We start from the raw sequence: 72089 nt of genomic DNA, 5'->3' as shown, positions 1-72089 counted from the left end.
GATATGAATCCATGGATGAACGATGTGGCTAGGCCTATGTCTTCGTAAGACAAACACAACCCAGTTCTTCTGGCGTCTCCAGAATGTCCACTACAACTGTTCACTTCACATATGGTTCTCCCCTCCATGTATATAATCCTTAATCTTAAACTTTATGTGAGAATATATATTTTTCCCATAATATTTTATCGGTAAAAAAAATGTATTATATATTTGAAAAATACTAATAATATTTAAAAAATAAAACGATATTTATAAATATTTTTTTAATTATAACTACCCTTTATCCCATCAACATTTAATACACATTAACATATACGTTATACACACAATTTTATATTTCCCTCATTCCTCCAACGTAAGCAAGGCAAAGAAGATAAAAGAAAAGAAGAGAAGGGAGAGTTGATGAGCGAGCGCTCATCCCTTCCTTTTAGAATTTCCGGTTGATCATTAACAGGCTATGAAAACATAAGAATAAAAAACTATCATTTTAAAAGCCAACAATCAGTGTAAAGTAGAAAAATATCTACGCAAAACACTTTCATAATTTTTATTTTTTCCCGCCATCCATCCATCCTTTCCGATACATATTCGTTCGTTTCTTTCTCCCGATACAAGCCAGGCTCCCCCATCAGTCAAGTATCCAAGGATTTGTATCGATTGCTCCATATATTTCTCGAAACCCCCTGGAATCCCCTTCCCTCTTTTACTTGCCTTGTTGAGACAGTGGGCTTCCTGCCAGCCCTGGGGGAATGCTTGAGATCACTCCCAGCCTCCAAGCGCTTGGAAACGTTGTAAATTGTCTTCAACGAAGCCCCAACCTGTTCCTTAATGTTGTTATGACGCCCTCCCGCTCAGAGGAGGGCTGCAATTTCGATCCTCTTTGTTTCCTGATTGGACATGGTATCACGTGTGGAAGTTGTTACTCTCTCACAGGAAGGATTTTTGTTTATTTTAACAGTAAAAATACGAAACAATCATATTGGTTGCCACAAAACCTCTTAAAAAGTATATTTACATCCTCGGTAAATAATTTTGCACGGCCCGTTACATTGTCATCAGATATTTCGTCTCTCTGAATTACCGTGTTTATGATATCGTCTCAGTCAAGGTTTTTACGCTCACCAGGATTCCAGCTATTACTTTGCTATTAGTGTTTGAATCTTCAAAATGAGGATGAATAATTTAATGGAAGAACAAATTTTTCGCAGGTGATTAACAAATATATTATTTCAATTTAAACTCACTGGGATTCCGTAAACCCAGAGTTATCAAAAAATGCTGTGGAAAGAGCCTTGAGAGAGTGGAGAGGCCACTTTAGACACCAGCAATGAAGGAAACCCATCTTGTCCGTTTTAGTACTCTTTTGAGTGAGTATTTTGAGTTTTTTTGAACTCTTTCTTAACACTTTTGTCCCCTACAGCCCTGTTGCCAACCTGCTCTACTACATTTTCTGAGTCCATGTCTAGGGGAAGGCCTGCAGTGTCTGTCATCTAAACATCAAACCCTCAAAACCACTATTAGCCAGTACTGGGATTTCATGTCAGAGGACTACATCTTCAGTCGGTGCCAGGCCTTCAGCCGCGTCCTGGAAGACATCATTGCCGCTTACGGTGGCTACATTAAGGGCTAAGACAACTCAGACACACATCCATTTATAGTATCAATTTTGTTGAAATTATATTTTTAATTGATAAATTATATCATGTTGAAGTTTAAAATTAAAAGTATTTTTGTATAACTCTCCTATAAAAGGAACCACTACCATGAAAAACTGTAGTTCTAAGTTGTTGGTTTTAAGAAATTTAAAAAGTTTTATTATTTTCTGAGAGCTATTTTTTTTTTTTTTTTTTTTGAATGATTCTTGGTTTTTTGTTGTTGTTTTTTTAATTTTCTGTAAAATTAAAGTATCGTGATTACTCTTCTAGCTATTAAAAAAATTCTTAAAATTTATCAAGGAAATCGTAGTGCATTGTGAGCAGGTTTTTTGGAAAAAGATGAAACCAATGCTACATCACAACCAAAGTGATACATTTCCATACAATTACTACAAGACATTTTAAAAGCATCAATGGAAATATTTAAATATCTTCTGGATGACACAAACATGTACATAAGTTGAATGTTAATTTGCATGAATTACATACAGAGTGAGGAATAAGTTCGTGAAGATATTTTTTAATTTATTAATTAGCATAAAATTTTGCGAAAAAGATAAAAATGTAATATAAATTAATTTTTAAGAAACTTTTGTTCTAAATAACCAGCCTTTGCCCTGATTAAATGGAGAAGCACATGATCAGAGGCAGCAAAAACAAATTTGGCTTATTCTTGGATGAGGGCACGCTTCAGAGTGTCTTTGGTGGTGTGGTACTTGGTATAAGCACTGGCTTGAACAATGGATCACATAGAAAAGTCAATTACAGTCACCAGGGCTTCGAAAATAGCCCTTGAAATTTGATTTTCAAAATTCTTGCACACTTTTTGGTGCCCTGTCTTGGCTGAAGATGTAAGGGGCATCACCATTTGTATCATGAATCCAAGGAAGGATCTGGTCGACTAACACAGCCTTCTAGACGTGTTGGTAGATCTTCAAACCCTCCTCATTTTCTTTCAATTATCTTAACTAAAACATTGTCATTTTAGGACTTGTGGATAGCGGTGATCAACTTTGTCCGCCATGCCTCTGCCCGTGAGCATCTTTGTCACCGCCATGTAATCTGGTCAAAAGGTGGCTATCTTGAACAAATGTTTTTGTTTTTTTAAATTAACTTATATTACAATTTGATCATTTTCACAAAAGTTTATGCTAATTAATAAATTTACATTGAATTTATATACTGAAACATATTTTACCGAATGTATTCCTCACCCTGTACAGTATCATTATCTTTGGAATTACTCTTATTAAATGTCCTCTTCATTTATTTTAATCTTTGCTTATGATGATAATTTCATTTGCCAAAATTTTTAACCTTTTCATTAAATTACGTAAGATCTCTGATTGAGCATTTTTCTCACGAAAATCAATTCCCTTCCCTTTCACTGTTTGTCGAAATCTCCTCACACAATAATGAAAATAATTTTTGAATGATAGCCCTTTGAATATGTACAATTTAATGCAGTAGTATCAACTAATAAAATTAAGTTACACTACTGGGTATTTATAATAACACCAACTCTTGCTTCTGTCAATCTAAAAGGATGTTACATTAAGGAAATTAGTGCATTTCATTGTGCGACTATGGGCAACAGTATAAGTATTCAGTCAGTTGATACAGTTTGACTCTACTGAGTGAAGCATCTGTTCCTTTGCAAAAAGTCTTGCTAATTGTCGTGAAATGAACAACAACTTTAAAATGTAATATTGATATAACTTAATAGTCATATAGTGAGTAAAAATAATTTATAAGACGTCACCGAGGGCACTTTTTTTGTGCACCTTGATTCATATTCTAATACAGTATAAACAAAAAAAAAAAAAAGGAGGATAAAATATCGCTGGTGTTTAATTCGACTCAAATTAGTGAGGGGGGTAGTGGTAAATAATTTATATAAAATTCGTGAATTTAAATGTGGTTTAACAACATTCTAAAGGGCTCCAGGGTACATCAAATCATATTATTTTTATTTTTCTCTATCTTCCATTATAATTTTTTTTAAATACATGATCGATCATAACTTTTGAACAAATTGAGATACATAACTTAAATTTCATTGGAGGTGGAGGTTTTGCGCTCAGCCGAGTGTCCATTTTAGTTATTTTAAAGTAAAAATCTATTTTGGCTCATTTAATTGCAATTAGTGGAATATCCAAATGGTTACTATAAATCATGTGTAGATAGAAATTGAGGATAATAGGGATTTCGTACTTTTTTTTTTTTTTTTTTTTTTTTGACTAAGATTGTTTTTATATTGATGCCCTACAAATCTACAAATGCATTATATAGTTTGATTAACTTCTTATTTGATATACCAGGCTGCTCTACATTCCCTGGGAGAATAGATTTTTATCCCAAAAGTGACTTTCCTTACAAAGTCAACTTATATTTATCATTTATCATTAAAAAAAAAAGTCTATTTTTGGCATTCAAAGATAAAAATAATAAGATCATAAAAAGAAAATATTTATTTTGAAGATGTATTGCATTGTATAGCTTGGGAGTGTGCGTTTTGTTATGCTATGTATGTACACCCATTTACAACTCAATGCCTCAATTTTCCTCCATCCGCAAGGAAAAGAATAATAAAAATATCATTTCTCCCAAAAGAAGTAATATATTTCATATATAGCCTACCATATTCTGCTCAGCTCCTCAGTCAAAAAATTGAAATTAATTTTGGGTAATCAGACTGTATAACATGTGCAAATATACAAGTAATAATTCCCATAAAGACCTACATCAATCAATGATTTCCTTCCACACAGGTAGGCAGGAGAACAATCACCGTAGCTAATAGAGTATCATTATTTAAAATGCAAATAAAGATACCGGGGGGTCCATTGAAATATGAACACTTACAAATTTAATAGTTAACGAAGGTTAAATGATTGAATTTAATTCATATTTCGGCATATTGAAGTATAAACAATTAGTTAAAAAATAACAAAATCTGAGCTCTCTAGCTTACGTACAACTCGAGAAAATGATACTTTAACGTAATCAACGAATTTCTATTCGCGCACTCCAAGCAGTGGGACATCTCCAGTACATGACAATCCCTTTAAGGGCATGAGGGCTCATGCCAGACATCTTGGGGTTTCACACCAGGGTGTCCAGAGAGCTATCAAAAAAGTGTAAGCAATGAAAAAAAAAACATTATCTCCTTGGCATAACTCTTTTAAATGAGTCTTTTGAGCACTCTTTTTTTAACCTTTTGGCCCACTGCAGCCTTGATACCAACCCCTTTGACTTCAACTTTTGAGTATATTTTGTATTTTGTACATGGCCCACTCTAACCACATTGCCCCTAACATATATTGTGCAATATATCAGTATGGCCCGGAGTAGGTTCATATCCCACCGCCAAATCGTTATGATTGGCGAATGAACCCCTTATGCGAGACTCTATTTACCTTTCCCAGCGGAGTACGTAGTGGGTTCATAACCCAACGCTAATTCACTGGTTTTTTATATGACCTGTAGAGTTTAACTAAAAGTTTTACTTATATGATCCATTTGACTTTCTACTGTGCTTGCAAAGGCGGTCAGCATCAAGAATGGGGGCTTAGGCTTAGAAACGTTTAAGAACCTTAACTATAAATTGTAAAATATTTTTTTTATATTTTTAAAGTAAAATATACAAAATCTTATACATGTTAGTACCTTGTGAATCATTCATGAATCTGTGATAATTTTTTAAAACCTTCCCAAAAACTCTCTATATTGTTGTCAATTTGAGATAAGACCCAAGCTAGAAGTGATAGAAACAAAGGGAGAAAAAAAGAAACAGGATTTACTTGGAGGACTCCCTTAGATGTACGTTTTTTAGAATTACTCACTCACTAAGGGTATGAAACAAGTCATTTTCTACCCATGGAGCTTGACATATTTTATTTATACAGGTTGAGACATATGTTATAACATTATAATATATCTTTTCATTTACTCTTTTTTTTTCCTCTCTCTCTCTCTTTGTTTCAATCTGATTTCTTCTTCTCTCTCTTCTAGCTGGGGCATACGAATAAATATGAGATCAATTCAAAAATTAGGGTTATCCCTGAAATATTGTCGTGACCTTATCTCAAATTGACAACGATATAGAGCGTTTTTGGGGAGGCACCTTTTTTTCAATTAAAGTTTATACTTACAATGAGAGACTTTGAAATTTTTTGAGTCTATTCGTCATGAAACTATGAGCCTCTGAATTAAAAGCACCTATTTTACACTTTAAACAATGATAACTCGAGTTATAAGTATGATGCAGACATTTTAAAATGGTTTTAGAATTTTTTTAAATATATTAACGTAACTTATCCTTATCTTCCACGTCGAGGGCTTAAAACAAATTTGAACCTTAAAAATGGCCAAAATAAAATTAGCCTTTTCCCGAATGCTACGAGGCCCTGGGAGAAAAAATAAGGGCATATTTGGAATCAGGGGATCAAATTCTATTAAATTGAGCATATTCTGTTTTTGTACCAAGATTAGACTAAACTGAAAATAACTGAGGAAGTTAACACTGGACATTGGTGATACAATACTTTTCGAACACCTGGTATATTCAAACTGTGCTCAAATAGTTAGATAACTTTACAAATTTCCCGGGCAACGTATATTTTGTATACTAGATTTTTTTATTTATATATGTTAGTACATTCAAAATAAACATATATTTATTGTTTAAAGCTATATAATATTTAGTTTGTTTGCGAGAAGCATAATGGACAGAAAGAAGTATTTTGTGTGGTTGGCGATATTTTGCTATAGAAAAAAATGGAATGGAAGAATTTTTACGGGATGAAATTAAGTCCTCCAAACCAATTGAAATGTGGCAAAAAACTTTTTTGAGTAAAAAAGATGTTTATAAGTGGCACAAACTCTTCCGAGATGGCTGCGAAGATACTAATGACGAGCCTCGCTCTAGACGCCCAAGCACGTTGAAGCAGTGAAGAAAATTGTTTTTGAAAATAGACGAATTACTATCTGAGAAGTTACTGAGGATATTGACATATCGGTTGGCTCGTGCCATGATTTTTTTTTCCCCCGAATGTTTTGGGCATGAGACGAGTGTCAGATTAGTTTGTTCGGAAATATATTTCACAATATTTGATATTATTTGTGACTTTAAGTAAATTGTGAATGTTCATTTACTTGATTAAAGAATCACTCCTTGTAAATAAATAAAAAAATAGATATCTAATGATCATGATGAAGAGAAATGATGAAAACACAGGGGAGGAAACTCATTTGCTTAATAGCCAAGAATATGGAGAATAACTTTATTTGAAATAATGTTATTGTTGACAAATTAATTTAATTTTTATCATGGATATTGTTGACAAATTAATTTAATGTTAATCATGGATATTGTTGAATATTAATTAAAATTAAACCTACCATTCAATAAATGTATTATTTTTCAACATGGATTGGAAGGACGCCATTCATAGTGCATCAATATCAAAACAATATTGAACAAAAAATCAAGAAAAGTATTATTTTACAATACAGGGTGAACAATCAAGCTTAACGGTGCACAATCTTGTTGGAATATATAATTGTCCAATGCAAAAACGGACCTCCTGATGGTACTATGACTGACTTTTAGCTCGAGTAAATGTGCTCAGATTGACTTTGTTGGATTTTCCATGACCCTTCCTCAAACACTCTTCTATATAGCCGTCCTTAAGAACAGAGGAAGTTTTTCTTGATTCTAACTTCCTTATGAGGGTTACTCTGTCCCTTTTTCCGCTTTGCCACATATTCCACAGTGCTTAGACTGACGCTAATAAGAGCTAAGATCTCTTCTTGCCTCAGCCTGCCATCCAGTTGATACCCTATTTCCTATCGGATGTTGTTTGTTATTTTTGTTTTGTTTTTTTCATTTCTTTATATGGACAGCTAAATAACATAGGCACAACTTTTTTTTATGCAACAACCTCGACTTTATATGTTTTATTAAAATGGCACAATTTAAACAAAAAAAGACCCCTGAATTTTGATTGTCCAGCCAGTGCATATATTTGAAAGTTATGGGGAGGACCTCAGAAACTCTCTAGGAGCAGTCAGGAATTCCTCAATTGCTGACATGGCCAAGAAGATGTACAAGTCCATCAGCGTTATCCAGGGCTCTAAAAAATGCAAGAGAAAAGTATTTCCAGCGTATTCCGCAGCGTTTGATGACATAACAGCAAAGAAAAAGTACAGTTGGCTCCGTATATGCAATGATTTTAATGAATATATCTTATATGGGATATTTATATCATTGGCATTTTCATAAAAAGTTCAAGGACTGGTCCTAAGTACTGACAGTCTTAAGGACCGGTCCCAAGACTGGACTTTATATATAAACACTGATTGTATTTCTAAGAAAATTTTAGAGTCTTGGATCTAGAATTAAACCCCGCCCACCCTGCTACTAGCTCTACGGCCTGATTGTCATACATTATAAAAAGGAGTCTGAGTTCTTGCACCCTGTTTAAAAAATGGCATTAGTAAAAAAGGTCCTTCTGTAAATAAAAACTCTTTTAAAACTTATTCGATAAAAAATTACATAAAGAGATTTGTATACAGGGTGATCAACACTGGATCTTTCTTTAAAGATGCCTTATTCAAAATAAATTAGACTGAATTTTTCCTTTTTCTTTTTAATCCAACTCAAAATAATATTTCGAAAGCTTCCCTTCAATGAATGTCCCTTCAATAAATTAGAATGTTTTTTAGAGCAATCAAGTCTTTATATGATCAATATAAAGTAATAACAAATTTGGACTTAATTCTATTGTAAATATATATTAAAATATGATACAGATGTCATTGTTATTTTTGTAATATAATGTCACAAATGTTTTGCAACAAATATGCAATCAAAAGCAAAAAGAAATCACGAAAATATATATTATAATTAAATTATATTAAACTAAATATATGTGCATATTATGTTATAAACTGTTTAACGGTATAAGTCTGTAGAAAGAGAACTGTACGATTTTTAATCACTTTTATATATTGAAAAAAGATGTCTCTGGGAACCATTTCACGCCTGTGAAACTCAATATTTTTTTTAATTCTTCGCCTTTCCATTTTTTGACATTCAGTTAGATTAACCTCCCTATTGAAGATCTCACCAACGTACTCTAGCTTCCCTTTGATTGACGTTCCAGCCAAGTAAATAAACCTTCGATTTTTCTGCACAGGTTATTGCCAGTTCATAAGTGGGAGGAGTATCGAAGATATGGCTTTGCTTATTGTAGCGACGCTACCGCAGAATGGATTTATCGTCTTCAGCGTTTCATCAAGACATTCTCCCCTCATTAAATCAATTTCACTTCCAATTTTTTCCATCAGTTTATGTTTCATTGGCATGTTCCAAAAGGTGCTCCTGTCAAACTGTCTCCTCAACCAAGAAAAAAGCAATGATTTCCAAAAGTATTTGACCGGAAACAGTCCCAATCCTCCATACTTCCTCAAGTAATTCTCTTCCAGGTTATCCTTTCATCTTTCCCTTCCGTTCTCAGAAATTTGAGACAAATTTATTCTATTGTGTTAGTAAGTCCCTCATTGAATGGTATGATTTTCAACAAGTAAACTGTCTTATTTTTGTAATTAAATTAATTTTAGATCGATTTTTTGGTCACTCATTCCTTTATTGATGGTTTCTTTAGATTTTAAAACTTTTTTACTGGTAGTAATATATTAAATATTGCAGCAAATTGCTGATTGGGAGTTTGATCTGATTATTACATTATTCAGGTGTTTTTTTTCGTACATGAGAAGAGCTTCTACATTTGTCTTTAGACCCGTTCGTATAAGTCAGGGTTTCCCAAACTTTTTTAGGCTGGCGCCCCCTCGGTTAGTACTCCACACCCCACATAAACACATAAAAGTTTTTTTTCTTATATAAAAATAATGGGATGGATGTATTTGGGCGTTCTACCAAATATTAATTGTTGTGGCCTTTTAATAAGAAGGATATAACTTTGAAACGAAGAATATATATATATGGATTTATATTAATTTGGGGTTATTATTGCTCAGAGTCATTTTTAACCTTAAAACAATCCCCAAATTAAAAGTAGGGTTAATAAAACTTATGTACTTATGTATAGTGTTTTATTGATTATTTATCTTGTTTTGAACTCGGTATATTTCCATTTTGGGCTGAAAAATGATAAAAAACGACACTCTTCTTTAGATGAGTGTAACTTATTCGTAATACATCGTAATGAGGAATATCATACCTTATATTATAGAAAAATATTCAATGTATAATAAAAAAAAGATCTATTCAAATAAAATATGAAATATATCTCCTAGGATTTTTGTTACATTTGTATTTTGTAAGTGATCCCGTTTTGAAATATAAAATTCTCTACTCATCGTGAATGGATTGCTTTATTGGTACGGTTCTACTATCTTATTCCCAAGGAAGGAAGTCCACTTTACTCCCTCATTGTTCCTCGAGGAATTCGGAATCTGAAGTATCAGATATCTTACAAAAATATCTTCGTATTTTCTTTTGCAATGTCGATTATCCTTTCTTACCAATGGCACAATTTCGTTATCAGCTGAAATTTGTATTACAAATAAGCTATTAAAATACATTCTGTCAATTTTGTTCTAAAAACCGCCAAAAACATATTAATGATAATATGAGAAATATTGGTAGTAATCCCTGGTTAGAATGTGTCTGGCGTGAAGGAAAATAATAGTGAGCTTCAAAGAAATCCATTAATTTTGTAATAAATGGCTTTAGTCATATATATCTTGCGTTGAATAAGTGCAACCAGTTTACGCTATATAGTGTCAGAAAGATAACATATTGTAATAAGAAACTTTTTAGACAGTTTGGTGATTGTTTGACACAGTATTGTTTGAGTGCACATCAAAGATTGACATCGGCAAAGAGGAAAGTTTAAAGTGTTTTTTTTTAGAACAGGGCAAAAATGCAAGCTAGGTGGCTGACAATGTAAAGAGTGCCTCTATGATCCGGTTACAGCAACAGCCAATCAAACGCAATATCGTTTTCGTCGATTCCGTTTCAATAATTTTGATTTTAATGATGATCTACGCTCCGGAAAGCCAATTGTCGAAAATGTTGATAAAATAATGGAAATTGCAAAGCCCAACCGTCATTGAAGCACTGTTTTGATTGCCAATGAGATAAACATAATATCGAGGCAAACATCGTATAATTAATAGTTATGACCAAATTATGGAAATAAGATTAATTTGCATTTTTATACTTTAATTAACTTCTTTTTTTTCTTTTTTTTTTCTTTTCGACCTTATTTACATTTTTAGGAAGAAAATATGCCTTAGTGTACTTGTTCTATAGTAACAGCCCCGATAACACACTCACTAAGTTTTACCCTCCAAAATAAGAGACCTCTGTCTTTTAGGTTCCCAACCCACATGTACTCTATCCATCTTGCCTCCAATGATATTGAGATTTTTAAAATCCACTTTTCCTCTATAATTATTCAATGCATCCAGTTTGTTTTTGTCATTACCAATATGTAACACTACTAGAAAAAAAAATATTTTTTATACTGTGTTATATTCGATATTAAATAAAACAGCCTACAGTATTTTACTCTGCCATAGATTGTGGAGTCCTCATTAAGGAGCTCGGTGGCACCAAGATATGTCAGAGACAAAATTCTTATAGAGGTAGCTTTGCAAATTCAGCGCCAATGCCTATTTGAAGTATGTCCTAGAGCACCATAGGCAGTTCGCCAGGCACAAAAAGAATGTTAAGTTGTTCATCGAGGAGCACAAGGCTACACAGAAGTTGCTCAACATTATCATTTCCAACAAACACATCGGTGACCTCTTTAACACTGACCTGGTGAAGGCTTTGGTCTCTGCAAATATCCCCCTGACCAAGATCGACAACAAAGTGTTCAAAGACTTCTTGGAGAAGTACACCCAGAAGACAATGCCCAGTCGCACCTCAATGACCAGGCCAATTGAGTAGCAAAGCAATGACATCGATGCAAGATCAAGGATAAGCTGAAGGACAGGTTCTTATTTGTTTCCATTGATGAAATGACGGACAGTCTTGGTAGACCCACGTGTGTAGTGCTAGCAGTGCCTTTGTATGGTAAATTCCTGGAAACGCTATACTTGATCAAGATGGTGAACCTGGACACCAAGAACAACCTCACCACGCAGCAATGCATCAATATTTATCTGTTTGATCTCCTTGGATTTGAACTGGACTTCGATAAGGTGATAATGCTCCTAACAGATGGTGTCAAGGCTAGCAATGGCCTAAAGATGATGTATCCCAACCTCATGCACAGTCTCTGTCTCATCTACGGCCTCAACCTTGTTGCCGAACTGGTGAGATACTCTTTCCCAAATGTAACCACCTTAATGCCGAGGTGAAAAAGATCTTCAAAAAGTGTACCTGCCGCAAAGTTGGGTTTTCGTGGTTTTCTGGCTCTTGCAAAGTTCCCCATCCTCCACAGCCAGTTTTTACAAGGTAGGGAACATGGCTTGAGGCAGCCTTCTTTAGTGTTAAGGAATCAATTCAGCAAATGCTTGACGACAAAAGCAGGGCTATCGAAGAGTACAAAAAGCTTTTCGAGGATGCCTCTCATGCCCAGGACCTCACCTTAATAAAGTCAAACTTCAAAGTCCTAAAGAAGAGCATCACTAAGCTACAGGAATGATTGCCTATTTTATTGACCTTGTCAATCATTAAGATGGCTGTGAGAGTCAGACTGTCTAGAATTTGCCCACAAGCTAAAGGAGATTCTCAAGAAGAACCCAGCATTTGAGAATATGACTAATATTGGTAGTTATCTCTCGTGAGAATGTGTCTGGCGTGAAGGAAAATCATAGTGAGCTGCAACGGCGCCCTCATGACATCCGTGGACTGGGAAAGAGACCTTAGCATTTTCAAGGACCTTCTCACTAATGAGAGGAACAAACTAACGGAAGATCACCTGAGGGATCAGATGATAAGGACTGGCTAGAATAAAAAATTACAATTAAAAGAAATATTTAAAACAAAATAAAATATCCTTTATTGAATTTATTTGTATTTTTGGCCTTTTTCTGATTTTTTATTTGCATTTCGGATTATTTGTTTGCATTTTTATTTACATATTTAGTTCCATTTTTATGCACTATTTGGTCATCATTAATTATCAGGTACTTTTTTTAAAAGATCCTCCAGTATTTGTAGCTTATTTTTCAGCAAAATTGTTTTTATGACGGCATTAATGAAATGTATTCCGTTGGATTGAAAAGTAATGTCAAATAAATTCAGTTATGAAATATACAGAACAAAAATGTTGACACCAGCCTTGTATCTATAAAAAAACAACAATCTACAACGGAATTCTACATTCTCGTGAATTCCTAAAAAGTTGATACTCAAAAAGAAGGAAAAAGTTGACTTCATTCTGGGTTTTTTTACTTCATGGTTCTTCTATACGAAGTATTTTTTTGCAGTAAAAATTTGGTATCTGAGAGAAAGTTGACTATAAGTGTAGTTTCATTATACCCAAATTTCTTATATCAGAAAAATTCGTATTTACCGTCCCTTTTATTTAACTAAGTATATCTTTTTCGTTATTGGGCACATCATATAATAAGCTACGGCGTTGTAAAGGTATAAGTGTATATTACAAAGATTTTATACGACAGTATTTCCTCTTCTCAAAGGAAGAAATTTGTCATATTTAACATTTATACTACCTGCAAGGTAAAATGTGTCGAAAACGACCAAGAAAATTTGCAATGCATACGGGGATGATCCTCTTACGGTTCGTGTTGCAAAACAGTAGATCAGGCGATCCAACATAAGTTGTCAATATTGGTGAATAGAAGACAGCTAGACATCATCAAGACAATACTAGAAGACCAGGCTGAACACGTCTTTGATGACACGCCAGAAGCTCTTGGAGCTCGGATGATAAGTTTTTATACATTCACCCGACGATCTGGATTTTGTACCAAGAGACTACTGCCTGTTCCTCTCTATGTCCAATGCACTTGGGTACAAATTTGACCTCAATAGAGGCCTGTGAAAATTGGTTGTCCGATTTTTTTACCAAAAATTTTTCGGATTGTCGTCGACAAAAAGTTATCAAACAGAACAAGGCTTACTAGGCATCAATTGGATGATTCTATCAGGGTAGTTCCATGGAAATGTCAACCTCACCAGGAAAAAATAAAGTTGCAATATTAATAACAAAACCTACATAAAATGTATCATGAAGGTCTATATCTTGAAGTACAAAAAACAACTGATCACAAATACATTAATTCAATTACATGTTTTTCTCACAATATCTCGGAATGCTGTAAAAATTTATTTTTCAGTTAATAAAATTGTATGACTTTTTTAATGGGCAGTATGGCAGTAGGAAGGGCTGTTGTGTCAATATGTAAATTGCGTATGGGAACGTGCTGTTAGAATGCCCGTTTATGGGACAACTAATCGAACGTTTATAACGTTTTTTTAGGAAAAGTTGCCATAAAATATGCATTTTTAAAGAAATGTAAACCAAACTTTCCAGGCAAACCTAACTTTTACAAAGATGACATATTAGCAACAATTATCATCCTGGTCTTTTTTTTATTATTATTATTATTATTTCCAAGTGTTACAGACGTTACTTGTCCAGTTATATAAGATCAAGCATGATAAAACTACTGTATTTATAAATAAATATGCTAACAGGTAGAAATATTACTTTATGGAATGCATCTTACGGAGTAAAGAGCTAATAATGGTTATTTCTTCTTCTTTTCGAGGGGGGCAGTCGACGGTATGGGAGGCACAGTGAAGTGGGCTGTTAGCACGGTTATGTTCAGTCGAAAGGGAATTATCCACACTGCTACCGATTTTATTAGAGTTGCTGCGAAAAGACGCCCAAACATCACCATCGAAGAGGTGACCCCTGAAGAGCTTCACAGACATACAAGAGCTAGAGGGCAAGTGGGAAGATGTACCCACCCTTCATGGCACACAGGGATTGCATCATGTCGAGGTTGTGCCCAGGAACGTATCAATCACAGGATGTACTGCTATGGTATATACCTACACACTTTTATCTCTTCAACCACCAGAACCAAAATAGGCGACACAGTAACCGAACTTCAGTTCAAACGAAAAAGTGAGGGTTTGTTGCTTCGATTAATTTTTATTAATAAATCCCTGAGTGAGAGTGTGATAATGTGGGTGGATATATGTATTTGGTTGATAGTGTTGTGCGTGTGATAGAACTGTTTGATTCTGCAGGAAATAATGAAAAGATAGGCATACATTAAATATGTACAAAGTCACTTACCAGTAGCTCTCTCCATAACTTTCTTCACCAACTGAACAGTCCAGAGTTTGCAGTTTCCAGCAGAGGGCTGCATTATCTCTGTTTGGCTTACAAGCAGTATTCCTAATCTAAGTAATATTCCTAAACTAAGCAATATAACTAAACAAGAGCCCGCTCTCCAGACTAGTTTGACCCTTTAAATGGGTCACTGACGTTAAACATATGTGGGTAAAGCCAAAATACTTAGAGACAAGGTAGGTCAGTCATCATTTTTTAACCTCGCCAGGCAGATTTGACGTCAAGTCGATCAATAAAAGCGCTTCCTAGCTGAATAAATCATAATATAGTCAGCTGTTTCTGTTTACAAGTTCATTAATAGTAATTATATTTATTAATATATCATATAAATTATAATTATTAATAATATCAATAGTCAATAGGTTGAAGAGAAATATCCTAATATCAAATATTTGTATTAGTTTGCTAAATTGGGATATTTACCCGTGTTTGAGGACCCAAAGAGTGTTCCTAAGAAGACCAGGTGCTTTCGAACCCAATATTCTTCCTTTTTCAGTAAATTAACTACTTAGGAGATAGATTTAGCCTTACAGTCGTCAATCAAGGGTGTGATAAAGATGAAAAATTGGACTGGACTCCAATGGGAATTTGTTATGAAATCTGGAAGTGCATTAACTTGGAATATTTGCACTCAGACTCGTAAAATTTGAATATACCTTTGGTTCATCTCACGTTCACTATATCAAGCCTTAAGGCAGCTAATAAGTAATAAAAGTCATCAAGAGTTTAAAAATGTGTTCAATGATCCAATATCCTCTTTGAATAACTCTAAAAGGATATGGGGTTTTTGGATTTTCCTTCGATATATATTTTTCTTTCATTTTTTTTATTCATATGAAAGTTCTTATCCTTGCATATTTAAGTATGACTTCGGCTGGAAGTTTGTGGGTATTTTGTTTTGCATTTGAAGATTGTAAAATATCATTTAGTCTTTTAATTATATTTTTTTCCATTCTTATGCCATCTCCGTGAAATAATTGAAATAATTTTTCACAATTTTTAAGAGAATCTATTAATAAGTCGGAATGTTGCCTTAACCCGCCTTTGGAAACAACTTGCAGCCAAGGAGATACTTTAAACATTTTTAAATTAGCTGTTTTTCCCCCTAACTCCGGATACTTATTTTGAAATTTATGAGCAATCCATCCACAAACAATAAATAAAACCCCGACTTGCATGAAATTTTGTTCCAAGTCTGAATCTAATACTTCAACAACTATTTCTTCAAGGTCTATTAAGTACTCGTTTGCTTGAGTTGAAGGAAACAATTCAGTCTAGGATTCCCTTTCAAAAGTTAGAATAATTGACAAAGATATGCAATCTTCCGAGTTATGATGTTCAAATTCCTCTTCTTTTGAGATAGATGTAGGTTCTAATTGATTCAAGGGAGGCATATCTTGAGTTTCTTCGATTATGCTTCTACATTTAACAGGAGCATTTGGAATAGCGAATTCTGCTTGCTTACCCAGCATTAAAAGTCGAATGCAATTAAGAGCACCTACTGGACTAGGGTACTCATTAGAACCGCCTATTTGACGCAAGCGAGAAAACAAATTTTCTAGCGAATCCTGATTGCATCGAGACGTTATTATAAATTCTACCTCATATTTATCTTGTAAGTAGGGAAACATAAGAAGTAGAGCTTTAAAAGTAATGATCATCCCTCTCTGAAAGGGCCAACTATGCTTTTCTGTGCCACATTTTTTTTAATTCTCCATGACTTCTATTACTTGTTCTAAAATATTTTTTTGTTCTATGTAATGATATTCACCTTAAGCGCACTTTAGTTTTTTTTTATCATACTTTTTTCTCGATGAGAAAACACTGTAGCAACTGGACATGAAATCGATAAAAGCCTGTTGTTCATCAAGGTCTGGCCATTTAAGTCTTATGAGCTGGAAACTTCATGACTTAGTAATTGAGTTGCCATGTACACCTGCAGACGATCGTGACTTTTGCAATGAATATGTATAGGCTTAAGGAAATGTAATAGAGTCAAATCTCATTGTGATTGAGCTTTTAAAACATTTTGAAAAAGTTCTTTCGTTAGGGTTCCACCTTTTGGAAGATCAAATCCACTTGTTATTAAATTATTCCTTACAAGTTTAATTAGATGCTATTATTTAATTAGAGCTATCAAAAATATTCTTCGTTCGAAGTCATCTGTAACATTTAAAAATATAGGTTAAGTATGTCGTTTAAAAAAAAAAAAAATCCAAATACCTGGATGAATAAAAAAAGGTTTGTCTTTTGATATGCCCAATTCTTTCCATAGCTTTTGGTTTGAAGGACCCATGTCACTAACTGTCTGGAATATTTTTCCACCCTGCTTTTCTACTTCTGATATGCATTGAAATAAAATTTCTTTTTTTATGGGCTCATCAAATGCCAAGTAAATGGGTTGCTTCCATTGATGCAAAAGACCACGAGCGAATACCACTTGCATTTGCTTAAATGGGCCGATGGATTGGTCCAAAGAACGGTTAAATCGAAATTAGTCATGCATTTATTCGCAGAAAAAAAATTTCCCATTACATTAAGCCTGTTTTTAAAGTAATCCGAGATCTACTTTAAAATCTTTAATCCAATTCGATAGTTTAGAGGGAGCGGGGAGACACATGAGTTGTTTCTGTCGCAGAAACATATAAGCCCTCAGAGATATCGTTCTAAGTAGAAGGCTGTAAAATGATTTCATCTTGAGAAAAATTTCCTGGGCGATTTGTTTTCCCCATCAAGAAATTAACTTGAGATCTACCATGACCTTTCTTCAAAAGGAAGTCTTTTACCAATTTGTTTTTATTAATTTTTTTTCCTCTCTTCTCCCGCATCCAAATTCTTTGAAGATTTCGATGTTTTACTTTGTAGTTTAGAATTTCCATCCGGTATTCATAATTTTCACAATTATTTTTTTTGAGAAGTAGTCCTTGATAAACAAATAGATTTCTCAATTGTAGATTCAATATTTTTTTTCTCCATTGGTTCATCAATTAACTCTATGATTGTCTCCGGTTCTTCCATGAATTCTAGGTTTGGATAAAATTCCATCTCTTTGATGTTAATTGATTCTTCCAGAGTGGGCGATTTGGTATTGGAATATGGCACAGAGTCTTGAACAAATTCTAATGGATCACTTTTAATAGATTTTTTAAGAAAATTAATTGATGGTACAGCATCAGGTTTTGGCCTCCTTTTCAATGATTTTTGTGAAGTCAATTTCTCTTTTAAACTTGAATAAGTAACATTATCACCAATAAAATGCTTGCCACAAATTCTTGATGTCTTTGGTTTAAACAACTTTTTCAATTCGCACAAATAAATCCAAGTCTGTCTAAGGTGATGATTGGATGGGAACAAATGGTGGGAAGTATCAATTAGATTTGGAAAATTAAGGATGGCACAGGATTTTGTCGAGTATTTAAGTCTTTCCGTAAATGGATCAGATTTAGAATCATGAATTATATCTTCAGTCTCCAGGATATTTTTTGATAAGTTTGAGGAACTCATTATCACAGTGTATACTCTACTATTTATTATGTTCGTATATTTAATATTATAATTAAAGAGTGAAATTTGCCACGAGAAATTATATAAGTAAAGATGATTGTTTATGTTTATAAGATTTGGATATTTTATCTAATTGACGCCACAGAATTGGGCGTATGTATCAATAAAATTTTCATGAAAACAGCGTCTCTGACCTACCTTGTCTCTTAAGTATCTTGGGTATAGCCATGTTTATGAGAGTGTTTATTGTCTATTTCAGACGTGTAACATTTGTAATGCAAAAATGTAACATCCATAACTGCAATGTTTTGTGATTCTTTCTTTAACAGGAATAAAAAAGTTATTCTAAATATGATTTTTGGGTACCTCAAACCCTTCCCTACAAAATGGTATTGAACATTGTTAGTCTTTGAAAGATAAATTCCTAGAGTTTTCATCATGTGGTCAGTGGGTCCATAATGGTTTTCCATTTCTGTAACATGATTTATTTGAACAAAATGGTATTAAAAGAGGGGATATATACATATATATTAAAAAAAAATAGGAAATATGATTATGGAGTTTAGCCAAACTATGTTTGTATTTTTTGTGGAAAATTGATTCCTTTAACACGTCCAAAAGAAAGTTCCAGTTTTTTTAATGGTGTATTTTAATATCCACCATATTAATTCTATAAAAAATTATAATAACACTTATTTTTCAAGTCAATAAATCACGAAAATATTTTTTTAAATGTTCCTTTAATTGGTCAGAGGAGTGGCATTGATTAAGTATAAGTAAATATGATAGTATTGCATTAACTTTATCTGACCTAGGAATCTTCTTAGAAGTATATTTCCTTCTTTAAGAAGGACTGGGGGGGGGGCGAATTTACGCAAATTGAGTTCAAGAGAATTATTTATCCTGAGTGCATTGTCTATTGAGCTACGTTGTTCCTTTGTTTATTACGTTATATAAAAACATAGAAAAAAAAACGAAACATTGCTGATTACTCTAATGGATTGAACTACTCTTCATGTATGTACTGCTCCGTGGATGGATGTAACGAGGAGTGACGAAAAGATTCCTTTAATTCCTGGCGAAATAATCGTAATTAAATTCAGTAATGTTTTGTTTTTCTTCTATGTTTTTATATGACGTAATGGTGGTAATTGCCTTATAATGATATAGTTCGAACATGTGAGTAGATTGTACTGATTTGAACATTAAACCGATGAAACTGGTCCAAGTTCATCCGTATCTTTTTTTCTTTTTTTTCTCGAATGAAATTAAATAATTAGAAAATACTTTTAATTATTGAAAAAGAAGACCTTTTGCCAAAAGGTCCTCAATAAAAAAAGGAGCTATTACAGTAAAAATGGACTGAAGGATAATAATAATAAAAAGGAAGAAAAAAAGTTTGCTAAATTGTGCTTAAGTACTTCAATGAACCTACCTTTCATAAATAATTACAATCTATAATCGCAGTCAATTTAAAAACAATAAAATATGATACAAAATTATTACAACATGAATAATATGAAATATTCAAATTTAGTGTTTGGGTCCATAACATTATCCCATTAGTCATGAGAGAAGAGAGCGAAGAATGATAGATAAGGTGATCCAGTTTATTAATCCGACCCTTAGTAAATATATTCTTAATCGTAAAACTCTGGCTATAAGTCTTATCACCAGTAAAGTTTTATTTTCTACCTCTGACTAGTGTTGTGACAGTACTTATTTAGTCCAGTTCAGTCTCGGTCCCGTCCAGTTCAGTCCTACATATCAGTCCTAAAAATTATAAAGTTCGGTCCTTAATGACGTCAGTCAACTATATTTCTTCTTGTTTTGATTCGTCTAGTACAAATAGTCTGAATGACTAGTCCTAAAACTGGACTTGACCAGACCGAATAAATACGGAATGACACAGTATTACTCTCATTCTATCTTCTTCTCTTCCCTTGTCCAACTTTGTACATTTGTCGTCTAGAGTGAGAAAAACTTCTCCTGGGATAAACATTGTCATATTGTATTCTAGATAATAATCATTTAATTTACAAGAACATATATATATATATATACAAGAGTTTGTGGTTCGATGGTTTTCTACCCAATTGGAACTCAACAGTCCACACCCTAGCTAATTCCTTATTATGTTTGAGGGAGCTGCAGTCCCTGAAATTATGTGATACTGCTTGGTTACACACTTTGAAGATTGATCGCTCGTCCTTGAAGAGCCCCTCTTTGAAAAAGACTCAAGATGAGATGCGATATTTGAAGTACAGCATCTTTGGTGTTAAGATTGGATCCCAAACACGCTTAATGAAGTCTTATACTCTTTTTGTCTCACTCGCAGACACTTTAAACTTGTCTGTGTGGTCTTGCCAAGAGACGTTTTTCTTGATAGTCGGTGTGGCAACCTTGAATGGGTTCCTGCTCCTTTTTTGATAAAGTGAGTATTGCAAGAGTTGATTCTTCAGAATCCCCAATAGAGGATGAGCCCTTTTAGCATTTAACACATCTCCTACCGTGACAGTCAACAAAATGTTATTTATTAGAGAATATCCTTGATTTAGTTTCTAATTTTAGTACAATTTTATTTTTTGTTGGAAAAGTAATTTTATAATCATATGATGAGCAAATTAAAAATTTGTAATTAGTTTTTTAGTACAAATTTCAAATAAGGTTTTTGTAGCACTTTCCTTTTAATTTATTGAATATTTTAACAAGATTTATAGTTAATCCCTTAGAAAAATAAATTTAAGAAGAATGTCTATAAACACCGGGTATTATCTAAAGAAAATCAGGTAATACATTAATCCCTATTAACAAAAAAGGTAGACACTACTTATGAAGAATACTGTTGTGTCAACTGTGAATATTTTTCCATCTTACAAAATAATAATATTGTATAACATGTTTAATTCAATAAATAATATTACTTATGTAGTTATTTTTTGTAAGTACATTAGACTACAAAGATTAAAATATAACTATTTAATGTTAAAGATGTATGAAATATGACCTACCTTGATGTATACATTAAAAAATACGGAAATAAGGAATTCATAATTAAGTTCTCGTAGAAGCCCTTGTTCCTATTGGCAAAACACTCGAACAGCCAATTTTCAGAAGCTTCTATTGAGGCCAAATTGTTATGTAACATAACCGAAAGAGTATCGGCCCTGTATACTTCCCAAATTTTCATGGTCGCTTTCGATACGTTTTTCCCTTTCAGATAGCAAAAATGTAAAATATGGCGAGTTTCTTACTTTGAGGCCTCCATACTTGACGTACAATAATAGACGACTTAACAGGCGAAATGCAGTACTGTCAAAAAGCGTTTGTACTATACACTCATATCTGTACAATATTTTATTGTTTGATCCAATGTGACCAATAATGAACAAAATATACTTGGTTTTAAAAAAAGGGGCGGGAAATACAAAATTACTTTCTCCCCTTGAGACAAAATGTCCCGAGGCAAAATTTAGGGCCACCACATCTCATCTCTGATTCATATACTCCCTCTTACTTGATATTTAGATGGTCTCTGTATGAAAATAATGATAACAGATTGGGAAAATATGAACATTGTTCAACTACAAAAGGTAGGGCGCTCGTTTTAGATCATATTTACTACAACTCTAACTATAATCACTATAAGTAACATAACTTTATATGTCCATTATACAAGTTATAGGAAAAATTAAACTTTTTTTTTTTTTAAATGAACGTCTGTTGTCTTAAAGTTTATTTGTTTTCTGTGTAAAGTCTTTTGAACGACAATATTAGCTACATACATTCACCACATTACATATGTACATGCATTTGTTTTACTTAGGCGAGACTGAGAACAGGGCCTTTTTTTCTCAAATATCTAAAAAGTTAAAAGGGAAAAATGTACTTATATTACTAGGTGGTCCATTCAAATCTGAACACTTAATAATTCAGTAATACAGGTCAACATATCTGGAATGTTCATAATAAATAATTTTGCGTTTATCTTACAGCATTTTTAATGTCAATTCCAAATCTGTCTTTAAATTTTTCAGGCTTGTAAGCGTTCCACTATTTTGGCGTTCTGTTCAAAAAAAAATTGGCGGCCATTTGATAGTGTCAGGGAGGCCTCATTTGAGAACTAGGTTACAAGATTTTTAACAAAATAATTCAGTAAATATTAGCGTTCAAATAAGCTACAACTGACCAAAGTTTGTCGATTCATTTTCGAGATTGAGGACAAAAGGCAAAGTATAGCCGATTTGATTTACATCTAGCACATCAACAAGACAAGAAAAACGGGACCGTGGACTAGTCGATAAACTCCAGGAACAACTGCTACCCCGCCAACACAGTCGACGAGGTTCCGCCGGACAATCAAACTAAGTTCTCAGCCTCCACGATGATGCTGGGAATCGTGGTACCATATGGGAAGAAGATGCCCCCGTATTGGTTCCAGTAAGGCCTTAAAATGGGAACAAGGAGTAGCCGTACGTACTTCATATTCTGTTCTTGCCCTGGGGCAAGTCCAACTACACAGAGGGAAAACTATGTTCCAGCAGGACTATACTGCGTCCTTGGAACACACAAGAGCAGGATTTATTATTTTTAGTGGACCATTTACTTACATTCACGTCCAAATTATGAGCCTCGGCCCCATGATGCAGTATTATTGAAGGTCAAGTATGTTATGATGAAAAAAGTTATTTTCAATCACTTTTTTCATCATTGTACATTTCATATATTTTAAATACGAAGTTATTCGTCTTCTTTGGCTTTGTGGCTCTTCGAAACACACATTGCACGTTGCACCTGTGTTCTTCCATTTGCTGAGGTGGCCCTAAAAAAGGACCGTGGCCAGCTTGAATCATTATTCTCATGCTTCTGCGTCCAAATTTGATAGCCTTCGATTTAGGTTCTTTTAGCATGGTATGTTTCATATTTGATCTTTTTTATATTTATTCCGCCAAACTTCATAGAAGGAGTCATTTATTCTCTTCTTCGCATAGTTTTGGTGAGACTCCTACACACTTTCGATTTTTAATCTTAGTCACACTATATTGTCTATAAATTCATTCCCTGTAATATCAGATTGGCTCTGCCATCTGTACCAATCAAGATTTTTGTTCTTCTCACTCCTCCCTTTGTTCAAAATTTCTATACACTTTCTGAGTTCCACATTGGTAGTAAGCGGGTTAATCATCTAACTGATTAAAAGAACATTAATGATTTTAATTATTTCCTAATGTAAGTTTTATGAAGAATATTCTTAATCTGCTATAATGTATTGAAAGTGTAGTACTTAACAGTTAATACTTCATACATTTATGACCTCCAGAAAAAAGTACAATTTTTGACCCCTGTCTGTGTTTGTCCAAAACACTTTATTCCCCCTTGGAATGGACGACACAAATTTTTTGCGTCCATCCGCCCCCCTCAACCCCCGAAAAGTTTCCTTTTTTATACTGTGATTCCTTATACCTCTTTTCAGGTACTCAGGGGGTTCCACGTAGAGAAGTGCGTCATACTGCAGGGGTGTACGGGAGTGGGCTGAAGGGGCTGTAGAATTTTTGAAAATCAAGCCCCCCTCTCAAAAAAAAAAAAAAAAAAAATGGACGCCCCTATATTGATGTTAATGGTATACATTTGTAAATACAACATATTGGTTATCTTGAACACCACTCATTTTGTTTGTATTGAAAAGGTTTTGTTGATCAGTGAACAGTTGATCAGTTCTGAATGTAGGGGACTCTGAAATATCCCATATTCCCTCCCTCCCCATTCTAAAAAAATCTTTAAATCCCCCGTCATTTGGACGTAAAAAAATGTATGACCCCTCAATCGGTTTTTAGCTATTGCAATCGCCTCTGGCTACGGAAAAAGTTTCAACATTGGACAGGTTGTATTACAGTGCAATTTGATAGAGAACCTCTTTGTGAATTGTACCTTTTGTCAAATTTTGTTGTATCATCTGAATCAACCCAGCTTGGGATAACTGAAGCAAAAACAAACTTTGTCAACTATTCCCCAGCTACCCTAGATATCGATCCCATCATTATCATTTGTATATGTATATAGCACATCTATTTTGGCTTTAATGAGTGCAAATGCTGTTTACGTAAATTGTCTTTTATTTTGTATAAATATTTGATGACAGTAAGAGAGAAAGGGGAGAAGGGGGGGGGGATGTCTAAAAACAAATGCACAAACATATATACATTCTGCATACCGAGTGGTTCATTAATATATGAACACATTGAATTTTAAACTTCAACAAGATATAGTTTATTAATTAACAATATAATTTTAGCAAAATTAATACTATATATAAATGGGTTTCTGAGCTTTCTTAATCATTAATGTAGACGGCTTTAGCGGTAATGAGGGCTTCCAAGTGGCGGCAGAAGGCCTGGTACCACTGTAAATATAGTATTATGTCATTTCGTCCCAATACTTGCTAACAGTGGCTTTGAGGCCATGATGTTTGGATGACGGATATTTCAGGCATTCAGAGTTGTCATCAGGGCTCTAGGGGGCCAAAAGGTACCAAAAAAGTGTCCAAAAGAATCTCGCAATGGAGGAGATGAGTTTCTATCATGCTTGGTGTCAAAAGTGGCCTCCATATCCTCACAAGGGTATTTGCACCACCTTTTTTATAGCTCTTATGACAGTTTGGTGTTAAACCACCTCGAGATCTCTTACATTAGCGATCTCCAACTTGAGGGAATTAGCATGAGCTTTTTGGTTTTTAACTCCTTCGAGTCTGGTTTGGCCTTTTTGACGGACCCCTTCTCCCCCTCTAACGTTTCAGACTTGCTGACGGCTGAAAGGGTGGTCCTGAAGACACCCATCTGCTTGGAATACGCGAACGTTCAAGTATCTTTTTCTTGACTACTGCGTAAGCTAGAGAGCTCAGGTCTATTTTATTCTGTAACCAATCGTTAATGCTTTAATATGTCGAAATATAAATCAATTTCAATCACTCAAACTTCATTAATTATTAAATTAGTAAGTATTCATTATTCCAATCGACCACCCGGTACATAGTTCATGCTCAAAAACAACAATTTGCTCAACAAATATCCAAATCAATAAAACCATATTAGGTAATAATAAGGGTATCCTCGGTTAAAAACAGCTTCACTTGACATTTTAGCTTGTCCTGGCAAGACCACATTGAACATCATGAAGACCCTAAAGGTCAGTAAGGCCAATTTATGTCGAGTCAGAGATCGTTAGACATTGGGGACATCCTTTGAGTGAAAGACCAACAAAGCTAAAGGCCAAAGAGGTCAGGAAGGCCTAATATGAAAGTCCGGCTATGAAGTTTGGAGTGACTTCTGAATTAATTAAAAATAGTGTTGGATCATTTTAAAAAACTAAAAAGACTATATTCCTATCAGTCCACTTCTAATAAAAATGTTCTGTCCTGACCGGTCTTTTATGGAAACTAAAACAGATTAAATGACATACTTACTACGTCATTTGAGTCGCTGAAGTTTTATCATAATTCATAAGCTTTTATGAAGAAAAATAGATATCTAAAGTTAAAAGTAAGAAGTGTATGACTTAGACATATTATTATACGTTCTAGCTATCATTCAATATTTGCTGAGTTTCTTATATTTTTTAATCCTAGTTAGGACCGTAGCACTGAAACCCCGATGTTTTCAGCCCTTAGGACGGATACATGCTAAAAAATATATCACTGATAAAAAAAAAAGACTCATGGAGGGATCCAACACTAATTAAAACAAAAAAATAAATTATTTTTCCAAAAAACTACCGCTGAAATTGTATTTGTTCAACTGAAAGGATATATATGTGCAAAATTTTGAAAGTTCCCAGTCTTTAACTTTGTCGCCAGAGTGGACAATTTCCAGCTATATTTATCATCTAACCAATTTTTTGATAGAAATATTGTTTGACCAATATTTACACAGATAAATCAGGAATGGCCTATGGAAATTTGTTGCCTGAAATAAGATTGAATATAACGCCTGCATCGCAGGAAATTTATGATTTCATGAAAAATAGAAATTTTTCACCACTCTTTTTTTTTTAAATATTAGGTAGGGGGAAATGTGATGTCGTATTTCCCGTTCTTTTTTTTAACTAAGTATATCATTGTTCACATCAGTTTATACGATCATACCGTTGTATGAGTATAATTGTATACTACAAACGCTTTTTGAACAGTATTGCGCTTAACTGGCTGACTCGTGAATTCTTGTGTGTTGAGTATGGAGGTCTCAAAGGAAGAAATTGGACAGATTGAATTTCTATCTGCAAATTGCTGCTGAATAGAAACAAAATTGATCCCTTTCTTAAGTGGATTTTGACTGGCAATCCAAAAGAACCACTTGAGTCAATGTCAAGCGGCCAAACCGTGACCAAACCAGGATTTACAACCAGGAAGGTGTTGCTGTGTATTTAGTGCACTTGGCAGTGAATAATCTACTATGAGCTGCTTCCCTATGGTCAAACGCTCTATTCTGCCCTCTACTGTGAACAACAACACCGTTTGAATCTGGATACCGAACAGAAACAGCCAGCATCGGTGAATAGGAAAGGAATCGTGTTTCATCAAGACAACACAACGATGTACACATTTTTGATGGCGGGCCAGAAGCTCCGAGAGCTAGGGTGTGAAGTTCTTATGGGTCCACCCAACAGTCTGGACCTGACACCAAGTGACTACCACCTGTTCCTGTCTATAGCCAACACGCTTGGCGGTCCTCATTTAACCTAAATAGAGGCCTTTGAAAATTGATGTTCCTACTTTTTGCCGATAGGGACAAGGGCTTCCACTAGAAGAGTATTATGAAGTTGTATAAACGTCAGCAACAAGTTATCATACAGGACGAGCCATGCTTGTCTTAAATCGGAGGATTGTAACACTTCTTATAAAGCATTGAAGTAAAGAAAAAAATACGAAATTAATTTTTCCCTATTCTATTATTGAAAGCTCTCTTCCTTTTTCTCTCTTTTCCACATTATTACCTCCTAGTGCCAGAGCTCTTGGGATTTACCCCTACAGGATTTGATATGAAGTGTGATCACTGAATGTAGCAGATCCAAAATGCCTGAAACTTTCTAGAGTAGCTCTTAACAGATGCTAGATAGATGTGACTACTTTTCATTTACGAGTATTGCAATTTTCACGTTGAGTTCGGAAACTTTTAAGAACAACCTCGTACTTACTTCAATTGCAATATATTTCCCATAGATTTTACAGGAAATGAGAAATATCAAAATCTACCCAGCAATAGGGGTTACAAAATATGAAACTTGAAGATTGCTCTCTATATATAATTTCCACCTAAAATTATGTTTTACTTCCCAATGCTTTCATCATTATTCCTTTATTCTTAAGAGAAAAAAATAAATGTAAATAATAACTAATCCCTGAAAAACGAGGAGTAACCCTGAGGATTTGTTGGGAGAGTAATAATTGTAAGTCCTTGTTGGACTTGGCGTAGAATTGATGATCGACATGGGAGTAATTCCTGCCTATACCATTGCTAGATACTGAGCAGGGTTAGTGTTTATTTCATTAATCTCATAGTTGCTCGCAGCTAATTTAATAAAACCTCATAACAGCTAAGCTTCTTATCCCCAAAACATTTTTCAAATTGTCAAGATCATATTATGTATGTACATTGTAATGGGTGAAGTTAATAGTTCTGACCGTTTTTCGTTTTATTTTGATAATAAAATAAATAAAAATAAAATTTACATGCCGATCCAACTCAACAATTTTCATTGCTTTATAGAAATTTTCGTTCATTCGACGTCAACATTAACAGAACAGAATCGTTGGAACCACTGCTTCGCCGTTGAATTGGATACTGTTTTGGGTATATAAATAGCATTTTTTTTTTTTTTTTTTTGCCCACCTTCTCCGCCTGAAGAAGGTATCGAATTTTCTCTTTTTTTTACTTCCATTTTGGAATAGATGAACACACAACTGGCTTCACCAAATACAAAACTGTTTATGAACTTTTTTTAATGTACGCTTAACTATTAAGGGTACTTTAAGTTTTTTATTATTTAATGAATCATAAGACATAGCTCACTAAAGACATTTAGCGAAAAACGCTCAGTAATTTTTACTTGATCTAATACATCTCTAAAAAAGTAATCGTTCTAAAGCTAAAAGTAAATTCTAACCCAATCGTAATGTTTTTGAAGAAGCAAGCACTCTAACGATAAAATAAAGTTGGTTACTAATTAATTTTGTTTTTATTGAACAGACTACTAATTAATTAATTCCCTTAAAAAGTCTCTGTTTTTTAATTGCCTACTATTTATTTTGTTTTAATTAGACATCCAAAAGTGTTTATGGTAGAAATAAGGACTCGTAACAATGAAAGTCTGTTCAACGTTTACTTTCATATTGGATTTCTGATCATGATCATTTCAAAAGTGGACTATTATTTAACAAATGTTGAGATACATACATTGTGATGAAAATCCTTTATTTTTTAGGCATGCTGAAAAAAGAAACCGAAAATCAAAATGGGCACCTTAACATTATGAAGAGTTTTCTGCAGGTGAGCAAATTAGCTAAGGAAGGAGGGAGAGAAGGAAATACACAAGGGCATTGGCAGGAATTACTCTGATATCGACCCACAATTTTACTCTGAATCCAAAAAGGAAGTACAATTATAACTCTTCTGACCCACCAATGTGAGAATAAACACAATTAGACCTTCCCCCCATAAAAAAAAAGGGATAACCCCTAATACTTATACCTGCCAATAAACTAATCCAAGAAATTCCTCAGGAATACTTCAGGATTACTCTCAGCCCATTAATAAGTACACACGAATATTCTATCTGATTTTGGATATAATTAAATTTAGTAGAAAATTTGACTAATCAGGAGCTTAGGAAAAGAAATCCATTCTTCAAATCTTTAAAAAAATGGACAATAATACAAACAATTTTCATCATTTCCTCAAATTCTAAGGTTATATACAAATATGTATGCATACTGAAGGAGCTCACCTTATTTTCTTTTCAGGATTTCCATCTATTGTTATTTTATATTACAACTTACTGGTTATCATTTTTATTAACGATTGAATCATAATGATGACTAGTAATGAAAATCGTGTGTATTTTAGGCATGTTAAAAAAGAAACTGAAAATCAACATGGTAAACCTGACAATGTGAGGAATATTTTGGAGGAGAGATGATTGGCTCTTATGACGTCACATTTGATCAGGTGTGATGAGAGAGCTAAGTAGTTAAACAAGGGCATAGGCAAGTATTACTCCTAGTCCGATCCTCAATTCTACTCTGAGTGTCCAACAAGGAATTACTCTGCAACAAATACTCTCCGTCTTTTATAAGAACAACCGAATGTTCAATCAGGTTTTGAGATTGAAGCAATATCGAGAGGGTCATATGCAAAGGATTAGTGAGCCCCATTCTGAGAGATAAAGAATGATTTTAAAGATTGGAGGATTAAACGGTTGAAGTTTTGTCTCAAAATATGCAAGAATCTTTTATTTCCATGTTGTATCTGTTACTCTCTGCTCTTTCGATGGCCTTCATGTCCAGAGATACCGTTGGAAAATAAGTCGAATTTTCCTAACTGAAATACCATTTTTTTAGATTTTTATGTTGTAAATTTACATAAGATCTCAAAAACTCATGCAAGCATAAGCTCAAAAACTCGAGGAACCTTCATTCAAGCTCAAGCTAATTATTAGGCTTAACTGGATTATAGTGTCCGACACTTGTTTAATACACGTCTCTTAAGACAGTGGTTCCCAAACTTTATGTGCCTTAGGGACACAAAAAAACTAATAAAAATTTTTGACACACCTATTTTAATTAAACTAATTATTTGGAATATTATAAGCTAATGCAAATAATGCATGGTTGTCACAAATCTTACGGGAAACTTACACTTTCAATATATTTAAGTTAATTATAATCATAAAAAGTATTCAAAAGTAAATGCACTTATAAGAGCGAAAAAATGAGACCCGCTCATTTTTGATTGAGTTGGAGCTCAACCTCAGAAGCGGGAGCAAGCTGTTAAATAGAGGTCCCGCCATGTATAAGTAATGGTGAAAAGAAGAAAAAAGAGCATTTAGTAGATAAAAAAAAGGAAAGATGCATTTAATGTAGGACATATATTTCGTTTTAATAGTCGCACAATTTTAAACTATTAATAGATCAAAACTTAATTATCTAAACTGTAATTCTACATTAAAAAAAAAATATTGGGAATATTTGTAGATAAATAAACGGAATAAAGAAGTAGACTAATACAATACGGTAAATTAAAATTAGGACGAGGAGACATAAGTCCCAAATGAATACATTTAATTCTATGTATCCATGAAAAAGCCAAAATTATGGACCAAAATGACATGACAGTCAAACGTTTCTTCGCTATTGACTGAAAATATACCGGGTGTAGAAACAGTACTGAAACCTGCCTCTAAGTGGTCATTAAAATACTCATAATAGATCAGGATGATGTTGTACATACAAAATTTTATTTTATAATATTGTTTACTTTAACAATGCACATGAGTTATGAATCTGGCCACCATCATACTCAAAGACAGCCTCCAACCGCCTCTGGAACTCCTTACACACAATGGCAACGTAGTCGTTTTTAATTACCCTCAACTCCTGGTTAACTGAGGTAATCAGAGTATCAATATTCGGGTGGCGGACTTTGCAGGCCTTCTTCTCAATGTGCCACCAAATGGAGTAATCCAATGGATTCAGATCTGGGGTCTGAGGGCCAAAGGTGCATGTACCAGAAGTTCATGTTGCTACCCATCCACTCTCGTACAATATTAGCAGTATGAGCCCCCTGTCCTGCTGAAATACGTTCGTGGCTTTGTTGGACTTCTTTATGTTCTTGTGATCTATGGGACCACATTTTGCTTCTACACCATCAAGTAGTCGGCTGTAGGTAAACAATATCCAACAGGGGACCAAATAAAATCCATTTTTTCTCCGGTTGATGCCACATCATTACAGAGGCAGGATGTTTGGTCTTGTTGACTGTTCTGATACTGTTGTCAGCTTTACCAAAGTATACCAACCGATTATTTTGCTTGTTGGAGACGGGATCAACGGTAAAGTTATTGTCGTCAGAGAAAAAGATGAGCCAGTTGCTGTTGTGGTGCAGATCATTCAAGAGCTGTTGACAACCCTGAAGACGGAGTTCGTTTTGACGTTGGGACAGGAGTGGCCTCTCAATTCTTCTAAGCGATCTTCCTCCAGTCTTTCGGATGTACCTTCTTCTCCTTGGCGTACTCTCACATCTTCATCGTTGAGCTTAGCTTAAAAGCCTCCATAATGTCTTCAGGTGGATCTTCCACATTTAGGTTTTTCCTTATGGTTGTCCCTATCAGCTAAACGATTTTCTGATCCGACAGGCTGTGGCCTTGCTGACGTTTAAGGACTTCATGATGTCTGAAGTGGTTCTCCTGGCGCAGATTAAATTCCTTAGGATGGCTCTTCTTGCCTCCATTGAATCAATAACACCTATTCAAAACTGTATTTTTAGAAGGTTTCATTACTTTTTTCAACGCCAGGTAGTTATTGGTGAGGTTTTAGTAGTTAAATTAACAGGTCGGGACGTCACTCTCTCTAACACAAGGTACTTGACTGTGCAGGGGCATTCCACGTCAAGTGTACACATTTTTTGGAATTTTTTGACAAGGTCACAACTGATTTTGATAAATTTTGGTCAGGATGTTTATCCCGTCAAAGAAACAATATGCGTAAAATTTTAGACTTGTCAAGACGTAAGGGTGCGTTTGGGAGGCCCTCAAAATTTGGCCTGGGAGCTTGAGTAAGCTATAACTTCATTTAGAATACACCGATTTCATTTTTTTTTGCTAAAAATATTTTTAAAAGTACGAGCTTTAATTCATATCTTATAAAAAAAATTATATGTGTACAAAAAAGTTATTCAAATATTATTGCAAAATATATAAAATGGCGCCCTGCTCATGCTTCAAAATTGATTTTGTCAATTTTTTATAAGAACTTTGACTCACTCATATTCGATAGGTTTGAAAAAAATTAAGACTGGGATCTCAATGGGATCACCTTCATTGAGGCTTATAACTGGAAAAGGTCATAGTCACCATAACAATAAATCCCGTCTTTTTATTTAAAAAGATATGTAATTCTGTGTTATTACTTTTAATTATTCCTATTCTTGTCATATATGTAATTGTCTCATCTATCATATTTATCGAAACAAAATATTTTATTATTTCAAAGGACTAAAATATACGTTTTGCTAATTGTATATGATTATGTAAAGCACATTTTTGATTTGGATTTTCCAGAGTAGTATCTTGTATGAAACACTGACTCCACTCTTGACTCAGCTGCGTCGCTGAACTCCCCAACTCTAAGAGATGTATCCATTTCAGTTATAAATCCATGAAGCTTCTGAGTACCGGATATGGTTTTGCTCTGTTCTACCTCTTCTTTGGAAAAATTTGCTCTGTTTTGTAGTCAGCATGTGTACAAAATTCACACTTCATTGATTTTAAATGGTTAGAAACAAACCCGAACAAATGAATCGGTTTAGTGATTTGATTCTCGTATGGGCGGCAAAGGCTCTCTTTTGTGGTTTCTCTATTAATTGTCCCTCCGACTCCATCTGCTGGACCATTGCCATGACTAGTGGCTTAAAAATGTCACTCAGCAGAGATTTATAAAAATCCGCTTCGTCATATAGCAGATTTAATTTTTTTTTACAATTTTTGTATTCACCAACACAACTCTCGGAAAAGCAATACATCTTTATTATAAATCTGAACGTGGCCTTAAAATATCCTTTTAGTTTGTGCTGGAACAAATATACTGTAACTACTACATCATGGGAGTTGCAGTCGGAAATAATGGTAAATGAGTCTTGGCGAAGATTCACATTTTTTTTTTTTCTAATGTAAGCCCCAGGGGTGTATCGTGCCTGCGAGGAATTCCAATGAAACCCTTGAGCAGCATCCTGTACTACAAAGCTGTGATTTTCAGAAAAGTCTCCAATTACAACAAATTCACCTCCCATAATTTCAGATTTTTTTAAATTCAAAAAATTACTTTGTGCCTTAGCTATGAAGTCGTGTCTTGCTAGCTTTTCTGCTTTGTCATAAAATATATCTACAAAATTTTGGATTGGAAGTACTATACTACGAAGCTCTGACCTATCCATTGATATCCACTGCTGAAATTAGACTTCATCAACACTATTTTCCTCAAAGTGATCGAGCAATTTATCCTTGAGCAAGTCAGTTGTTCTGCAATTTTCACGACAGGGTAATGCAGGATTACAAACTATAAAATCTATAATGTGACGGTAGGAGTGATATTCTGTTATCTCCAGCATTCTCAATCCCATGATCATAAGCTTTAAATTTTGGTAAATAGTACAATCACATACACTGTGTGTCCCACTTGAACAAGAAAGAACGCTTTCTATAGGTCGGAGAGAAGCGAATTTCGAAAAACCTATACATGGATCGGGTTTACTATCCTTAAAATTACGAAATAGTTCTTTCAAATTGTTGAAAATTAACCGTTCCTGAAATGTAGTTTTTCCAGAATATTTCCGTACAACGACACCGTCTTTTTCCAAAGTAATATCCTGCTTGATTCATCAGAACGATAAAATTCAACTACTTTATTTACTACATCAGTTGGTATTTCCTTTCCCTGCTTTGGGTTTAGGAGATGCCAACATACCTCTCTCGTTCAGAAATTTATTTGCCTGTAATGACATTCGTTGTGAACAGCTAAAATACTCCATCATTACTCTCACGCTCATTCTTGCAGTGAATATTGTCAGTATCAGAGTCCGTGCGGTATTAGTTAAATTCTGGTATTTCTCCTTGAGTCCTTCAATCACTTGAGGCATCCAATTTTTCTGAGATAATAAAGTACTTGGGGTATCTATCACGCTACGACAAGTAATCAAGTCTAGTCTCTTTTTTACAGATTCATTTACTCTGTTCCATTTTGCGATTGTATAGTTTTTATATCTGGCTGCTTTTCGTAGATCTATTGGACTTTCTTCAAGTACAGACAAGGAACAGTTTAAATTTTTCAATTCCAGTGCTCTTCTCAAACACTTTGTCGTCTGTAGAAGAAGTTTCACTTGCTGTGGCTGATATAACTTCATGGAAGCTAATAATTTCCAGCTTTGGTATTGGAGATTCCTGTTCGTCATGTTTTTTTCTACATCTAGAGCAAAGCCTGTTTGCAGGTTTTAGTAACAAAGGAAATTGCCTCAACAGAGGTTTTGAGACTTTTAGTAGATCTTTTCCAGAATATTTTTCATGTGAATGTTTGTAGGGTCAATATTTTCTATTTTTTTTTTTTGCCAAAACCATAATAACTAACGATGCAAGTAAGCAATTTAGTACGATTATATTTCAAAAAATTATTCACTTTATATGACAAAAATGATATTTCAAAAAATTATTCACTTTATATCAATCTCTATAATACTGTACTTGTTTACTAAATTTCAAAGATAAATGAGTCTATATGTAATCAACAAAAAATGCAAATACATAGCAACAAGAAAATACAAGTGCTCTATTATTTTTCAATCCATGTGTTCCAATAAATTCTAAAATTCACGTTATACATCCAACCGAATCATGATCAAACGGGATAAGGCAAGGAAAACCCACTCAAATACGTATATATGTTACAATAATACAAGTTTGAAAAGTTGCAGTAGACTTATATATTTTACAAAACTTGTAAAGATTAGTATATTTAAATCATTTTTTTTTAGTAAATAAGACGGAATTTACTATAATGGCAATTATGAGTCATAATCGTCTTTCAATCGTTCTTTTTGAACTATTTCAACGACTATATTTATGACCTTTTCCAGTTGTGGACCTGAATGAAGATGATCCAATTGAGATCCCACTCTAAATTTTTGCACACATATAGAATATGAGTAGGTTAAACTTCTTACAAAAAATTGGCAAAATCAATTATGAAGCTTGGCAGGAACCCCATTTTTTATAAGTTGCAATAATGTTTCCATAATATTTTTTGCACATATGCTATTATTATTACATATGCTAAACATAAATTGAAGCTCGTTCTCTTCAAAATATTTTATTAAAAAAAAGGAAATCGGCTCATTCTAAATAGAGTAATGACACACTCAAGTACAAAGGTCTTTCGAAGAGAGCCAAACTTTGAGGGACTCCCAAACGGGCCCTCGCTCCTCAAGAAGTATAAAATTTTTATTTTGATGGGATAAACATTCTGACCAAAATTTATCAAAATCGGTGATGGTGATGTGTACACTTGACATGGAATGCCCCAACAGGCATTATTACTATGGGATTGACCATTACCAGGGTCGTCCACAAGGGGGGTTGAGGAACTGTAGCCCCCTCCCAAATTCTCCCAAATTAAGGCTTTTGTTGTTTACTAAACTTATTTTTTTTCATTCCGGCAAATTTTGCAGCAGAGAAAAAAAATTAATATTTTGTCATGTTTTGTGGATAGATATAGATTTTTGAAATTGTTTTTCATAAAATTTAATTTTTCAAATTTTTTGTGATTGACAATGTATATATTTTTGCAAAAAAAAAATCCAAAAAATTGATATTTGAAATTAAACTTTTTTAATTTTTCCAAAAAAATTTAATTTTCTGTGAGTAACTATAGATTTTTGAAATTTTTTTCAAAAAAATTCCAAAACCAAGCCTCAAAAAGATAAGTATATATATATATATAATCTTGCAGATGCTCTGATTAAGTTGTGTACATCATGTATACTTATAAATTATAACATATAATAGAGTTGTGTACAGAAAGAAAATAATCAGTCGTCATCGTCATTGGATTTTTCTAAACATAACAGTAACTAAGAGGATTTAAAAAAGGATCAACGTTACATCTATTAGCTAATGATAAAATAGATATGTTGAGCTGAAATTTAGTTATGCTTTTCATTTGCTTAGTTCGATTTTCATTCATTAAAGGCGGGAAAACTTTCATTTCCTTTAAGAATGAGAACAAAATGAGAGATCCGAATACTTTATCCTCCACAACATGTCTGATATATACGGGGATAATGTGTATAACAATTTATCCGTAGAGGAGAACCAAACTAAGCTTCATACGAGAGTCGAGTGAATTCCTTCTTTTTGGTACGAATCTATCCATCTAGATATATGTGATGTATTTTATCCATGTCATTAAGGTATTCTAATTTTATCCTTCTCAACATTTTCGACGTATTGTTATTAAATAGAAAATGTGGACAAGTCTTGTAGAATAATTAGTGTTTTTACTGTTAGATAATTATATATAACAATTAATATATTAAAGGTTTGAAACTATGGATCCATTATTCACTTTATGATTCAGATATAAGGCTCTGGATATGTAATATAAAATAACATATGTTTATTACATATAGGCACTACAACAATTTGAAGTTATTAGCATAAAACTAAAATATATAAAAATAAGACATTGAAACTATTGTATCATTCCAATAGAGACAAATTTGATATTTAGATTTTCTTTTAATTTGAGAATTGCTAAAGTATAGAAGAATTCTTCAATCATTAATACCAAAAGAAATGGACTTCTATGTTCTCCAATAGTTAGGAGAAAACAAAATTGAGGTAATCGACAGAAGATATTTTGACTTGATCATGTATCTCGTGAGATGTTCGAGTTGGAATTATATATGGACACAGGATAGAACAATGCCAAAAGTTATGTGCCACGGATATGGCTTTACTCTGATGAAAAGACATATGGCCTTCATTCTCGCCAAATTTGAATCTACAGGACTTTCCTGTTAGGGGCAACTTGGAGATGGACACAAACAGAACTCTCCTCTCAAGTGTGGACACACTGAAGGGATCCATCGTAGCTGCGTGGGAAAAAATGGCCAATGAGTTTGTGTCAACTCATTCAAAGCTTTACGGCACCATCCAGAAGTTTTGCTGACTGCTGATAGTGGCTAGATTAAGTGACCCAATTTGCAAAAACTTTGTTAACAAGTTTTTTAATAATAAAGAAATAACTATTGTTCAAAATAGTAAAAAATTAAGTATTGTTCAAAATAATAAAAAATTTCTAATTTATCAAAAACTACTTCTTGAGTATTTTTGTGTAAGAGAGGCAACACCGTCTTGATGGTCTAGATCAGGAAAGTCTAACCTTTTAATATATAGGACTGCATTGCCACTTGAAATATTTTATTAGGCTACAGAACCTATTAAATTAAATCTCATTAAAAGTTGCTTCATATAACAAAACTATTATATAGATATTTATTTCAAATTTAGGCCAAGAATTAAAAAAGACCAAATCTAATTTTTCAAGGCCAATTGTAGGAAAAGAAAAAGAAACCCTGAATTTTTTAATTTTTTTTTTGGATTCTTATTCAATTTATTTCCCCAGAGCATTAATTTTTCAAAAATTCATTTATTTGCGAAATATTTTTCAATTTTTTTGCATATAATGCCCGTTCTACACGTTTTGATGATATTGTGACAACATTCCTGCTTGAAGTGAGAATAAGTAGTGGGCTCCACTTAAAGATTAAGTGGGCCACAATGTGGCCTGCTAGTCACAAGTTGGAAATTCCTGGTGTACAGAGTAGGGCCACTTGGGATTAGTTTCTTTTGTGAGGAACCCACGCCACCTTCTGACTGAGGGCATGAAAACCAGGAGGCTCGAGAGGTGCAAGAAAATCCTCATATGATTGGTGATTACGTCTTTTAGCATGTAGAACGACATTTCTTTGCAATTTGTTCGTGTCTTGAATATTTAGGACGGGAACGAACGGGGCTTAAGAAAATTGGGGCCCATACAATTCCAGCCAAAAGTATTTTGAAATAGAATAATTTGTTTGTTAGCTGTTGTTGTCGTGGGGGTGAGTGTTTATTCATAATATGAGCATTGTACAAATAATTTTATTTGCTTTACTTTAATATTTCCTACGTTTTGCTTCCTTATGATAGATCTACGATATACATACATTATTTTATACTTGTAAAGTGTTTGAAGATGATAAATTGGAATGATGAAGAAATGAAATAAAATAAAAAAGAATAAAAGTTTTTTGTTGTCTATTTTAATAAAAATAATAATTTATAAAAAGAGTTTAGAAGATTAATGAACTAACATACTTTTCAAGATTTTTTTTAGAAGATTAGTAACGTATATTATACTCGTAACAGTATATATATATGATTCTGTTTATCATTTCTTGATAACTGCATGGATCTAAGATCCATAAGCGTAGTAGGTACGTGCTTAGGCATATCGAAAATATATACAGTGCTTATGTATGTATTTTTTAAACGACCCCCTATTTCTAATGACACCTACAGGCTCCTCCGTCTTAAATGCAACACTTTTGGAAAATTACAAAAATTGTTATGTCTCAAAAAATATCATCAAATTTGGAAAACTTAATCCAAAATACAATCGAGGGACACCTTATTGACATTTTCAACTAATATAGTCATATTTGCCTTGAGGACCAGTTCCAGCCTGGTACAGAACTTTGCACATCTGTTTTTTACAAACATTTGCTCTAGGTTGGCTCAAGCAATAAAGATGGCGGCTTTCAGTTGGTCTTTAGCTGTGCATCGAACTCCTGAAGCTTCCCTTGATGTGCCCAAAAACATTAAATTCCAAGGAGAAACAATCAGGGTTGTGGGAAGGCCAAAACCACCGGATGACACGCTTCACTTGATACAAAGGCGTCAAACCTTGGTTATAAGTTCTTTTGTAGAAATAAAGGTTTAAGTATTGAGTCACCAAGCAGTATATGGTAGTCCGGCTGTTGTCTAATTTACTAGATAGGCCACAGGCGGTCATCATACCTATTCTTCCTTCAATGGTGCCTTTAACTATTTCAATAAAGTCTTTTGGCCTTGATCTGGACCTTGTGCAAGCTTTTGGCGTGTCTCTCGTGGCTACTCGGTACTCAGTAGAGTGGTTACAGCCCACTACTTAAGATATCTCTGATGTTGATTTTCCACACGCGGATATCGAAATAAAACAAAAAGAAAAAAGGTGAGCCATTAAAAAAAAACCTGTTGCATTTGAGACGGAGGATCATGTATTTGTATGCTTAATCCTCTAGAGATGCTGCCAATTGCTTAGTTTTCAATTAATTCTTAAAAATTCAATTTATTCCTGGATGGTTCTTATATATTGGCCAAACTACTGAATAGCACTTCACTTTCAATCGGTTGCATGTGGGCATTATAAGTATTTACAAGCATTTCTTTGTTTTTGTGAAATATCTGTTTTATAAGTGAAAATTATCGACCCAAGGTCGATCGAATACTGAATACTAATGTGAATCAATTTAACTAATATTGAATACTAAAAGTACAGTTGCAAGGGATCATTCATAATTCATAGTGTTCTTTTTTCATATAATTTTGACTCTCTTAGGCTGTCAGTCTTAGAGACTTCCTCTCATTGAGAGAGTATTTACAGGGCTCTAAAGTTTTAATAGATATTTGTGTATGATTTTTACGTCCAAAAGAGTTTCATCTACCGAGTGGTGCATTAAAATCTGAACACTTTGAATTTTAGTCGTGAACAAGATATAATATTTTAATTAATTCTATACGATTTCCAAAAAATTAATAGAATATAATTAATGTAAGTAGAAGTGTATCTGGGCTCTCTTAATCAGCCTTAACAATCCTTAACGGCAATAATAGATTCCAGGCGGCGGCGGAAGGCCTGGCATGTAGTTCTCTGTTATGGCATCCCAGTGCTGGCTGAAAATGGCTTTGACGGCCTCGGTTTTTGAATGACGGACACTGCAGGCCTTCCCTGGATAGACTACGAAATAGTATAGTCGAGGGGGTTGGTATTAGGGCTCTAGGGGGGGGCAAAAGTGTCAAAAAAGAGTTCAAAATATTTATTCAAAAGAGTCTTGCATGGAACCCTTCTAATATGCTATAATACACCCCTGCGCACTATGTTCTTTAATCTACTCAACTATTTTACCAGGCTACGATTTTGTCCACAACCTTTTTACAACAATCATTTTACCGGACACCCAATATGGATGTATAGATACATCAAATTAGACAAACTAAAGTTTTACACAACAGATATACATCTATTTAGTAATAGTCAAACAAGTTAAAATACATTTATGACAATTATTTTTTATGCAATCTTCCCTTGAATGTTAATTTCCCGGTCCACCCTACAATTAAGGCATCGAATTGACTTTAAGCTCTCGTCAGCACTTATTATTGTTGTCTTAGATATACTTTATTTATTTTTTTTCAAATTTGAGTAGCTGAGATCAAATTCAAAAAAATAAAGGAGTGGGTGGGGGTAGGGGTATCTTTTCAAATTTTTAGGGAAAAAAATTATTTATATGGATTGGGACACTCTAAATTACCATACTTTAAAATTAATTTAACATTGATCTATTCAGAACACGGTTAATACAACAGGAAATGGAGGATATTCTCGCTCAAAATTGTGATCAAAAGTATCCTCAATAGAATTGGATTTGCTATTAATTATCCAAAGAATTTATTTAAAAAGTGTATAGCTGTTGTGGCAGAACGAAAAATGCTCTCTGAATGTGTAATGTATTCGTATCTCCTTCCCTCTTACTCTCTTATTTTTTGTATTGTGTCGTATATATATATATATATGTTTTTAAAGTACTATCTTTACCTCTTTATAAGTATAAATAACCATGTATTATGTGTATATATATGAGTAGTGTTTTGTATTAATAAGAATATTATTGTTTATATTAAACAAGCTTTGTGTTATTCCTCCACGTCTTTCCTCTCCTCATTTCTCTCGGTCCTCCTGGATTCCTTTGTATAAATAGTTTGTGTCACCTCAACCTCGTCAAGACACAACAGAAAGCATCACAACAAGTTCTGTCAGTTAAATAATTAAATTAAAATGGTATCATTTTAGATTGATATTTTTTATGAGGTTATTTCATGTTTATTAATTAATATTATCAACTTATTATTGTTCAACATATTATTTAATTAGTATATTATTAGGTAAAAATAATAACTATTTTTAGATAAAAGTACCTAATATGATAATACTAAGCAATGGTATTGAGACATATCCTCTTATCTACCAAAAAATATAGTAAACATTAATTATTTACTCTTAAAGCTATTAGTTTACTACACTAGAAACATATTTGTTAATCGGGGGAAATAATGAATAAGTTCACTAATTCACTAATATTTTCCAGGTTACCAGCATATACTTTTTTTAAATGTATTATCACGAGGATGTCGACAATTTTCACATTCCTTGATATTATATAATCAGGGGCGTCTGCAGAATTATATATATATTTTTTTTTTTATACAATTTTTTTAAAACTTGTGAAATTGGGGGAGCTTGGTTTTTAAAATTTTTTTGAATAAAAATCCAAAAATTAAAAATTTTTCAAAAAATTTAAAAATCTACAGCAATTCATCAAAAGTTAAATTTTTTGGAAAAAAAAAATTGGAAAATTAAATTTAAAATATTAATTTTTTGAAAAAAAAAAACAAAAATCCAAAGCTATTTATTATAAATTAAATTTTTGGAAAAAAATTAAAAAATCAATAGCTTGTCACAAAAAAATTCAAAATTTAATTCTAATATTAAAATCTTTGGAAAAATAAAGTTGTTTTTTTTATAGAAAATCAATAGCTATTCACAAAAAAAAATTGAATTTTTTGAAATTTAAAATATTAAATTTTTGGGAAACAAATTCCAAAAATCCACAGCTGTTCCCAAAAACTTTAAAAAATTAATCTTTTTGGATATAAACCGTCTCTCCAGCCCACACCCTGCGGGCGCCCCTGATAATATAGTAATTACTATATAGCTATGTTAAGCGATTATAAAAAAAATAGATATAAAGACAATAAGTCACAATTCCAATTCTATACATTCCAATTTTATTACTGATTAAGATCCTTATCTCCTGCAATATTCCACTCGATATTGTGAATCATCCAAATATTGTCAAGTTCATAGAATTTACACATCTCCATCAGTAAGTTAATGGAGTCTCAATATATAGAAATTTATCCAAGATAAATAAAGAAGACTATATTTCTTACATTGGAAGAAACAACAGACACTTGGTCGCTAGAGGGTTATTTTTTGGGTCGTCTTTATCTCATTAATTTGGAAGATGGTACGAAATCTGACAATAAAACGATTTAAAGTGTTACTGTAAAAGTGTCAACAACGCTCTTGGCTCCGATTTCAGATGCGAAAGACCTGACACCATCAATCACGATAGTGATTTTTTAGATACAAAAACAATCCTAACGTTAACTATGATTCTGAGAGTTTTCAGTGTGATGTCAGACATAAAACGAAAAAGTCTATTTTGACGGATAGTCATATCTAGGATATTATGATATTGAAATGAAGCATTGAATTATTAAACGTTGGAAATTTAGTAAGAAGATAGTTAAATGATCTAACAAATCATACAAGTATTATTATTATTAGTTATTTAATTATTATTTATTAAATATCTTACATTTTTAGGTATTTAAATTTGGGTATTGAATCAGTTAACTACGATGATGGATGAAAGTTTGGTCATTATAGAAGTTGACAACTATAGTATGTTTCTAATAATTAAAATTTCTAATTATTATTACATTTAGAATTTATTATCATACTCTTGACGTAAACCTGCGTCAGATGGGACTTGTTTGGAACATTTATGTCCGACATTCCACTGAAACCCCTTTCGGAAACAAAGTTGACGATAGGAGTGTTTTATTATTTAAAAAATTCTCTATCGTGGGTGATGGTTTTTGGTACACATTTCCTCAATTAGATGTATCCCTTGATTTTCTCTCTGCCCTCATAACATTGAGTTTTGAAATGTTCAAGGATAATATCTTGGCATTGATTTTCAACGATAATTAAACATAGGAACTGCGGCGATCTCTCTTCCAATGCTTTAATGGTAACCTGGATTGGATTCAAATTTTGTGAAATAAACATTTTTTCTTACAATTGGATCATTTTTCAAAATATCTATTTATTTTCAAAATGCAACATTGTTTTCATCCATAACATTAATATACTCTAACTGAATTGAAGTGCTTGGCGTAATAATCAATTGTTTTAGATCACCTTAATTCTAAAAAAAACATTTCAGAGATGATAGTATTTTTATTTGGATGTAATCAGGACAGAGTGTTGCAATTCTGTTCAGACCATGAGCTAAACAAGTGACATCCAATATAATTGGAAAATGTTGTTTAAAATTTTCGACTTCTTTAATTGATTACCCTGCTCTATTGGTAATTAACACCTTCACTCTTTCGTTTCTGAAATTGAAGGCAAAAATGTTACTTATACTTATTACAGCAACATTTTCAATCTTTGTATACTTTCCAAATTAATTATTTTAGGACAACCCAAAATATGCCCATCTTAAAGGACCAACCACGACTGCAGTAATGGATTACCGTCGAGTCTTAGTTTCCTCTTTTGCAATACATAAATATATAATTATCCTCGAATGCTTAATGGATCTTGGATAACACTTCTTTACTTTGAGACTTTATCGACTTCATAATGGAGAAGAGAGAGTGAATTAATTTCCCAGTGTCGAGTTCTATGAACTTAACAAAATTTGGATGATTCTCGAAATTGAGTTTAATATTGCAGGGACAAGCATTATAGTTGAATAAGTAGTGGAAATGAAACTTAACTAGACAATAGTTTAAACCTTATGTGAGGCTTTATTGAACTTAATTGAAATCATGAACAAGATCGAAAATCCTTGAGGTATGATATGAGATAATATCAACCGGTTCAATAAGAACTTGATTTATTTACAATATGTAAATAATTGTTATAACTTGAACTTTGTTTTTTATCTCGCATGTATTTATTATATTGTTTTAATTTTTTCGAAATACAAATTTAGTGATTTACCACATTCACACTTTTTTACTGAAACTTGTATCATGTAATTACAGTATATATTACTTGAAAGGGAGAATCACATAGGAGAAGGATTAGGAATATCAGAAGTTGGTCTTACACATTGTAATATAAAAGTTATCAATCTAATAGATTTAGATATACTTAATAATCAAATAATGTAGAAGCCAGTTCTATTAATTGAATCTTCAATGTAGATTGCTTCATATCAAGGAATATCTTCTATCAAGTAAAGTCACTGGTGAAGAATTTATAAATGATTTATAATATGTTGACGGAGAAAAAAATCGGTGATCGATGAGATGGAATGAGTGTTATTTTTTGATAAAATAATTTATTCTCTTGGAATTGATTAAAATAGCAAATTGATAGTATTTATCGTTTCCTATAATTATTTTAGAACAAGATCAAAAATTCTAAGAACGTTATAAATTAAAATATACCTTTTCCGTCACATCAAACATATATACTAATGTTCTTAATCCTTGACTGTCAATAGCAAAATAATTAACTTTTTAAAGAGAAATGAAATGCGTGCTTCCTACTTGTATTGAAAAGTAAGGAAGGAATTTAGCCTATGAAAAGCTCATAGTTAATAGTGCAACAGAATCTCGACGAATTGTAATCTCTTTGTTGGATTCTAAATTTAGCTAAGGATCTAAGTATCTTGACCCCATTATTATCGGCGAAGTCAATACTTTTCTATTTCTCCATTAAGTCATACAGTTGGCTACGCTTTAACTTTTTTGTTCGCTAGGTTGTTAAGTATATTTAAAATATAAATAACTATAAAACCTGCATGAATTCACCCTTTTTGCAGAATTAATAAAGTAAATTATGGGAAAGGAAGAAAAGGATAGATACATTATTAGGAATAATGACAGAAAATGATAAATGAATTTAAACTGTGACATTTTAAAAGTAACACCTTTTTGCATCAGACCAATATTGTAGAATTTACTTCTAGGAATTTTGTATATTATAGTCATAAAACAGGAAACCCTAGTCTAAATGTCCTTTCACAAAAATTTCACAAATTTGAAGATGTTGATTTGTAGTTTTGTTAGACTCTTGAGCACCAGCCTGTGAGTGATGTTGCCTATCTTCTTGAAAGCATTGATTTCTTGATTCTTCAGACTCTGCTGATACTAAAAAACGCACTTTATCACTTTTATTTTTTAAACACGATGACCTTGATTCTAATTCCTTAGATTCACCTTGAATTACAATACTATTAGATTTTAATAAGCTATTTTCAGATTGGAGGATTTTCACTTTTTCTTGTAGATGTGCATTCTTTTCTCTTAGTGAGTCGAGTTCTTTAATGAGTCGATCTTTTTTGGTCATAGTAGCCCTAGTAACTCTTATGACGGGGGCTCCATTTGCTTGATTAGATGCATTAACTTTTTCTACCACAGGTGTTTGAGTTGCTTTTACAATGGTTTGGGATGATTTGTCAAATGTCTCCAAACATATTTGATTAGAAACATCTTCAAAATGGTCCACAATCTCAATTCTTTTCTTTTTCCTCGGATGTTGCTCAAATCCTTCTCCAGGTATGAGACCTCTGGAAGGGATAGCATCTTCTTTCAATTTTCTTTTTAAAATTAGTCCCAACAATTCACCTTTTAAATCCCTTTTATAATCCTTTTCCTCAAAATGATTCTCACAAATTCTAGGGTATTTTCCCAGGGGATCCTTTCGATAACAAGCACTTTCCCATTTCTTTCTCCTTAAGGGATCCTTTGGAAAATGGTGATAAATTGCATCGTTAGGAGAATCACAAATGGCAACTGCACAACTGACAGTTCTATTGCGCGGTTCCATCATACTTTTTCCAAATGGCGAATAGGTATTATCGTAATAATAATAATTATATAATATAACTAAATATATTTATAATTTATCCTATATTATATAAAATGTAAATAAAGTATATCATACTCCAGGGACACCAAACTTATCTCTCTTGGCCCACAACGTAGTCCAAGTTCTTAATTTTGGCCTTTTGTGAATTTGCGTTTGGTACCTATGTTATACTTCATGACGTCAAAGTATGTCTGTCTTGTCCAGCAGTCGGTAAAGTACATCAAATTGGAAATTCTAGCAACCCCGATTGTATAACCTTGTATTTCTATCAATCTTAGAGTAAGACAATGAAACGAATTTTTTCCAAATTTGATATGAAATGAACACAGCTCTTGAGGAAAGTAACGATTTGAATGTTTTGCTCAGGTAAATTATCCTTACGCGTAAAACGCTGACGAGTATGAGTGTTTCCCCCTCTCTCGGCTATATTAATTTCTTTAAGAGAAGCTAGAAAATGGTCTCCCTCACTACCTGCAAAAAACTAATAGCTAGAGTACTCACATTTCACTTTTTTCCTCCGTCTTAGCCAAATTAAATAAATTATATTTTCTTTAGTAATAACTAATAATTAATAGCACACTCGATAAATTTATCGTTTGAAAGTATCTCTAACCATTGATGTAAATGTTACTGTGATGAAGAGGGGAGGCAATTGAGCACCATTCGTTTGATCAAAGTTTCCCTGAAGTGGGTAGCATCCTTCATAATTTCTTTAATCACATCACATGCTCTTGCATACTCGTTACTCGAATATGTCTCATAGCTATAAATTTATTTTGACAGGTCACATTTTTCGAAAAATTTATGCTTATTATACAAGATATTCAAAAACTGTATTTAATATAATTTGAAACAACAAAGGCCCATATTTACTAAGAGATTTATGATAAATCGATTTTAGTATTTGAATTCTTACTCTTAAAAATCACATTATTAAGGAGAATATCGAATTATAACTTCATGATTTCCTTTACTTTTGTATCTATTCTAATATTTTTCTATGTGATTAAAACTAATGATTTCACTTATATCGTTTAATTTTTTTAAGCAATACATAATATGTACTTATAAGGAATAAATATTGATATAGGGAAGAGATTCTCAGCAGTTTTTGAGTGTTGGCCAAAATGAGGTAAATGGATATATTGTCGCAGCGCATACTAATGAAACATTGGTTTTAATTTTAATTGGAAAGTAAATAATATGGTTATTATGCATTATGAAGTTGGATTCTAGTTGGCAAAAAGTTGTCGAACAGACAGCGGGCACACTTGGCTTAAATAGGATGATTGTAATACTTCTTATAAAGCACAAAATACGATATTAATTTCCTCCCAACATATTATATGGTCACAGTACTTGACCATTAAATTTTGAGAGGTCTAGACAATACAAAACTTAAAGAAGGCATAATCGACCATAGCTTTGGAAAAATTAGGATACATAACTCAATTTGACTTTAGACAGAGGTTTCGCACTCAACCATGTGAACACTTCCCACTCTCGTTATACATTTATTCAATGTTTAGCTATTGAAACCAGTCATTTAATGGGTTCAAACAGATCTTGCCCAAATTAGTTTCTATTTACAAGGCAAAAACAAATCAATCATCAGTTTTAATGTATATAAATTTTTATAGTTAATAAAACTAATATTAGGAACTCCATAAAAAAACTTTTTTTTTAAACTGTTCAATAAGACTTAGAAAAAATGATTATCATTAAAAAAAGTAATTGCATAGTTGTAAATGTTTATATGAAGAAACTCATTTTGATGGAGTTTATTTTTAATTAAGAATTTATAGAATAAAGTTGTTCATTACTCCCAAAAGAGTTATTTTAATAGAAATATATAATTTTGTAAAGACCAATTGTATATTTCTTAATTAATTGATGGCAATATTAATTGTATTTAACATGATGAAGTTAGAAAAAGGGTTGAGAGTATAATTGATGATATCAATCTATAATCAAGGACTTCTAGTAGTCTTTGATTAAATATATACTAACACAACGTCGAAAAACCATTTGAGATCTCAAAACTTATTATTTCAAATAAAGTTTGATAATACGTTCCGTTTTCAAACATTTTTCTGAACATGGTAGAGATTTAATAATGACATCCTCATACAATTAACAACTTATTTGTGTTAAAAGATCGTTAAACCAGATAGAAGTAGTTTTTCGGATACAATTTATATCTTATAATATATTAACAAATTATAATAATTATTTTTTGATTTTCTAATATCTAATACATTGGCCAATGTTGAGTGTACGCAAAAAAATTCTTATTTTTTGCATATCAATTGGTAAAAAAAATTATGGAGAGGATTATTTTAAAGATTAAACTTTCCATACAAAACTTAAGGAAAATTGTAACCCTTGAAATTTGATTAAATGTAATTTCAGAAAAGACATCTCTCCAATTCTATATATTGTAGTGATCAGTGGTTCTCAAAGGAGGTACGCGTACCACTTGAATTACCTAGCGCAAATCCTTTTTCATCATATTGAATGCAAGTCCATGACATGCCGTTATACATTCTTCAAGGCAGCGATTCCCTACCCGGGGACCCCCGGTACATTATGGAGGACTCCATAAGGTTATCAAGAAATGTCTTTATTTTTTATTTTTTGAAATTTTTTATAAATATATATTTTTTTAAATCATCAAACATTCCTTTGAAATTGTCATTTATAAAAATTTTTAGACCCAAATATTTTGTCAAAATTAAAAACACTAAAAAAAACAAAAATAACTTCATTTATGGATCCTTAGCAATAAAAAGGCGGAAAATCACTGTTTTAGGTATGAGTTAGGCATGAATAAGTGTGGCAAACAAAGGAATATTTGTTTTATACTAAAAAAAAATTGTTTTTTAGAAAAAAAATTTATGAGAAAATATAAATATAAATTTTTTCAAAAAATTCGAAAAATCAAGCCCACCCCCAAATATATATACATATACATGTATAGGTATATCATTATGCATACGCATCTGATCAGTGGTCTTTAAGATTACAAGGGGGGAATCTAAAAATAAAGAACGTTCAATCAGACGGGGTATCAAGTTTTGGACCAACAAAAACAGGGAAAGTCAAAAATTGTACTTTTTTCGGACGTCTTAAATGTATGACCCCTATTGTAACATTCAACTACCATTTCATACTAGAATATATATATATATATATAACATTAAAATATATGAAAAATATGTTACTACCAGGGCTGCGGAGTTGGTTCATAAAATGTCCCACTCAGACTCCAGTATTTTGAATGTCACCGACTCCAACACACAATTTAAAAAAAAATATTTATAGCCTAAAATGTAGCCTATTTAGTCAGTTTTGAGTATGAAGACTATGAATATAGATTTAATTTGTAGCTATAGGTACTTAGTTATTACTTATATGTAGTAAGAAATTGTGTCCGCAGAATTATATATATATATATATATATTTTAATTAAATTTAAAATATAAAATTTTTTGAAAAAAAAATTAAAATATTAAAATTTTTGTAAAAAAAAGTTCAAAACCCCACAACCATAATTTGGGGAGGGGGGGGGGGTGTACAGGCCCTCCAGCCCGCCCCCTGGGGACGTCCCTGTTGTGCCAGTTATAAAGAAAATATTTTGAATATAAGCCATTTAACAAAATGATCAACAAATGAAGTTGATCAAAATCTATCTATTCCAATACATTGATAAGTTTTTGAACATAATTTATGCATTCGAAACCGAGAAAGGACAATACACATAGCCTCTCACTGTAACTTTACACTTTACTATTATGATATTGAATATTTAAAAGACTAAGTAATGACCCAAAATAATAATTTAAGCTTTAGATATGTTCCGGAATTTTGATTTTATAGACCATAGAGCACGTTTGAATTTTGTGAAGTAAACTTATAAATAAAGTGACTTTCATATTTTATTAAAAACATAGCTATACATTATTACTTTAAATATGAAAGCCAAAATTTACTTATAGAAATAATATATATTATATACGACGACGGATCAACAAGAAATTGTATTCCTGCCCTTTTGGAAACTGAGCATGTTTAAATCAACAATAGTCAATATTAAAGGATTCAAGCAAGGTTAATAGAAATACACTTGGATTCAAGAGTCCTATAGTCCATATAAGTTATTACTTTGTTTATTCATCAAAAGAATAATTTATGAAATTACCTTGACGTATCAAGTCTTAAATATATCCAGCCCCTCAAACACCTTCCCCCTCTCCCACAGACGCCCCTGAAATATTTTTTAATTGGATAAGATATGAGCTTATAAAGTTTCAATTTACTGCATTTACTTTATTAATATGAGAAAGATCTTTTGCACAACCGTCAAGCACAAAAAAGAGCGCGTTAAGTATTCATCTTAGTGTTCAATGTTCCCTAGCTGAGAATAAAGTAAAATTGTGCCTGCACCTATTCGGCACTCTTATCTAGCCAGCTAGTAAGAGAGCCTTCTCGTCTAGCTAGCTATCACAGGCAGGTACTACAAAATTTAATATTAATAATATAAATAACCTAGCTACTAGCTAGATATATATATTATGATCCTGGTTTCGAACTTCAAAATTACCGTTCCATCATTAATTCCTTAGAAAAGTCACCCACAAGAAATTTAAATTTTATAAAAAACGACGTCTACGTTGTTGGGTATCTCATACTGAACTGGACCGCCTTTTAGTACTTGATGGATGAAAGAAGGAAGTCTGAAGCTCTCTATATCGACTACCCCCGATCCTGTTCCTCCCAAGGGCATGCGTTAATGGGAACGGGGATGGAGGGATCTGGAGGAGAGGAGGAAACTCTTTTGATTCTCGCTCCGTTCAGTCCACTCTCCAAGATGGATTTCGGGGAAGTGAAACTGGGGAAATGTTGCCTAAGGAAGCTGCGTTGCTGCAATACTGGAAGCAAGTCCTTGTGTGTCTCAATGGAAAAGTTTCCCAAGGAAGAAAAAGGATTTGAAATGGACTTTAAGGGTCCATTTACACTTGGAGCCCAAGAAGAGGCCTTTTTGAATTTGGGATGGGTTCCCCAGAGCGGAGGGGCGTTGAGGGAGACGATTACAATTAAATGTTCAAGCTTTAAGACGTCTCTTCAAATTACAGGCTTCTGTTTGGATCCACAAACGGAGAAACTTCGGAAAATGTCCTTTCGGAGACCTGTTCTGAAAAGTATTCACATTGCCAATACTAAATCCGGCAGCAAAGTCCCCCTTCCTCCAAACCCAATCATTCCTAAATTCGGCGTCAGTCCTCCTAAAAGAAAAATGAAAGAGACGGATAGTTTGAAAGTGCCCAAAAGCCCTGCTCAGCCCATGAATAGAAATGGATCCACTCAAAATGATATCGTCTCTTGGTCTCCTCAGCCTGTTCATTTCATGGATGGTTCCTTTTTAAGAAAAGGAGAAGAAAGTAAACTCATCGAAACGGAAAAAGCTCATCTTCCGTCATGGACAAACTCTTCTTTGAATAGTCGTAAAATAGAAAACGACTGGACTGCTGTAGATGAAAACTTTATTCGGAAACGTCAGGAGCAAATAGGAATGAATAATGAGTCTTGCATGCCTGCCAATGGGAATAGCCTTGCTATTTCAGATGTTTCTATTGATTTTAAACATCCTTTTCCAAATCTTGTTCCAGAGTCTTGTCCAATGATAAAGAAGACAGTTTCCAATAGAAGAGACACTTATGTTTCTGTTCCTAAACAAATGGAAACATCAGACATTGTATCTGCCTCTTGTCCAAAGGATTCAAAGTTTGTGTTGAGTGAAATTGAGTGTGTTAAAGCGAAACTTGAAGAGTCTGGTATCAAAGGCGTTGCCGACAAGATTGACAAAGTTCGTCCGCCCTCTAAGCTCTTTAGAGACTCTACAGATATTTTAAGTGACATACAAACTAACTTAGTTTGCAGTCCTGTTAGATCGAGTGCTATTATCGACAAATTGCAACTGTCTCATCTCAGTGACATTGACGTTTGCTTGGATTTAAGTCCAGAAGTGCAAAATATAGTGAATAGAGCCCCCAGTAAAGTGACGTCAGGAATTGATTTAAGTTTTAAATTGGATTTAGACTTATCTCTTAGTCCTAAGACAAATACTGTATCAAATATAATAGATCTGAATTTAGATATTGACTTAGATTTAAGTCCTAAATGTCATATACCTCAAGAACATAAAAAAGAGAGTCCAAAGTACTCTACGAGTCCTACCTTTGCTACTCATCTTAACAATAATGAATATCATACTACTACCGTAGAAAAATGTCTTGAAACTCCCTTTTCGACAGAGTCATTTGTAATATCCCCTACTTCAGAAGAAATTGAATGTAGTAAAGCACCACATCCAGATCTTGATAAGATTTCGTTTTTGGTGGCTGAACATTTACGAATGGATAATAAAAAGGATCATGTAAGAGTCGAAGTAAATGATTCTAATGTTAAAGACTCTTTTGTTTTTTCCGTTCCATCTGTCTCTCCAAAAGGGCTTTCAAATGATGATAAGGTTAACCATAAAAAAATGGATGAAATTTCCCTTCTAGTCGCCCAGCATTTAAAAAATGTCGAAGAAAAAAAAGGAAAAGGATTGTCGAGTGATATTCTTAATGTTCAATCCTTGATTTCTGATGAAGTAAAAAAGTACGATTATAAGGAAGATACAATTTACGAAACCAACTTGCATGAATGCAAGGAAAGTTTCTTACAAACAACGATCAATGAGACCAGCTTTGTTCCAATACCTGAAAAAGGATACTGCTCTACTGCTGTCAAGGATAAAACCAGAGAAAAGAGTCTCCATAACCAAAGTGAAGAGCGGTCTTCGACGTTTTGTCGTGATCTCTTTGGCAGTAAAAATAACTCGAATAATTCTCCAAATGAGGTTGTTATTTCGGAATCTGCGGAGCACAATCTCTCTCTACTTTTACCTTCCCCGTCAGAAGATTTAAAAGTATCATCTGAAACTTTTACTATGAGTCCGGAGATCTCGAAGCTAACAACCATCAATGAAGATCATGAAGATTTACGATCGAACTCACTCTCTAAAAATTTATCAAAAGAAATGTCTGTGTCAGAGTATAAAATGACAGATTCAACGGATAATAATTCCCCTCCCAATTTAAAATTAAATCCTATTAAAAATGAGGTATTTTCATCTAATTCATCCAAAACTACGAAATTTTCTTCAGAACAACTGAGTAGTTCTGTGGAAACAAAAAGTGTACGAAATGTGAGGGAAAAATATTCAACAATGAAGTCAAGAATAAGCAATCCCTCAGGTGGCAACTCTTCTTCATCTACACTAAGACCTAGTCCCCTGAAAAAAGGTTCCCCGTTTAAAAGGAGATATCCCGATTCAAAGACCTTAAAACCTAATTCTAGATCTGGATTAACATTAATAAAAATGGCCGCTGCTTCTAATCCAAAACTGCATTCAAATTCAAAGACATCATTAGTACGTCACCCGAATCTTTTTTCAGCCAAAAATCTATACTATGATGAACGCTGGATGGAGAAGCAAAAAAAAGGTTTTACTAAATGGCTTAATTTCATTCTTACTCCTTCGGATGAGGTGATGGATATGAGCTCTCATAATAAAAAGACAGATGCTGCAAAACTTTGGTCTGCCTGTACGAAGGATGTCAAAGTACCTCGTGCACCCACGCGTGAAGTTATGTCGTTTAGAGCATATACAATGGAGAAGGAGATGAATTCTTTACGAATCTCAGCGGTTCGCCTCTGGCAATCTCCACAAGTGATCAAAGTCATAACTAAACTCGAAATTGAAATTGAGAAAAAGAAACTCTATGTTCGAGACGATCGATGCTTAAATAAAGACTTAGGCATCAAACAAAGCTTTCTCTCTCTTCTTTTAAACTACAATCCCTTATGGCTTAGAATAGGATTAGAAACAATCTACGGTGAAGTTCTTCAAGTATCTGGAAATTCTGATATTGTTAGAATAAGTCGATTCATCATTACCAGACTTCTTAGCAATCCTAGTATTTTAGAAACGTATTCACATCCGACAGTTCCACATCTATACAAGCCTGGCCACGAAGAAGCACTTAAAAAATTTACTCTTAAGATGTTTTTGAGGCTAATTTTCTTTCTAGACTTTGCAAAGAATAACAGGCTAATCAAGCATGATCCATGTCTATTCTGCAAGGATTCAGATTTTAAGGTAATATTTCAAATCTTATAAGAAATATCTTCCTTATTATTTTATTTTTAGATGTCGCGCGACCTTTTGGTTGAATTTTCGAAGAAATTTTTGGCTTGTGAAGGTGATATTACAAAACACTTACGATGTATTGGATATGATGTTAATCACAAGCAGACTATTTTTGACGAATTTGACTACGCTGTTATCAATTTTCCAACCGATGTGCGATGTGGTGCTCGGCTTTGGTAAGTCCTCTTTTATTTTGTAAATTTATAAAAATATGAATGTATTCAATTTAATAGCCGTGTCCTAGAACTGCTTCTTGATGGAGATTACACTTCTAAACTCAGGATACCAGCTCACTCAAGGCTTCAAAAAATTCATAATGTAAGTATTGCGCTAAAAGCCCTAACGTCTAGTTCAGCAGGCTTGCCTAAAAGTATAGACTCAAAGGACATTGTCAATGGCTATGTTGAGAAGATCCTAAGTTTAATTTGGCATATTATATTCGGTCTTGTATTAGTCAAAAAACTGCCTGTATTTAAATGGGAAAAAGAAATTGCCCGGCTTCTCAAATCACTTAAAGTTCATGCTGTTGTTAAAGAAAGTCCTGCTGCCTCTGGTCTTCAATTCTATGAAGAAAAGGAAACGAATGTTCCTAATGAAGAGTCCGAGCCTACGACTAAATATGTTTTAAAATGGGCCAGACTTGTGTGTGCTCATTACGGCATTGAAATCGAAAACCTGACTGTGTCATTTTCTGATGGTCGAGCCCTGTGCTTCCTGATCCATCATTACTACCCTAGTTTCTTAAGTAAGGAAGAGATCATGATGAATACGACTGTTAGTTCTGTTGCAATGTCCAACGTCACTACCTCCATCGATGATAATCGTAAGGCAAATGATGAATTACTAAATAATGAAAAGAAAAATTTCAAAACGTTTCTAGATAAGGTGAGTTAGTATTTGGAGTTTAATTCATATACTAAAAATTGTCTTATTTCACCTAACGATTTATTTAGGTCAATGAATTAGGAGGAGTCCCAATATTAATTCGCTCAGTAGACATGTCAAATACGATACCAGATCGAAAAGTCACTCTCACCTTTTTAATTTATCTTGCTTCTCGTCTGCTAGATTTATTTGAAGAGATACATGCTGCAAAAAAGATTCAATCTGCTTGGAGAAGAACAAAAAAGATGAGAGAAAAGCGATGCTTAGAGGAAAAATATTCAACGATAGATTCAAAAGGGTCTTAATCAATCGGAACTCATAATGATGATTTTGAAGCTCATTTAAAGTTCTATTAAAATCCTTGTAGTTCATATAACATTGTTTTTTTATATCAAATAATTGTGACTGATTAATAACCTATACTATCGACTAAATAACTTTTACAAAGAATGAAAATAGTGTTTTAAAGAATAAAAGTATAGTTGAGATCGAGCATCGGAGCATTGTATCTTATAAAATAATATATTATATTAATACATAAATGTTGGGATTTTTTCTTATCCAAAAAGGTGAAAGATTTTAAATTAAAAATTTAATTAATTTCATGAGAAATGAGTATTCATTCTATAGACTGCTACAGTTTTCAGGAGTAGAATACATTTTGTATCGTTTATTATTGGACTTTATTTCTGGTTTGTATTATCACTCTAATTGAAAAATAAGCTTCCCAATCATAGGTATTTATTATGTTCAATAATACAAATATGCATGGTATTTGACGCTGTCGGAATTTCAGTCATTTTTCTGTAGATTAAAATGAATTCTTACTTTTAATTGATACATCCCCTTAATAGAATATTTTTACTGACGTCATATAAGAAGGAGACGCCATCTTGGAGGCTGAAAGTTGATATTTTTACTACTATATAAAATGAACAATTTTTTCATTAAATCTTGATTTAACTTAATCCAATAGCTTTATGAACAAAAGGGAGATAATACTTGCATTGAATACCAAAGCATTGTTGAGCGGCGCTCAAAATTCTTGGGTGAGGCGCTCCCGCTCTTGCTTAAATATTATATGAGTAATAAAATCGTTCATTTATTTAAATTTATAGTACTTTTTCCGTTTCTGCATCTTATGAAATAACATTAGAAAATTTGAAAGTTAAGAAATAATTTAAAGATTGGAAGAAAATACGGTTGAAGTTGTGTCTCAAAATAAGCTAGAATCTTTTTTTCTATAATGTATCCATGGAGTACTTAAGTACTGGAGTCTGCATTATATTTTACACCCCTAATATGCAAGAAGTTACGTTCAATTTTTTATTAAGTGTATTGACTATTTTATTTGTGTGAAAATAATTCTTAATTTATTGTTAGTTAATAAAATTTTAAATTTAAAATAAATAGCATATTACTTTCAACAAAAATCATTTTTACTCATAACTCCTAAGAAAAACTCCATCCTTAACATTCTATGGTTGAATATAATCGCCAATAGGTCATATTCACTATGACTATTATTATTAATATAAATTTACAGTGTAGGAAAATAAGTATTAGATCTCTTGTCGATTTTGTAAGTTTTCCCACTTATAAAGATTTTCGATGAGATTGAGGTCCGAAGACTGGGCAGGCCACTCAATGACATTAATGTGCATCTTCTTTCTAGTGACTCCTTTCAACTTTGTTGCCATGGTCGTAAGTATTGGGTTATTGCAGTGCTAGGAGATCCATTTTCAGTTCCCTGCCCTGAGGCAAGGAGGCTGTCACTCAAGATATCCCCGAGGATGGTCCATCCTCCCTTCGATTTGGTGAAGTTGTCAATTCCCCTTTGTATAGAAACACTCCCAAAGCATAAAGTTTCCACCCAAAGCTTGACGATGGGGATTTTTCTTCCTCTAAACACTTGTTTTCTTCGTATAATCAAATAACCCTCACTGATAAAATAAACCTACCAATTAAATTATACACCGTTCTTTTCTTTGTCAGTGGGCAAACCTACAAAATCAGTAAGCCATTAAATACCTATTTTCTCCTCTGTAGGTTGTTTTTCAATTATTATTATTATTTATAATTGCTCATTAAATATAATACTTAACAGAGACGATTAACGTCAATACTATAGTATTTAACTTTCAAAGGCCATTGAGCTGCATCCAAATTAGGATGATCTATCCATGACGATGTCAATGAATGCAATATTGTATTACTTTTAGTATTACACTATATTATTATATACTAATATTATAAAAACTGTTTCAATTCTAGAAGCCAAGAGATTAATTAAATATGGGTGTGATTCAATCATGAACTTCTGAATATTTCTATAATCAACAAAGCAGCTCACCATTTCTTGAAATCAATCGGAAAATATAACTATTAACCGATATTATGTGAATATTTATAATAGTTACATAATTAATTAAATTGTATGATTTATATGAAACTTGTAGAAAAAATTTAACTAAAAATTAGATTGTTTACAACTTTACTCGGCATATTTATAAATAGGAACACATTCGAAATTTATTAATTTAATGATGGAAGCTTATTAAATTCATTTAGCAGACTAACTTTTATCTAATAAATTCTTTATTTTTCTAACAGAATTATTGTGGCTGTTCATTTCATGGGAAGAAAAAAATGTACATACATATTGTACAAGATATTTTATCTAAAAAGTGATTAAATTCATGATTATTTTACATTTTGCTTTCATTATCCAAGACAAATGTTCTTCTTTTTTAATTAAAGTTACAGCAAGTACATGTCATGGATTCTTAAATGTAAATAATGTGTTTCTTATATTATCTACTTTATTCTAAATTTTCTTTAATATTTGATGAAGATGAATTGTAGTCAAGCACATAACATCTGTTTGTCTTGAGCCCAGGTAAATTCATTGCATCCAAAAATGAATTTAAGATATAATGTGTCCCAGTTTTATCGACATAAATAAGATCATTTCTTAATGAACAGTCCAATTCAACACAACATTTTTGTTGTAAACATTTCATTATGCTAAAGGCTATAAATCCACTGATGTAATTAATTACATTTTATATTCCGTTAATTTGATCTAAGTCTGTCATATCTCTATGATAAATCATTCATAATTTTTTTTAATCATCTTAAACATTTTGTAAAGAAGAGTTGAATGGGAAAATTTATTTTAATTAAATTATGGACCTAATTTTCATTCTCAGTAAGGAACTGATTCCATTTTTTTCACTCTCTAAAAAATGACCACAACTCAAAAAGTAATTACCTCTACAAAGTTGACAATACCATCCGAATCTCCTTTCAATGGGGTCATAATTTATTTGTCTGAGTAATATGAACTTAACATGTTTTATACGTGGGAGATAAGTCCTAGGCCGATCCTTTAACTGTGTCAATTGCAGTTTAAAATGTTTCATTGGATAAACTGTTGTGCTTAACAGATATTGTTTTCCATTTCATTACTACTCTACGAATGAAATTAGAAACTATATTTGTGATCTTTGATCGTTGGAAATTGGTTTTCTACAGCTATCCCTTAATTTTAGATGAAAATGTTTCAATGTAATTTTGCAATTCTCCGTTATTTTTACCGTATTGATTTAAAGCCTCTACTGTTGATTAATAACATTTTTATTGACAAGTTAACTTTTTTTTTCTATAGGATGTGGATGAATTACTTGATTAGTTAATTTATGCGCGTATTTGATACCCATGCTTATTTCCTTTTTAAAGATAGGTTTAATGCCGACTAATTTTGCATTATAAGTAATTTAATCATTTTCAAAATATGAAAAGACGAAATTTCGACGGCATAAGAAATTATTATAGAAATTAATGAAAATATGCACTTGGTCAAATATGAATATTTTTTCCCCCATTTCTCCCATATATAATATATCCGATATAATTGAAATACATTGATTCTTGAATGAACTGGAATAATATTTTTGTATGAAAACTTGAAAATTTCAAAAAGAGTGAATACTCCCTCCCTCTCTAGAGCTGTATCTGTTGCTCTCTGCTGTTCATGGTTGATAAGTTTTCCTCTTATGTAGCTGACCATTTTAAGAAGACTCGGACATCAGTTCATTCAGAGACACCGCCAGCTCCTTCGCGTGTGGAGATTACATTGGAAGATAAATCTTTCTTTTTACTAAACACGATTTTCTTATAGTTTTATGTAGTAAATTGACATACAAAATCTCACGCATACATAAGCTCAATAATCCAAGAACCCTTTGTTATAATTCAAACTAATTATCCGGCTTAATTGGATGATAGTGCACTAAACCTCGTAATAACATACCCCCTAAGATAGTGGTTCCCCCAAACTTTCTGTGCCCAAGGCGCACCAAAAGACAAATCAGCATATCTTGACACACCTATTTTAAATAAACCAATTATTTGGACTATTATAAGCTATTACAAATACTGTATGGTTGTCACAAATCGTACGGGTTTCTTGAACTTGCCTTAAGACACACTGTTTGGGAACCACTACCCATAAACACTTAATCCTATCTTATTTGCATGTGGTAATGTGAATTCTATCAATTTAATCATTGTTATTCAAAGATACTTGAATATTTGGCAGACTGCCGTTAGATCTAATCCAAAACAAACTTTAGCTTACGTACAAGCCAAGAAAATTCAAAGTGTTCAGATTTTAATGGATCACTCTGTATAGTATCGCAGTTACTCCATCTGACCTAGGAATTGTCTTTGAAGTCCATATACATAATGTATAATTCCTATTCTAGAAGTTATTGAGTATCAAATCTACACACTTAGAATTTAGGGGGAAAATATATATAATAGTATTAAACTTTTTATTTTGATTATTTTCGAATATATCATATTGAGTTAAATCTCCATTAATTTATGAAGTTTCCATAAATTTATTTATGAACCATTTTTAAAACTTTTACTTTATTGGAATATTGGTTTAATAGGCTCCTCATTCTGAAACCCTGTTTTTAAGTTTACAGGCATATCGATTTTTATTGACTTCAAAACTAAAATTACTCAAATTTAACCTTAGAGTAAAAAATATATACATATATTAAGTAAATACGAAATTCGAATTATGTCTTGTCAAGCTACGAATATATTAAATAAATAATAGTCAAAGTTAATAACTATATGTCGTAATATTAGTTTACCTTCATTTTTATCGATGAAAAAATAAATAAGAGGCTGACATTATGATATATAAAAACTCCATTGTTAACCTATTTACATTTGGATATCCCCTCGGCCTCCCCCTTTTTTTCAATATAAATAATTATCTCGGAATAATACAAATTCTAGTATTAAACCTCTACTTTAAAAATATTAAAATCAAATCAATACACAATGTTAGAACTCTCAATGTACGTTTGTTTATCACCCTAGTGGTGAAAAATAACAATATTTGTTGACAACAATTACTTTTTAGTTACTTAATAGTTATTACTATTCAGTTGTCATTGTGTCTTTTCAAATTTGTACCATTTTTTTTTTGCAAATATTTGTGCCCTTGCTATTTATTAAGGTTGAGGGGTAATATAATAATATACACAGGGTTCTCTAGTGTTTATTGCACGTTTATATTGAGTCAATCAACATTATCCAAGGGAAAAAAGTTGGCTCTGGCAAATTATATATTTAATGTGAACGAAATCAGAAGCCGTAAAGCCCCTTGTCGAATTTCTGGACGTTGTGTTCTGGAGATTTCCGTCCATAAGGACACCTATCACCTTGAACTTATCCTTGACGAGTCCCGGAATGTACCTTCTGTAGATTACAATTGTGTCTGGCGAACAAGGACATTGCAAGCATACCTGTGGGCTTATTTTCTTTGTAATTAAAGAGAAAGAAGAATGTCGAAAAGATGAAGCTTCTGCTGGGTTAGCTTCATTCACCCGAGGGAAATTGCTTTATCCAAAGGACCAACTAGTTGATCAGTTACTAGACATTTAAAATCCAACACCAATGCCATTATTTCAACCACCTAATGAGGGAAAAATGACCAACTATGCGCGTCAGCTGGAAGAATTTGGAGTGGAAAATTCAACAGTTTTTCACATGTTGAAGGCTGTTCCTGAGCAATACGAAAATTTAACACAACCTGAGTTATCAAAATGTTTTATAGGTGTATTCTTAGAACAGAAAAGTATATTCAGATTTCAAAAAAAAAACTCTGACGTCAAATGGAAGAATTATCTTTACGAGTCTCGAAAATCAACTCTCAAGGACGGGGAAAAAAATCTTTGAGACTCAAGATAAAATTTGCCATAGTAACCCGAATTTTTGATACAGTAATAAATCGAAAAACCATTTTTCTACTCCAGAACATACTTTAAAGTCTTCGTTTGTCGCCAAATTCTTTATTGAGAAACGAAGACTTTAAAGCATGTTCTGGAGTAGAAAAGTGGTTTTTCGATTTTTTACTGTTTCAAATTCTTTATTGAAAAACGGTTTTTAAATTTTTCTTCTGTTTTAATATCCACCAAAGTTCCCTTATTTATGTATTGCACCTTGGACATAGTGGTTGTCATTTTGGAAGTCTTGATCGGGGTGTTGAGCAGGCACGGTACATTTTTACCATCAAAGTACGAGAAAAAATGGGTAAATAAGAAATAGATTGAAATTCGCCATCGGTTTGGGTAGTTCTTGAGGATCTCTGAAATTGCAAAAATACACATTATTGAGACACGATATAACTACTTTTAAAATATCAAATATACCAGTGTTAAATAGTCTTTAAATTTGTTACAGTGTCAAATATACGTACACTTGAGTCAACTTTGCTCGTTAGTACTTCCAGTCTCTTCTTCATATCTCTTCGTTTCATGAACGGCCGTGAAGCTCTTCATCACTAAATGTTCTGGGATGGAAATGGGACGTTGGAAATAATGTCGAAAAATAGTCAGGATGACCGCGAGTGAGATTGTATTTACCGGAAATAAAATTTCTGGAACATATGCGACTCCAATAATGAAGCTTCCACTTAGTCCCATTCTCATTCACCCTTTTAATTATTAATTGGCTTGATCCAGAGTTCTCTTTGCTCCATATTACGAAGTAGGAAACTAAACATTTTTACCTTTTCAAGTCCCTTTCTATAAGCATTATTGGATCCCACGACAGAACAGTAACAATAGGGCTTCTTTTTATGATTTTGAACACTCATGTGACCCAGTTGATTGTTATTACTTATTAGTAATAACTATCAAAATTGAATTGTAACTTTTGCCGTAATCCTGGTCTCTTTTTGCTTTATAACTCAACCCCTTATCTAGTTTCCTTCAGCTCCAAAATAAGGATAAGGGTATAGGATAAGCCCCCCTTATAAGACCAAATTGGCACCTTGGTCTTAGCCTGATCAGGTTCAAAAGAGGGCACATGCAAAGTTTTAGTCTCCTTGACCCAACGGTGTGTGTACCCATAAAAGACATGCACAATGACTCATTTGGGAAAAATGGCGTCGTTATTGTTATTTCAGGTTGCTAAAGTTCCATGCCAAAGTCATTTTTTTATTCTCCCCAGCAGAAAAGGTCTTAGTTCACGAAGGAGGAGAAAATAACATCGTAAAAGGTATAATCGAATGTGCACCATATATACATAGATATCTTCATAACCTTTTCTTTTAAAATATAAAGACACAGAGTCTATTGGTAATTAGTAAATCAACCTAACAATTTGAAGATTTCCTTAATTTAATATTATAAATATTCGGAGCTAAACTAATATTGATTGAAATTCATCGTTTCAACACATAAAATTCTAATGAGAGACTAGAATGATCACTCGGCAGAGTGCAAAACCTCCGCCTAAAATCCAATCAAGTTATGTACTTCAATATGTTCCAAAATTATGGTCGATTATCCGTTTTTTACAATTTGTGTTACCTTCACCTCTCAAAATTTAATTGCCTCTTAGTGTGACACTATTTAATCTTCGTACAAAGTTTGATCAAAATCGATTGGTAACTTTTGTTATAATCCTGGTGACTAGCAAACAAACCGAGTCAAATCCATAATCTCTGTTCATCTTAATTGACGGAGGTAAAAAGCGTTGAATAATAGAAAATATCTTGTTATTCTGAGTTCAAATGCAAATTTCCTCCAATTTAAACGTAAATATTGTAAAATTTTGGAGCTAATCAAGGACTCTCCATATTTTAATTTACAAAACTCTTTCGTTATTAATATGAGAGGTTTTTTGAGAATAAATTCAATTTTTCATGAAAAAAGATTGTAATAAAATAAATACAAGCCAGAATATTGGAAAAACTTCTTATGAGCCTTAAAACCTCTTTTTATTTATAGTTCTAAAAATATAATTCTTATAGATCAATTTCATCATTTGATGCGTAGAAACTTAAAATAAAAAAGTTCTAATCTTGGGTATCTTTTTGGACGTTTTTATTTATTATTATCATAGTTCCACTATATTTTTTTCTATTTCATGTATTGTTCAATGACACATGTCCATAAATTTAAGAATGTTTACTTTTTACTAGAAAATTTAATATTATATATTTTTTTTAAATTTAATATTTGCAGTTTAGTTAAAGTTTTCAATTTTTTTTTTTTCAAAAAATTTAATTTCCTGGAAATAGCCATACAAAAATTAACATTTCATTTTTTTTTCAGAAAATTTTACATTGGGAGTTTAACTTTTAAATTTTTTTTTCCACAAATCTTAATTTTAGGAGAATAACTACAGAGTTTTGAAGTTTTTTCCCAAAAAAAATTAATATTTTAAAATTTTTGTCCAAAAAATATATTTTTTTGTGAATAGTTGAGGATTTATGAAATTGAAAAAAAAAAATTAATATTTGAAATTTAAAGACCCCCCAATATAATCCTGCGGGATTCCTTGATTAATGAATGATAATATCTATTAAAGTATGTTTAAATGCTATTCTGTTGGTTTATTTTATTATATTTTTGTTGTTTGAATTGTTTGTTTTTTCGATCACTATTTTACTTTTTTTAACAGTCATTTATTTAGGTACATCTTGAACTTGATACAAAACCATTATAATAAATTAAAAACTATAGATCAATTTTAATTTAATTAAATGTGGGAAACATAATAATAATTTAAAACATCATTACTTTAAAAACTTCAAAGACTCTTATGTGAGATATTAAAAAAATAAAGAAATAACAGATAGGGCGCGACAAAGCTAGCGCGTCTATGAAAATAAATATTATAAAAAAAAATAATCAGATAATAACACAAGCGATGTGCATCAAAGAAGGGTCATCATGTTAACATAATTTCCTATTAACAGCTACTTCTCTGTTTATATACATAAATTAATAGTAGGGTGTCTGTCATGATGCTCTACAAAGTTATATTTTCTTCATTTGCCAGGTTCATCATTATGAGCCAGTTGCTCTCCGAAATCATCACTCTAAAAGCACTGAACACTAAACCTTCTGCTGGATACTTAATTTCTTAATTCCTGTTATGAATAACGAGGTTGTATTAGAGGATATTAATTTTAAATATAATGTTTAGCTATGTTTTTATATGAACGCAATTATTCTTTACATAAAACCTTACTGATGTGGGGAATAAGATGTTTTTGTGGTATACAAAGAGGAACATATATATACAGAGTGTTAAGAACAAATCGGCGCAATTTTTAAAAATCTTTAAATTGTCACTGAATGCACATTTTCTAGCAGATTTACTTGAAAATTGTACTTGAATTGTACATAGGTATGGATGTTAAAAAAGAGTTTATTGAATAAATCCTCCTCCAGCATCAATCACAGGCTGGATCCGCGCACGTAAAGAGGAACATACGTTGATAAGGTGATTCCTCGGCATGTTGGTTATTGTCTCCTTGATTGAGGGAATCAGAGAGTCTTTTATGGGATGATATGCTCGATTTGTTTTAGATTCAGCGTATCCTCAGGCAATATAATCCATCGGATTAAGATCCGGAATGCTGGAGGACATACTTTCTTCCAAATGAAGTCATAGCAGAGTGATGAGTCTTGTTGCCAGACCCAGGGCCGATTTCGAGTGGTTAGTTGGATCCAAGGAAGCGCATTTTCCTTAATCGCCTTCAGATAGATGTTATCACGATGCAATACCGTTGCTCCTCTGTAAATTCAATTTTCTTTATGTCTGTTGAAGCTGTTGCTACGATACCCAATAGTTAACTAAAGTTTATTTATACAACAAAGTTTCTGCCTGCAAAAACGATACACCCTCAAACAGCTGCATCATAAAAAAATTGCCGGTGCACGCAAGCACCGATGTGATCTTAATGCCCCGTACTATCAATAAGGTTATTAATTATATAAAAATTTTGTTTCAAGCAACAAATCTCAAATTACTTATTTCATGTTTTTATTCTTTAATTTTTATCATTTAAGGAGAAAAATAACGCTAAATCATGTAAATGTTGCAAAAAAAAAAAAAAAAAAAAAAATCAAAAACACTTGTTAAGTCAAAAAAGAAAAAGAAAAGAAGTGTTATAAATATCTCTTTCTTGCTTCACGGAATAGAAGAAGTCAGGACTACACCTTCTCAATCAATGGGTAAAATAAAGTTGATATTTTATTGATTAGCGTTATTCATCTGATTTGTAAATGTTTAGGTCATTTACTCTTGACGTTCAATGTTATTCTATGCCAAGGGTCAAGTTTTTAAATCATACTGTTATTATAAACTAATCTTTTTAGGATAAATTAATTCTAAGATTTGGAAAATTGAACGGGGGAGAAAAGAAATAGCATCGCAAAGTTTTTCCTGAAGTCAATAACACGGTTCTTGGTAATTTAATCACAAACATATTCATATTTAGAGATACAAATAGTCCAAGTATTTCGAGACGGGGGCACTCAGCCATTGCGTGGATGACCGAGTTATACATTTATCCACAGTCTTTACACGGTTCATCAAAGGAAAAACATCCGGCCGGCATCTCTAACTGAGCCGTCAATTTGCGACCGTCCAAGATTCTACACGTGGATCTTATTATTCGTTTGATCCAGACTTCTGGGAGTTTTAGTAGTCTTATATATTCTTGGCCACCTTAATTGGTTCGTCTAATGTAACTTCTCCATATTTTAGTCTCACTGGGCATGTCGTAGTGGCTTGGTTTCGCTTGTAGCTTCTTATAAACGGAAACAGTAACTTCCCCTTTAAGAAACTATTGTCTGAGAAAGCGTCATGGACAGAAATAATATTTTTCTCCACTGCTTCCCACTCCAAAACTGCTACATCTTCCTATTGGGTGAAGAAGTACTTCTTTTTATCTTTTGTTGTGGATGATATCCACTATGGAACTCGAATAATATACTGGAGAACTTCTCCACAGAATTCTCCCCGCTTTAGACAATGATTCTGATATACCACTAATGTGATTGTTTGGTAAAGTTGTACCAAACAAAATCTACTTAAGGGCTTCTTTTGTAGAGATATGTCCTTTACATTCAGCATCTTTACTTTTTGTTTGATAAATGAATATATTTTTGCACAACTTTTTCCAACAAAACTAGTACACCTCCTAGATATTTCTTCGGTTGTTTGAGAGCAGGGATATATCTACGGTGAAAAAGTCTTTTTTACCAAGACTTTTTGTCATATAAAATTAATTCTCCCAATTTTTGATTTAGTGCCTTTAAATAAAACTAAAGGAACTAGCTGGGTATTGTAAAACTCAATACGCTTTTGGAGGGTCAAATGTCTCCAATCATCGATTTTTATCAAAATGTGCCCATTCAATTTGGATCATTTTTTGTCGGAAACTCCGTTTTTGTTCTATTCTAATCTGAGTATTAAAGCTCTTTCATTAATAAAACAGCCCCACCAGCGACTTTTCCTATGGCCTCCATGAACCCAACAGAAGAATGAAAGTCTTCTTCTTGTTAATTGTGAGACACATTAAATTGCTTCCGTCAGTTCGTTAAGAGCAGCAATACGAAGTAGAGGTGACACGGGGTAGTCTTGACAAAATTTTATCTTTAGTTTGATCTCCTTTCCTTTCAGATTCCCTAACGTGGCAGTTGATGTCCCATTATTGAATTAAAATATTTATTTGGAACAAGTTTTTTTACAGGTCTCATGACATGTCTATGGGTTATAGAGTCAAAAGCTTTGGAAAAGTCAATGGCGATCAAAGCTCCATATGATCCTCTTTCAGACATTGCTTCAATTACGAATGGGATATTCTATAAAATTTCTGATATTATCCTTTCTTTTAAAAACCACTTTTGTTCAATATCAAGCTTCGTGTTCAAAATAAGCTCAATCTTTTGTGAAATTACATCTGTTAGAATTTTATATGCAACATTTAATATTCTTATTGGCCTCCAATGGTTGAAATAAATGCCTTTACCCTTTTTCGGTAACATTTTTTTTGAGTTCTTTTGAACTCTTTTTTGACACTGTTGACCTCCCCTATATCCTTGATGCCAACCTCCTTGACTACATCTTTTGTTGCATGCCGAGAAGAAGGCCTTCAGTGTCCGTCATCCAAAAACCGAGCCTCTCAAAGCCACTGCCAGCCAGCATTGGGGAGCCTTGACAGAAGACTTCATCTGGAGCGGATACCAGGCTTTCCACCGCCACCTGGAAGCCCATTACCCCTAAGGAAGGCTACATTAATGATTCAGAGACGGCTGATATCTCTAATTCTAGTATTGATTTATTTGAAATTCTATTGTTAATTAATAAAATTTTAATAAACTACAGTAGGAATCACAAAATTTGAACAATTTTGATGAATATTCACAGGTAGGTCAATGGCCTTAAAGTTTTGAAATTGTATATATTTTGGAAAAAAAACATGATTTTTTTACACATTACACACCTTGTTAGTAAAACTAACAAATTTACTTCATTTAAATTTCTATCAAAAGTTTTTTTGTAAATGTTTATGATATATAATATTTTACGTGTCTAAAAGAACGATAAAAATAATTAAATTAAATCTAACCTTTTTGCCTACGTGTCCGTTCATCTGCGTAACACAAGGAGCGGCTACTGATATCTACAAAAATTTGCAAATATGTTTTTTTATAGATTAACAAAAAAAGTGCCAATTTTGATGACCTTTTTTTTGAGGAAAAGCATCTATATAGTCAAGATTTATAAAATAAATCAAAAAATTGGGTCTAATAAAAAAATATTAGTAGGAATTAATTTTATAATCCTAGAAATATGAAAAAATGGAGAGTTACTTTTTAGGATTTGTTCCGGAGTTATAGTTGTAAATCCTTGTGGGACTCAGAGTAGAATTGAGGATCGACATCAGAGTAATTCTTACTTATATCCTTGTTTATTTCCTTCTCCCTCGTAAAAACAACTTGCAGCTGATCCAATAAAACGCCATGAGAACCTAGCTGCTCTCCTACAAAACAGTCTTCAAATTATCAGGGTGAATATGTTGATCTTCAGAGTCTTTTTTTTTTTTAACATACCCAGCCATACACACGATTTTCTTTATTATTTCTCATTGATTTGAGAATAATATTTTTTATCCAACCGTCAATTGTAATGATATACAATAAATACATTTATATCCAAAAATACATTGATTTATCTAAAAACTGTATCTCTGTTCAGTGTTTTTACTTATTAGTTTTTTTGAATCTCTTAGTTATGCTATCTATAGCTTCTAATAGAATATTTTCACTTATGTGTGTGTATGTATATTTATCTTTTTACGACTATGACATAAAAAGTTTTTTTCAACATATTTGCAAAATATGCTAATGAAGACATTGAAAGCCTCTTGTTAGACATTCTTGTACATACATATATATATTGAGTTTAATTAAAAAAGAAAGGTTAGCTTATAAGCATCTAAAAAATAACCGTGTTGACATGACATTCACTATCTATAAATTAATATCCAAGATTTGCAAATATATTAATGGATCCCTTACATTTTTCTGCATCCTCCATAAATCAGGGGTTAAAATATACCTAAATAGAACTAGAAGGGTATATATAAGTGAAACAGCGTGCTAGGAAAATTGCCAGTGTGGAAAATTGATATTGGGAAAATTTCCCCTCATTTATTAATAAAATCAGAGCCATCAAGCAGGTTAAAACCATCACCGCTATTTTTCCAAGCATTTAGATCCCTCTTAATATTTGTAAAATGAACCCCAGGCCCAAGGGTTGATTCAAATCTACGGTAAAGACATCTATAAGGCTAAAAAATTACTGCCGCTGCTTTTAAAAGCATATAGCTCAGCAACAAATGCTTCAAAATAAACCCTGGTACTATGGTTTGATTAAGACTACGGTAGGGCTACTTAGCAGGTTAAAAACTACTGCCAACACTTTATAAAACATTTGGATTCCCTCCAATTCTTCTAAATGAATACTAGGCCCATTGGTTGATTAAAGCTACGGCAAAAACGCCAAGTAAGTTAAAAACCACCGCCACTGCTTCACAGAGCGTTTAGGCCCCCTCCAAATACTCCAAAACAAATCTGAATTAACTACTGAGCTAATAAAGAAAAACCCTTCCTTATATAGTACGGTATTTTTAAATGAGACTGTCACGGTAAAACCAAGAAATCTGATCAACCCACTATAAACAATATCAACATATACTCATGCACAATATAGGTGGGCCTGGAATTTATTTAGCAGTATTCGGAGGGGGCATTTATGCATTGTGAAGTGGCGGCAGTGGTTTTTACCCTTCTAAGTGTTCTTTCCGTAGCCTCAATCAACCCATGGACTGAGGTTTATTTTGGAGCATTCGAAAGGGGCTTATATGCTTTGTGGATCGGCGGTGGGGAGCCCTTGATTGGTTGATACTATTCGATTTGTTTTAGATTCAACGTAGCCTCAGACAAAATTATCCATCAAATTAAAATCCAGACTGTTGTGGGCCATATTTCTTTCTCAATGAAATCAAAAGTAGTGCTCACTCAGCCACATTAGCGACATGTTTGCATGTCATCATTCTCTAGAAGAACCTTTCAAATATTTTACACTGTTCAGATTGGGACATAAGACATTTGAAATCTCCATGTCTTTATGGACAAAAATCATCGTCATGGTGGTCTGTCGTTCCTCCTATGTAAATTCAATCTTCTTTTTATATGGAAAAGTTGTTGCCATGATGCCCAAAGCTTCAATAAAGGTTTTGTATGCAACAACTTTTCGGCTGAAACGTCATCAGATAACTGCATCATAATAAAATCACCGACGCATGGAAGTGCCGATTTGATTTTAACACCCTGTATATTTACTTCAATTTCCTAGGTCATATGGATTAGTTGCTGCGCTATATTGCCTACTTATACATAGTTAGTGCAGATCCATCTGAACCAATGAGGGAAAGGGAACTCTGGCTTTATACGAAAAAAAAGGTGCTGATACTACAAATAAAACAAACAATTGTAACCCTCAAATTTACTCAGGATGTTGATTTCTTAAAATACTCTATAAATTTAAGAAAGTTTTGTACAGTTTTGCTAATTTCTTTTTTTTCTATATTGTATTTATGTTTTTGTCAGTTGTGTCAATCAGAGCCCAAAAACTTTATTCCCCCCCCCCCCTCCCCGCTCCTTCATCCCAACTTTCTCTTTCAATAAAAAATATATTTGGAAACTTTTAAATAATTATTTAAGGCAATGCATTTCTCTTTTTATCTTTTTTTAAAAACCATTAACTATATTAAAGTTATAATTGGATTTGTGATGATGTAAATAATTGTTTGTTTTTATAAAATAATATGCAGATTCTTTATGGCCTTTTTTAAGGTAGATAATTGAGTAATAGGATTTTTGACGATTTTTTTCCGGCCAAAATGAGCTTAAAAAGAGCGCTAAAAATTGAATAAGGAGCACCGAAAATGTCAAAATTGAGCAATTTAAAGAAAAATACAGTTTTATGATGATAATTTATAGTAATTCATAGGGTTGTATCAGTCCTTATTTATCGGGTCTAGTCCAATCTAGTCTTAGGATCGGTCCAATTAGTGACGTCATCAAGAGCCCAACTTTATAAGTTTTAAGACTGATATGCAGGACTGAACTACACACAAACTGCAGTCTTCAGTCCAAAATAAGGACCAAAACAACTCTAGTAATTAGTGTTATTTTATATTTAGCATAAACTATTGATAAATTTGCTAAATCATATCGACGAATCAGAATTTAAAAAAACATTTCTTCCATTCCTTTTTATCTTCCAACAGTATTGGTAGTTTTAAACATACTACCAAGACCGTTCAAAGTTCACACTAGTAGTTGAGCGAATTTGAAGTTGGTGAGATTTTCAGAATTCTTGTTTAGATGGTAGCATCTCATCATCACCACAAATGATAATAACTCCAACCATTACTGTATATGGAAGATCATGACTTTGCAATTGGGGCAAGATTCAAGGAGGATTATTCAACGGTCAATTTTGTGCCAATTTTCCTACTCTTCTAATTTGCTGTTGTCAGAATCTGGGTTCCTCATATATCCGATCATGTAATCAAGAGTTTGATTGCATCAAATACATAGTTTTTCCTCCAAAAAGAGAGTGGGTTTTACCTCCGGCAAAGAAATTGAACGGATATTATA

General features: G+C 32.8%; 2 protein-coding genes and 1 long non-coding RNA gene across 5 annotated transcripts; 2 read left to right on the top strand and 1 right to left on the bottom strand.

The window, feature by feature from the left end:
- The first annotated feature begins 41335 nt into the window (after positions 1-41335).
- Positions 41336-46726, top strand: LOC121132454 (uncharacterized). Of its 2 annotated transcripts, XR_011778933.1 has the most exons (3): positions 41336-41486; positions 41794-43042; positions 43098-46726. It is a non-coding gene; the product is annotated as an uncharacterized lncRNA (long non-coding RNA). The 2 variants fall into 2 exon arrangements; XR_005869338.2 differs by having other exon boundaries at positions 41336-43042.
- Positions 44292-46346, bottom strand: LOC121132453 (uncharacterized). Of its 2 annotated transcripts, none has more exons than XM_071886605.1 (2): positions 44960-46346; positions 44292-44901 (listed from the first exon to the last, which is right to left on the bottom strand). In XM_071886605.1, exon 1 carries the CDS (start codon positions 46344-46346, stop codon positions 45519-45521), a length of 828 nt encoding a protein of 275 aa, XP_071742706.1. In that variant the 3' UTR covers positions 44292-44901; positions 44960-45518. The 2 variants fall into 2 exon arrangements, with proteins under 2 accessions (XP_071742706.1, XP_071742707.1); XM_071886606.1 differs by lacking the exon at positions 44292-44901 and having other exon boundaries at positions 45465-45733; positions 45792-46346.
- A 4241-nt stretch (positions 46727-50967) lies between the features above and the next one.
- On the top strand, positions 50968-56020 carry LOC121132455 (uncharacterized). The gene is made up of 4 exons (XM_040727856.2): positions 50968-54591; positions 54643-54818; positions 54876-55527; positions 55596-56020. Exons 1-4 carry the CDS (start codon positions 51103-51105, stop codon positions 55830-55832), a joined length of 4554 nt encoding a protein of 1517 aa, XP_040583790.1. The 5' UTR covers positions 50968-51102; the 3' UTR covers positions 55833-56020.
- The last annotated feature ends 16069 nt before the right edge of the window (positions 56021-72089 follow it).

The sequence above is a fragment of the Lepeophtheirus salmonis genome, chromosome 2 (genome assembly GCF_016086655.4).
Source record: "Lepeophtheirus salmonis chromosome 2, UVic_Lsal_1.4, whole genome shotgun sequence".
NCBI lineage: Eukaryota > Metazoa > Arthropoda > Copepoda > Siphonostomatoida > Caligidae > Lepeophtheirus > Lepeophtheirus salmonis.
This window is presented reverse-complemented; position numbering and strand designations above follow the sequence as displayed.

What these genes read in the sequence shown, in the direction of transcription:
- LOC121132453 (XM_071886605.1), bottom strand. Translation starts at nt 46,346, where the DNA reads ATGATGGAACCGCGCAATAGAACTGTCAGTTGTGCAGTTGCCATTTGT.
- LOC121132455 (XM_040727856.2), top strand. Translation starts at nt 51,103, where the DNA reads ATGGATGAAAGAAGGAAGTCTGAAGCTCTCTATATCGACTACCCCCGA. An exon ending in GCAAGGATTCAGATTTTAAG is followed by an intron (nt 54,592 to 54,642) that starts GTAATATTTCAA and finishes TTTTATTTTTAG; the next exon opens with ATGTCGCGCGACCTTTTGGT. An exon ending in TCAAAACGTTTCTAGATAAG is followed by an intron (nt 55,528 to 55,595) that starts GTGAGTTAGTAT and finishes CGATTTATTTAG; the next exon opens with GTCAATGAATTAGGAGGAGT.